The 72,089-nt window shown below is 41.1% G+C and overlaps 1 protein-coding gene and 1 long non-coding RNA gene across 3 annotated transcripts; both read left to right on the top strand.

Annotated features, from left to right (window-relative positions):
• Positions 1-347: 347 nt before the first annotated feature.
• On the top strand, positions 348-25,913 carry LOC139763458 (lachesin-like). Of its 2 annotated transcripts, none has more exons than XM_071689531.1 (7): positions 348-465; positions 15,341-16,142; positions 18,963-19,117; positions 19,413-19,623; positions 20,197-20,315; positions 20,709-20,886; positions 21,207-25,913. In XM_071689531.1, exons 2-7 carry the CDS (start codon positions 16,046-16,048, stop codon positions 21,335-21,337), a joined length of 891 nt encoding a protein of 296 aa, XP_071545632.1. In that variant the 5' UTR covers positions 348-465; positions 15,341-16,045; the 3' UTR covers positions 21,338-25,913. The 2 variants fall into 2 exon arrangements, with proteins under 2 accessions (XP_071545632.1, XP_071545633.1); XM_071689532.1 differs by lacking the exon at positions 348-465 and adding an exon at positions 492-1,211.
• Positions 25,914-35,388: 9,475 nt separating this feature from the next.
• LOC139763718 (uncharacterized) lies at positions 35,389-66,992 on the top strand. Its single transcript, XR_011716220.1, has 3 exons — positions 35,389-35,463; positions 57,336-57,449; positions 66,531-66,992. It is a non-coding gene; the product is annotated as an uncharacterized lncRNA (long non-coding RNA).
• Positions 66,993-72,089: the final 5,097 nt, after the last annotated feature.

The following is a 72,089-nucleotide window of genomic DNA, read 5'->3' as shown; positions in this document are numbered from 1 at the left end:
AATGTCAGGCTTCAAGAGCCAGGTCAAGTACCAGGTCTTCATGCCCAAGGGCTTGCTTAAAAGATGTTGACTTTGCTCTCTCTTTCCTTCAGCTCTTCCCTCCTGACGAAGGCTTTTCGAACCGTATGAATCTCTTAACACTGCCGAGGCTACCCCGTCCATTGCCTCTTGCGGGGGTAAGGTAATAAGGTGAAGGTGGCGACGACGAAGACGTTATCGGGGATGATGAAGGTGACAGCCTGAAGGGTGATGGTCAGGTGGGTGGCCATTGCGCAGGCGCGGGCGGTGCCGGGTGGCGGCGATGACGGTTGGTGGCGGCGGTTGAAGGGACGAGAGAGTCAGTGTGCCGCCGACGGTTGATAGGGGTAGACGCGTGTCTGTCCCGTGTCCCTTAAGACCCCGGTCCGCTGATCGGTGTATAAATAAGTGTCGTCTATGTCTTACCCATCTGGCAGTGATCAGCAAGTAAATTAATACTAACTTGATGTTCTTTTGTCGCGTGAAGTCTTCTGCTCGTGTGTATACATGCAATATACAAAACAAATTGAAGAAATGAGTGTTTTCTCCCTAAAAAAAAAGAAGAGTCAATATCAACAAACATTTGGTAGATATGTGTCGTGGTGTATTTTTCTTTCACTTACTTCTACATACATCAACATTTTGTGATCTATGTGATTGATCTAGAGGAAAGTTATGGCTTATCTATTACAGAAAAGTGAAGACTTATATACGTGTATTTAAAACTCTCCTGTAATACTTTGGGAAGAGCCCTGGCATTTTCTGACGGAGGGACTAAATCATTTTATCCTTCGGCTGTTGGTGTGGTACGCAAGACTCATGTATCATTCACCCTGAGAGTGGGTGTAGCGACGGTTTCCTCAACCGTGCACCTCCACCAAACACAAGAGGAAAGCGGGGGGAGGGAAAAAAAAATATGGCCAAAATCAAGTTCCCTTCCACGAGTCTTATGAAGCAGTGTCGAGACCGTTCTTTTGAAACAGTTCCCAGGCTACTTCCTGTGGAGGCTGAGCTACTTATGTAAAGAATAATCTGAGAGTAAGTCTGGTTTGGTCACCTGAGCTTCGACTCTTGGTAATGGTTCTTGGAGAATGGGTCGGACGTGGCCACCTCGAAGATGCTTTTGGCTCAAGGATTTAGATTTAGAGCCAGCCTCGTTGCCCCGATTCAGTGTTCAGAGTTAGCCAGTGAAGGTAGGTTAGGTGGATTAAGAAAGCAAAAGGTGTAAGACTATTCTATCTGAAACAATCGTATATATATATATATATATATATATATATATATATATATATATATATATATATATATATATATATATATAAAGCCTTATTTTCTGATTTATGCAAGGTCTTTATCGGGTGACACACATCATATTCTCTATTCTGTGATTCAAAATAAGGAACGCCAGGAGACTAGTGCTCGTCAAATGTCATAACGCAATGTCAGCTTAGCAAAGTATAGAACCGATTTATCAACTATCCAATAACTCCTTTAGCCACAACAGTACGACCCTTGTGTACGACAGACGACCCTTGGTCATGGTGGCCTGATCTTCACGTCATCGGACAAATGGATCGTACCGTCGTGCTCAAGGGTCGTACCGTCGTGCTCAAGGGTCGTACCGTCGTGCTCAAGGATTTTACCGTCGTGCCCAAGGGCCGTACCATCGTGCCCAAGGATTGTACCGCCGTGCCCAAGGATCGCACGGTCGTGTTCAAGGGTCGTACCATCGTTGTGCTCAAGGGTCGAACCGTCGTGCTCAAGGGCCGTATCGTTGTGCTCAAGGGTCGTACCGTCGTGCCCAAGGATCGTACCGTCGTGCAAAACAATCGTACCGTCGTGCTTCAGCGCTTAATCACAGGATGGAGAAATATGATGGCTATGAATAATGATGATAATATAAGACACGGGTGTTGATTTTCTCTTTCTTATGGCCAGTTTTTTTTTTATTTTCTTTCATTCTGTAGAGAATGATCAGTAGGAGAATCATACTTTTGAGGCGCTAATGAATAGCGACATTTACAGTATTTACCTTTTAGCCTAATAACTCAATTTCCCTTTCAGTTTTTCAGTTCTCCAAGATGTTGTCTCATGAAATATATATATATATATATATATATATATATATATATATATATATATATATATATATATATATATATATATATATATATATCGATAAATATTTCTGTTGACATTGGTTAGTTCCATTTTTGGGGTGAACGCTTTAGTCCCGTTGAATGCTGGGGGTCTGTAAGGTCGTCGGCGTTCATTTACAACCACGAACCCGTAAATCTTGAACACCTTCTGGCGTTCAGAATAACCAGCGCACCATACACACTCGCCCTGTGTACATGATCCTTGTCTGAAGCAGTTGGTTGGTTGGTTGGTTTGGGCTTTTAGACCTGTGAACTACCAAGGTCGTTATAAGGCCTTCATCGCTACCCTAAGCACAGCGACAAAACGAACGAGTTAGCGCTTGGGGTGTAAGTTTTAGCTTTATGTAAGCTTTAACTTATAAGCCACTACGTTAGATCTTAAGGTCAACACAGGGGATGTGCTGAGTACGTGAAGTGTCAATGTGAAATTAGATGATAAATTCTTATGGTTCCTTTCTATCTTAATGGACGTAGGAGGATAATGGTCAAAATATAACAGCGAAGCCTTTGCTTATTTCCTACATCCTACTGAGGGCTGGATAATGCCATGGCTGTTCAGGGGTGGCCCCATGGGGAGTTAGAGCACTCCCCTCACTCCCCCCACCCCCATTCTCCCCCCCGAAAGAAGCCACCACGCCCCGACTTCGCCAAGGTATTGGTGAGATGAAAGCTAGGTTCTTTCACCATCTGTGGTGGTTTTGGTGAGTATGGTCTGCTGGTGTGTGTCTTCCCAGTGCTCTTGGCGTGGCCAGACTCAAACAGAGAGATTGGTTAAACCATTGGTTTATTCGTCATAAAACCGTGATTCGCCCAAGGTGGCTTAAGTAAGGACTGGAGGTGTTGATAGCATGTATTTTCTATGTTTGATTAAGATGGTTGTAAAGAGCATAGAGGAGTAGAGTATGTTTTATAGACTACAATCCTATGATCTGAGCCTCGATGCGTATATCTATCTCTCTTTTGTTTATTCTGCAGGTGTTGGAGGATTTAATTCTATATTAGAAAGGTTTTCTTTTGTCTGATGTGGTTGGGATAGTGATAATTACATGGCACACAAACATGACAGAAGAATTCGTTTGTCTCACTTTGCAACATATTTATAGACATCATAAGAAGACATTACCATAAAAGAATCATAAAATTCATAATTGAAAACCAGCGTTCTTTTTTTTTCTTAACCTAATTGTATGTTTACTGGCAATTAGAGTAAACGGAAACGTCGATAGGGAAATAATAAGCAAGAGAATAATGAAGGCATTTGTACGATCTTTGACGTATCGTATATCACGACCTAAATACCCGATAATGATCTCTTTCTTTTATTCGCGAACATAAAAACGCCGAAGACGATATTAATTTCGGTCGTGGGAACAGGCAATAAGGCCTTTACAAGGTGTATGTGCGTGACGACTAGTTGGTGGATCGTACGCTATGGTCCAAACTCACGTACCACTGTGTCCTGGTTGGCTGTACGGTGCAGTCCTACACTCACATACTGGTAGTTTCTGGTTGGCTGCGTATCGTACGTGTTGGTCCTGACTCACGCACCGCTTTCTCTTGCTGTCTGTGTATCGTACGTTAAGGTCTTAACTCACGCATCGGTAGATCTTGGTTGACTGTGTATCGTACATTATGGTTCTAACTCACATACATCTGCCTTCTGATTGACAGTGTTTCTTAAGTTATAGTCCTAACTCACACACCACCACCCCCCTCGTTTCGTTCTGTCTACAAGGTTATGGTACTGATTTATGCACTGTTTGCGTTTGATGATGCACGATGTTGTATCAAGCATTTTTGGCATGTGATTCGCTGTGTATAGAACGGGAACTGATTCATATACTCTCGAGTCATGTCTGTGTATCGATGCAGTGACCCACTCCCCTCCTTACCACGACTTTCGTCACTTATATTTTGGCCTCTTCAGCCTGCCTTAGTTGAGTCACCTTACCCAGGCAAGTCCTGCAGTCTGCCTCCTCAAGATGAAGGAGAGACAAAGGGGGAAGGAGGATTTACAGCTTCAGAATCTGTGAACATCTGACTGCCTGAGACTGAGTTTCGAACCTTGGTTTACAGATTCATTGTCAGTGAAGCAAACCACCGCACAGTGGATCAGATAGATAGAGTAAACATCGTTCTTTCTCCTTTGAGGTTGTGTAGAGTATTTGTTTTTGATATAAATGATATCAACAGGACGTAAAGACATCTTGAAAAAAACAAAGATTCATACACCAAGAGGGAGGAAAACTTGGGTGAAAACCCAATCCGGTTGCAAAATGCAGATGTAGTTGGCAATGGCCAGTCACTTGACAAATGCCAGCTGTTCTCTCCGCTCGTCCGTTTGTCTGTCTGTCTGTCTGTCTGTCGTCAAATTGATATCTCAGAAAACTCGCCCGACTAAGACAAACTCCAATTATTGTCGAAGTAGAATAACATCTGTCCAAATCGAAGTCTAGGAATGATTGTTCATTGCACTAACGACAATTGGGATTTGGCTAATTGACTATTTTGTAAAAATAACCTCAAGGAAACTCTCTCTCATATATATATATATATATATATATATATATATATATATATATATATATATATATATATATATATATATATATATATATATGGCATTACAGATCTAGCTAACGCTGCAAAAAGACAGAAAAATAGATGCAACATAATCCTTATGAATAATATGCACTGAATGATGTATGATATTCATTTCATCTCTTCATGTACTTATGGAGGAGGTGTATATGCATTTCATTCTTTACACCTGTGTTCAAGAGGTCTAATCATACATATGTGATGACTATGTATACATATGAATAAACGTACAATGCTGGAGGATGAGCTCGTGTTGTTAGTGTCAGCATGATGGCTTAAAAGAATACTAAGCTTCGTGCTAACTCCAGCTTGAGCTGGGGATAAGCCCTGGATTAAGCTGGGATGCGTTAGACTTACACCGAAAGTTTCAGATGCTCCAAGTATCTTGCAGTAAATGCTTAGCTATGATAAAGGAAACACATTCTAATATGGCTCATAAACTCGGAGCAACTTTCCTGCTATTGTGAGTTTCTTTTTAATAACAGAGGTCGTAATTTCAACACGTTTGCTAGGCGGAGCATATTGATAATGTGTGTGTGTGTGTGTGTGTGTGTGTGTTTGTGTGTGTGTGTGTGTGTGTGTGTGTGTGTGTTACCAGACTCCACCTGCATGTGGTTACACCGCGAGTGAAAAGTTACCTTCGATAAGGATGTATTGTTGTTATCAGACCAAGAGGGAACACACTGATAGAGGATTTTCCTGCTTCAAAGGAGTCCATCTTTCCCTGCTCCTGACTGTAGTGCATCCTCGGAACGACAGGAAAACCCCTACTTTAGTTTCTCTGTTTCCCTTTACTTCATTCCCTTGTGACACATGAATCCTCTCAGTTAGTCTTTCGTCACTCATCCTCTCCATATGTCCAAACCATTTCAGCACACCTAGTCAGCCCTCTCAATCCCTCTATGTCTACTACCACACCTCGCTCTCTTTCTCTCTCTTACACTACCATTCCTCACGTGATCAACCCCGCCTCTCACAATGTAAATCGTCCTTTAGGTATTTCATTTTCCAACACGTCCACTCTCCTCCTCTCCTTTCCGTTCAAGGCCTGAGCCTCACGTCCATACGACAGCGCTGGTGGCTAATCCTGCTGTCAAATCCAACGAGGAATGAAATCACTGATAAACCGTGTAGTAAATGGTTTTCAATGCTAATACTATAACCACTGTGATGAAAATGGATATACACAGAGAGATACACAGTCTTTGAAATACTAATAACTAGTTGAGGTACCAAGCGATCCACGGGGGATAAATGGCTTTCATGATAATCACTTTGAAAGCTGGGCTTTGTTGGCCTTTAAGGTCAGACTCTGGTACCTTTTATCTTGAGGTACCTTTAGTATAAACCGAGTCTGCCAGATCTATTCTGAATGCGTGCAGAGGCACCTAAGTGTAATGCGCGAGGCTTTAGAAAATCGTTCTTTGCCTGACTTCCCAGTGGTCTTCAAGGCCAAAGCAGAGGGGGTTAAACCCTTCTCCAGATTGTGAAGTACGTACATCCAGAATCTGGGTCATGTAGGTACGACAGATTTGAAGATATACGTAGGAAGATAACACATGTAATTCAATTCCCTTAAAGAGCTGATAGATCAATTCAAATATAGGATTAGACAATTAATTTGGTTACAAATGTTCGAATGAATAAGTTGAACGAGAGTCAATTGTTAACAGACTTTTATGAAACATAAATATTTCGTTATAATGCATTTCTTTTAATGGAAGTTCCCATTAACCTCTATAAATGTTGAATATCAGTGAGAATTTGATTGATGAAACGAAACGAGAAGTGAAGCAGAGGGAAACTGGGGGAGAGAAACATACGAAAAGGTAATTGTTTGATTAGAATCTTGTGCAATGTAAAGAAAAATGGACATCCATGCCTATACTAAGGCAGAAAAGAGGAGAAATAACATGAATGGTAATAACATGGAGCGTAAGAATAGCAGGAGAGATGATTAACTAGAATGATATCACAGATAAAAAGCAAAGTGTTATAATTTAGAGGAAAGTGTCATTAGAGCCTGAGAGATACGTACAAAAAAAAGGTGAGTTTGTTTGATATATTGTAAGAATTAACACACACACACACACACACTCACACACTCACACACTCACACACACACACACACACACACACACACACACATGCAAAAGGTTTCCCAATTTCCTTTTTATTGGCTGGGTTGTGTACATTCTAGTGCCAACATTGGTTGGAATGTAACTGTTCTAGTCCTGGTGTTGGCTGGGATGTATGTGTGTTCCACTGTCAACATTGGATAGAAAGCGTATGTTCTAGTGCTAATATTGGCTGCAATGCGTATGTTCCAGGGTCAACATTGGATAAAATGCGTATTTTCTAACGCCAACAGTGGCTGGAAGGCGTATGTTCTAGCGCCAAGAGAGAAGAGAAGGATAGCCATGTGTGTTTCACTGAGATCCTATAAGGATAAACATATGCCAAACTGTATCTACATGAACTACATTTTCTCCAACGTAGATATTAAAACCCGAAACATATAATCTGTGAAAAGCAAGTCTGTATATCTTTATCCTCCAAGATTTGAAATTATAATAATTTTCAAGCAAAGAAGGTTTTTTTTTTCTTGTATATGAATAGAGGGAAATTGAATCTGTGATAGTGTCACATAATCCAATTAGTTTAAGGATAAAGATCTGGAGTTCTGAATGGTCTCCATCATCAAGGATATTCATATATTATTACCAGATGAATAACTAAGACGATTTTGGCTAATGGAAGGTTATGGTGTCAAAAGAGTTCTGAAGGTGCATTAAGGTCGAAGCTCTTGGTTTTATGCATATGGTATAGTTCTAATGGGATGTAGCTATTTGGATGATAAGGAAGGATGAAAGGTTTCAAAGGTGGATTAAAATTAAAGAACTTGGAAATGAATGGGCATTACATGGAACTGTACTTAGATTAGCTAGGACGAAGTTAACATGTGTAATATGGCGTAAAATGATGAGTTCATGTTTTGTAAACTGAGGGAGAGATGATGAGCTATCTCTATATGGTCAGGTGTTCAAGAGAGAGAGAGAGAGAGAGAGAGAGAGAGAGAGAGAGAGAGAGAGAGAGAGAGAGAAGAAGCAAGAATGATTTCTGCCTCCACTGATAATACCCACCTCGTCTTCCTACCATTATCGACACTGAAGGTACAGGAGGATATTCATACATGATACAGTACCCAAAAAAGGATCATAAAAGCCATGTATGAAGGAGTAATGGTCTATCAATCATTATAGATCACAGGGTCTGATGTATTGTGAAGATAAACTTTTGCTTTTGATATTTTGAATAAGGAATTCATGGAAGGTATTGGAGAGAGACCCCGAGCATATGTCAGGATGACGGAGGGCATTACTCTCTCGCTAAGATGTCTATCCCTTTGGTGAATATTGATCTGGAACATAACACACTGAAGTAACAACTCCTCCGCCATATCATGTGAGTTTTGACCACCCTTTCCACACTAGATGTATCTTTATTACTGCCTTCCAAGGCAGGCTCTTGCGGCCCCCCCATATGCAGTTCGTTGCATATGTGCGTGTATGTGTGTGTGTGTATGAACACACTACACTAACACACACTCACTTTGCAGCACACACCCGCAGGGAACGCACCCTTTCATCACCCAACCGGTAGTGGCAGGAGTGCGTGACTACGATACAAGTGCGACCTGGGTGATGGGAGACGACCCAAGCCACATAGACCGACCCCCTACCTATCAGCGCGGTGGTAGTCGTCGTACATCAACAGAATGTATCGTTTACTCTTTTGCCTTCCATCTACCCCCATTACAATATGTTGTAGTCAACATTTATAGGTCGCAATTGCTTAAATTACGATTATAAATGATATGGTTGTCACCTCCACCGTTCGTTTAGGTTTCTCCCCTTTCTAACGTGACATCTGGCAACACTGTTGTCCAGGGGTGGGGGGGTTAGGGGGGGTTGTCAGTCCTTCCCTCCCCCCAACCTGTGCACGAATGACACTGGCCAAAACTGCAGTCGACGCGAAAACCATTACTTTCCGTGGTTCATGACACCAGGTGTCTCTATCCTCTCCCCTTCCCCTCTACAGGCACTAGACAGACAGATAGACAGACAGACAGGCGGACGTGATGACAGACACAGATATGGGTATACAATACTCGGCCCTATAGAGAATTAAATTGAATCTCCGCCATTGAAAACTGAACAGACTTCTCCTCCCTCCTCCTCCACCTCCTCCCTGACAGTTTGATTCTTTTAAAAACGAATTTCGTTGTATTAATATGGTTATAAAACTATTGAATTCATTTACGAAATGTATCTTCTTATAAGGGTGTAAAACTTGAATCATTAAGTATTTATATTGCCAAGGGAAACAGTCATACGGGACAAAACAAATAAGTAGTGTTAGGCTAATGGTCTGTGTGGAGACTTAAGTATGAAAAGTATTGGAACAAACATTTGACGACAGCTTCGGTAATTATAAGGAATTCAAAACGTAAAATGTAAGAGGATCTATGATGATAATGATAATGATAATAATGATAGTATTAATAATGATTATAACAGTAATGGTAATGATAATGATAATAATAATAATGATTGTGATAATAGTAATAATAATAATAATGATAGTAATAACAACGATCATATAATGATAATGATAATAATGATAAAAGTGATAATGATGATAATACAACTCCTACCTTTACTGAAAACACTTGGGTCACAGACGTGCCTCCAGGCGCCTCTACGTACAACACACACACACGGTCCTATCCTACCATGACGGACCTTCGTTCGGACCATTCACGTCCCTCCCCGACAGTACTTACGGACCCCACCTTTCCCATGCACGGGCCTCAGGCCTAAGGCTTTGCTCAAGGGCTAAGGTTGATATACATTATACACCAGACCTGGAGATGATAGAATGAACTGCGTTATAGAAACAGTGCTAATGCTTTGCTGTCGACTGGTTGTGAATGATGCTGAGCTCTGAGAGGAGAGAGAGAGAGAGAGAGAGAGAGAGAGAGAGAGAGAGAGAGAGAGAGAGAGAGAGAGAGAGAGAGGATGTAAAATGGGTTCATTCTTCATTAAGTGGATGGAAGGTTCCTTAATAGATTTCAGAAGTGCATTCTGAAGGGAACGAAAAATCTGAGAGCCTTTCGATGTTTTCTTTCTTTCAAACGTACCGTATGTGTGTGTGTGTGTGTGTGTGTGTGTGTGTGTGTGTGTGTGTGTGTGTTACAGGGAAAGAGGTTTACTTTCGTGTTCTCCCGTTTCTTAACCTTGTTTACATATACCATGTCTTTGCTCCTTGTTCATATGCATGTACACACCCACCCACACACACACCCACACACACACACACACACACACACACACACACACACACACACACACGACACAATAGACAAATTATCGTCACTCATCTGACAGTCATGGTGGCTGAACAGTAGTTAACACAGTGATAACTTAGCTTTAACCAAGTACTCTTCCTCATACTTACCCATTACCATCTACTTGGCTGGTTGTCTGCTCCAGTATCTGTGTACAGTACACACCTCTGGCTACACCAATTAGCATACGAAAGACTACACACGAATGAGTCAACTCTGTTCATTCGTGACCTACACCGAAACACATATAACACACTGCAACAATTGCACCACAAACATATACCACATTCCTTCACATCAAAGAAATCATATCATCAAAGGTATTTCTTATGCAAAAATTCCCTCTGTCTCACTGTGGTTTAATTACATCTTAATTTACGCCGAGTTGGTGGGATGTGTACATTCTTTATGAAGACCTAATGGTCTCTCATTAAGTCACATTTGGGAAAAGAAACAGCTCAACTTACAACTTACAGGGAGGAATGAGTCTTTATCACTTTACTTCTCGCTGCTTAAGATTTTCGGTGTTGGATCCTTAAGTGTTATTTTTAAGAGGTGGATTCGACGATTTAACTCCTTGAATACGAAGACTTGAAGGTTTGAGTACGATGACTTAACCTTTATGCGTTAAATAATCGTACTAAAAGGTGTTAAGTTGTCGTAATTAAAGAGATATGTCGTCGTACTCAAGTGGTTAAGTTGTAGTATTCAACAGGGTAAGTCTTCGTACTCAAGGGGACAAGTTTTCGTACTCCAAGGGATTACGTTACCGTATTTATGACCTTTCTGTACATACGAGTGTAGGTCGATCATGTTTACGATTTCAACACTACAGAGAACACCATTTTGCCTTTATCTTGGCCAGTCGTTGGAACCAGATCATCTATACTCAAGCAGTTAGACTAGACAAAGAGGGCCCACAACAAAAGCATGAAACATAAAGTGTCCCGGATGTAATACACGGTAGCATTGATTTAAATTCAACCCTCTACTCACAGCTACAGCGGAAGGTACAATCCTCGATTATACACAATGAAGACTGGCTCAGATTTATGTCTGCGTCGCCTTCACGCTAATCTCAAGACTAAGTACAAAGAAAAAAAAGGCCTTAAATGCATGTGTTGTTTTACCCGTCGTTTATCATACAAGTTGTCTTACAATGTTTGTACCTCAACACCTTTTGTGAGGAAGAAACCCGATCTCCTTCTGTCTTTATGACACCACAAGACATAAGATCTTCCTCGGTACATTTCCTGAGAAATATGACTCTTGGTATTTCATGTTAAAACCTCTAATCTTTATTTCTTTAACAATCTGGAAGAACTCTTACCAATAAGAGGGTTGGTGAAGTAGCAATTAACTACTTTAATTTCCTAATAAGAGAGAACTCTGAGTAATTACAATAATTCCTTACTGATGATAAAGTACTCGAAGTAATAATGATATCTCTTTACTAATTAGAGGCTGCTTTGGTCAGTAATTATCAACTTCTTCTTATCGAATTGATTCTGTTCTGGTTATCAAATTTTCTACATCCAGGATTTCTACATTAGATCAAAGGTTTAGATACCTTGTCGTGCTCTGAGTTGTTGTTCTTGCTATGTGTCAGCGATTATGCTTTACACTTATGAGAATTTCTATTTCTATGCATTATTCAAATACATAATTGGTATATACATATATGTCTATTTTCAGGGCTGTAGGTCGAACCTAGAGAAATTCTAGTACCTCTTTAAATGTGTCGTGAAGTTGAAGGACATTCAGTATAATGTCTATCGATATTGTCTTGCTCAGACCCATAGAACGTTTTTTTATTCTATTCTTACGAAAAAATGTTCAGTGAAGTCAAGGTTTGATATAAATACAGTGCGAATTAAACATTTAAGCTTTGGATTTGAGAAACGCAAGTACTGACAGGCACACCATTGCATCACTAAAATCGTAGAATTATGAGACGTAATGACAATAAGTGAAAGTTGTTACCTTCCTCCATGTCCAACTTCTCTTTTGAACTAACACTTAAGGTGTCCTTTCTCACCTCACTATTACACCTCACTCCGCTGGTACACCACATGACTTCACCTCATTTGAAGGTGAGAAATCACCTGACTGTTTATTTTGAATATCCTGTTTGCAGTGACTGGTGCCTGCTGTTGGTGTGTGATTAATTAAGTATTGATTAGAGAAATGAAGCAACTGTCATGCGGTGTCATGAGCACCCGTTCAAATATATTAGCATTTAGATAAGAATTTTAGATATAATTCTTTCACGTCATAAATGATATAGTCATGGAATGAACTGGAGGACTTTCATGTAACTACAGGTCAACGATCATTAAGACCATACTTGAACCATGATGAGTGATCGAGTCATGGATAATGACTGAGTAATTCCATGGGTGTTTGGTTGACCTGTGCATATGAGAAGGGTCATATGGTGAGAGGAGTGGGATGACGAGAGGTCATTTTGTTTTTCCATGTTATGATATGTGTGATTCATGGGTAATATCATACCAGATAATCACATAATTTCTTCAACTACCCCATTAATCACCGTGGATAAATCGTCCCATGCAATTATTCTAGGAAATCCTAAGTCATCATCTAAAGTAATTACAGTAGATAATCATGATAGGTTATGATAGTAAGGCATCATTCGAAGTAATCATACCAGGTAATAATCCTAGACATTTGCTCGAGGTGTATCATCCAGGTAATCATACGAATAATCATCCGAATTCATATTTCCAGACAATCATCCTCGATAATTATTCTCGTTAATCATCTAATCTATAGTTCTCACTCTACGTAGTGATTGGGGTGCCAGTGATGCAGTAATTCCATCGTTTCGTTGTGTTGTCTTACATTCCCAGTATGAAGTGACGTTAGAGATCCTTCCATGTACTCGTACTGGGTCATGCGAGGCCATGCATCCCTGACACCAGTGCTTGATGTCATTAAACAACGGGTCATTTCCTGTTACTATACTCGCGAATTGCAATTGGGCAATTTCTGCACGATAGTTGACCTAGACTACTCCTGTGTTCAGCAATGCCGATATTCCTCGATGGTTTGATTTATATCACGTAACTGGTGAATGTTGTCTTCAGTCGCCGTAGATATATGGGTGAGGAAAGTGGTGCTGTGAAACGGTGGATTAAGAAAAGATTAGGGAAAACATGGTGTTCGATTCGCGTCGATTCATTGTGGTCGCTGTTTTAGACAGCTTTGGCTAAGAGTGTGGACGGGAGGCGAGCTGCAACACCATCCCTCTCAAGAGACGGAGAGAGAGAGAGAGAGAGAGAGAGAGAGAGAGAGAGAGAGAGAGAGAGAGAGAGAGAGAGAGAGAGAGAGAGAGAGAGAGAGAGAGAGAGAGAGTGGGGCAGGGAGAGCGGCCCGTCTCCCACACCCACACCCTCCTCCCCTCCCCCACTCTCACGTCTCCTGACAGGCATGTAATAAGAACATCTTCTAGCTCACTGGTGGAGTGCATGTGGCCTAAGAACGAGGCTACTTTTATGTTTACGTCAATCTGTTCCCATCTTTAGTTTGTCGATGACGAGAGTTGAATACTTCCAAGACAATGTGGGTAAAAATCACTTGGTTAAAAAAAAAAAAAATGTTTATATTGTTCACTGTAATAAAGGTAGACTTAAAGTAGGGCTCACACTGGCCTGGCCAAATCTGCTCTAGTGAGTCCCCACGCAGGCCTGGCCAAATCTGTTCTAGTGAGTCCCCACGCTGGCCTGGCCAAGACTACAATAGCAGGCCCACACTGATGAGTCTACGTTGGCCTGGCTAAGCGTGCACAATTCACCTCACCAGGGAGCCCAAACCTCTTCACTGATTGGAAATATCAAGCAATACCATTGCTGCTGATTAATTTAGATCCTACATATGAGTTATTTACTCGTAGATGAACCTGGTTGCATTGAAGCAAGTAGGTTGTGATGACTGTAATATATTTCAACTGTTCTACTGGGTATTTGTATAGGTCGGCAATACTCGGAGACGTTCGATGAGAATATCTTGCATATCTTCGAGTTTTGTTATGAGGAAGATCAGCAGAGGTGGGATTCCCTGGTAGCCAGTGATTATCGATCTGGTTTAACGCTAGTGAGAGCGTGTCAGCCACGCATGTTACGAAACTTTGTATTCGTGTGAAAACAACGAACCTCCATTTGTTCTGAGGAACTCCTTACATTTCTCAAGTTGGACTTCTTACTTCTCTTTTCCTCGTGTGTGGAGTAAGGAAAAGTAACTTTCTCAAGACCTGAGGCTCTCAAGGTATAACATTACTCTTTTTTTTCCGGTAACGAAGTCTATTGTCTCCCGCACAAATTATAAACTTTAGCAACTCCAAAAGTTTTCTGATGTATTTATATATACTTTTTCCCTTAGCAACAAAGTATAGAATATTATTACCGCGTTGAATATAAATTTTCTTTTGCTATGCAGAAGTTCTCTGATATATCATTGTGCTGTAACAGCAACATACATAAAAGAATATTGTTTCCTTGTGGCCAAATTCTTTTCTCGTAGTCTACTATCGCAGTCCTACATAGTTTCATACGTCTTCTATTACGGATGATCTGAAAGGAAAAGCTGGTGAAGTACTGGAGATTGGGTAGGCCAGACGGTCTTACGCTGTCCCTATTTCAAGTCACTGTCAGCAGAAGTAATCACAGCCTTTATGTACAGTCTTGTGGTGATACTGATCTTGATTATCGCACATACGTGCACACGATACGAGAGAGGTAGCTTCTCTTTTTAACGTTGAGGGCTCCTGCTACAAGCCAGGCCTAAGATGAGGTTATAAAATAGAAAGAAAATGAGAAGGGGAGAGTGAGAATGGTAGAGAATATGGAAGAAGGAGAATTTTACCTTTTTAGAAAAGGTCAAATTTGTAGCAGTTAGGTAAGACATGAGGAGGGATAGATTTCCAAAGCTTAGAGATGTCAGGAAAGAAGTAGACTGTAAAACTTGGCTTATCCTTGAGTTGAGAGTGGTCACACAGTAACCAAGTGAAGCAGCGAATTGCTAAGGTTCATTGATACAGCCATGATAACAGTAGTGTATTCCAAAGTCATGTATGAAACATTTTTTCCCTTTACAGTCATAATTTGATTTCCATGTCCCTTTCCTTTGACAGATTGTAGTGAGAAGTACTGAGAAGACGCTTCAGATCTAGTTAAGGTGCATTACTTTAGGAAAGAAAAAGCTATGATTCATATCCATGAAGACTTCAAAAACTTTCGTAAAACAAACACTGTCTTCGAGAGTATGAAATATCATGAACAGTCAACAAATGTACAATAAGTGGTGATCTAGGTATCAACAGAATACTTTGTTATAACTTTGTTATAACTCCAGGATTAAGAACTAGTTACACGAAACGATGAGGTTCCTGAAAAATTTAAAAATTGTTTTGAACTTTTCGAGTCACAACCTTTGTGGTTCGTAAGACATAGTGTCCGTAAACCAGACCAGAGCTCAAGACTGGTCCTCTAGTACACAGGGAAGACCTGCGTCTCATCCAGGTCATCATCTACGTTATATACTCAGGAACATAACTGGAGACATCCACGTTTGTCCTTTGTCACAAGAAGAGTCACCCAAGCTCCTTCCTTGACACAGCAGGAGGTACACACGTCCCTCCCTTGGGACAACAGGAGGCACTCACATTCCTCCTTTGGCACAGCAGGAAGCACCCACGCTTCATCTTCGCCACACGAAGGAAAGGGCGGCCCCGAAGCTCATCCAACGAAGGTTTGGGTAGTGGTGGGTAGCGGTGCTTGACCATGGTGGCAACAACGTGGGCCGGTTGAGGAGGGGGTCCGCCCACAGTGCCACCAGTATGCGGGTGTGGGCCGTGCCACGGACCTTGAGAGTGGCACTCTTACTGCTTCTCTTGACCTCGTCCAACGTTCGGGCGCCTCCACCTACTGAAGCAGGTGAGTCGACACAAGTGTTCTCTCTGTTCGTAGATGTTCTGTGCACTTAGGTGTTCTATGTACGTAGATCTTGTGTTTGTAGGAGTTCTATGTACGTGGAATTTCTGTTTGCAAGCGTTGTGTGTATGAAGGCTTTATGTGTATATGGGTGATTTGTGTATGTAGGTATATGCATGGGTGTGTGTGTGTGTGTGTGTATATATATTTATTGTGTGTGTGTGTGTGTGTATATATATATATTTATTGTGTGTGTGTGTGTATATATATATTTATTGATGATATTCATGTTTTTTATCTTTAATTATACACCTTAAAGCCATTGTCAATCATTTGTATATACTTTAGGCGCCATCTAAAAAGTCTGGAATGACATTTACAGTTCACAGAAAATGTCAGCGTTGCTGGTTGACGAACGTAGCACCATCTGGTTTTCGGTCTACGAGATCCTTTCCTCTTTGTCTGTCTGTCTGTTTATCTGTATGTCTCTTGCTCCTTACCCACATCTGCCTCATAATCCATCGACAGAAACGTCATGGGTGGACTCACAGTGAGCTTCCCCTCTGTACAACGAAAGTGATAAAGTTTCTGAGTTTTATGAACAAAATACTATCATGGAAAGTATAGTTTTGAACGTTTTGCTCGGCCGTTCGCACATTTTTACAGGTAATAAACTATTACTTTTTACAAATCCTGCCACTACTAAACTTTACTTCTGCGTAGAAAAAAAAAAGTATATATGTATATATTTTGAGGATTCTATTAAAAAAGATAAAAGTGCGAGTTCCCTGTATAAACTCCAACCTCTCCCTTCCTAATTGAGACATGATAGTACTGAAACCTGCCACTCACTTCGAAATCAGATACTGGCAATTCTTAGCACTATTTACCTAACTAATTAGGCAATGATATAATAGCTTGATGCCACTTGATCCTGAAAATCTAATGGAAAATCAGACTTTAGCGTCTTTTGATTTGTTTCTATAACTTCAATATTCATGCTCTGGTCGTACAAGAACCTATAACTCTATGAATATTTAGAAGATCAGGTTCTAGACGATCAGTATTTGTACCCTGGAACCCATTCTGATAGTCAGTTCTTTGAACACTCAGGACTAATCATCTCTACATTCAGATTATCCGATAACAAACACTCAGGGACTTATTTCCACACTCAGACTATCAGATGATAGACATTCAGGACTCACTCCTATCATTAAGGAACTGATTCAAACAATCAGATATTGATTGGTTATGAGTCGATCCTCCGACGCAATCTGGAGATCAGAATATAAAAGTGGTGCCCATCTGTGACTCTGTTAAGGAACTAACTTTCTTCTCCGGCTTGGCTTTCGAGAAAAGACAAACAAACAAAAATTGACCTCATTTGCATACATCCATTGTGTTGGAATATGTATCACAAATGATTTACATATCGTCTTGATGAGTGAAGTCTAAATGTCTTTTTAATGATACTTATCATGAAATTTCAGAGTACCTCTGCCTTTATATTTCAAGATTATTTAGCTAACAGCAACATTAAGGGTAGAAAGTTATGGTTCTTTTAAGTCAGATTTTCGCAATTATAAGTAGATAGATCGCAATTCGTAAGTTAAAGATCCGTAAATCGTAAGTTAAATATCCTTAATTTGTAAGTTAAAGATACGAAATTCGTATGTTCAAGATTCGTAATTCGTCTATTCAAGCCTTCCAAATGCGTAGCATTCTAGATGCTGTATGATTTCTATCTCAGATCTGTTCATTCGATGACATTTGAAAACAGTATTTCATATTTACATATCTAATATTTTGACTGACAAAAATACGAAACCTACAATTCGATGCTTTTAAACTTTTCAGTGTGTCCTTTTTTTTTTTCTTGTCTCTCTTCACAACTAACTCGTTGGAGAAATCTACCTGACCTTACCTGACCTTAGATCTCCTGATATTATGCAAATATTCGAATTAACGAATGATAAACTCACGCTGGGGGATACAGGGGCCAGGGGGGGGAATCAGGTGCAACTGGCAGTGAGTTATCTAAAAGTCTAAGCGAACTCCGATATACATACATCGAGTTGAATACTTATAATCGAATACTTTGGCTTTGGCCCTGGTTTCTCTCTCTCTCTCTCTCTCTCTCTCTCTCTCTCTCTCTCTGTTCCCCCCAGTAGTGGTAGCTGTAGAAGTAGAAAGCAAGAAAGCTAACGTAGATTTGAATTCTGCAGCCTTGATGTCACAAAGAGATTCCAGCCTTCGTACTTTTGAGATTATTTATCACCAGCAGTCATGCCATCGCTCAAAGGCTCATTCCCACCATTCCAGTGAATGCTGGAACAGGGGGAAGCTCCGAGCGCTGCTGCGTTCACCACGCTGGAAAATTACTGGAATCTGCTTGCTATGCATCGACCATCTGGGGAAACTCTCTTCCATATTTCATCTGTGCGAACTGTGTCTTTTTAGCGTCTGAGAATTGTGTTTTAAAGATGCGTCTCATAGACTCAAAAAAGAAATTCTCACGTCTATATATCTTTCCCCAGTTCTTTAAAGTATATATTGCTTCTTTAGTCATTCGAATCATGTTTCAAAGACTGAGTTCATAGACTAAATGTCCTTTTCTTCTTCTTTTCCCTAGATTTATATAACTTCGTGTGAATGTTACTGATTCGAATCTTGTTTTAAAGACATTAGGTCATCAATTCTACAAGCCTTTCTTATATACATTTTCCCAGTATTGCAAATCAAATACGTTTATGCTAATTTTGAATCCTGGTTTGGAGATGACGTCCATCACGACTCAGGACCTCTTCTCTCCTTACGCAGGTGAGGAGGACGTCGGATCCTCTGGCCGTGGTCGACATAGACGTCGGGCCTTCCCAGGGCCTCATTTCCATCCTACGTCCCCTACGAACATCACCACCCAGCTGGGGGCTCATGCCTACCTCCCCTGCAGGATAAAGAACCTGGGGAATAAGTCGGTAAGTCCTCACCAAGCTGGTTTCGTATCATGTCTGTGGACGGAATTCTTGTTTCCTTGTATCGAATTTTCCTCTATGTTTTGAGGCGATCGTTATAGTAATACGTGTCATAGACGCCTTACGTTAATCACCTAGAGCCAGTGGCTCATTCTAGGTCAACAGTTGTCAAGGAGCTAACTATAAGAATGGAGATTAAATCTCTTGATTTCTCGCATGCGTCTCCGTTAAGGATGAAAATGACCCTCTCTCTCTCTCTCTCTCTCTTTCTCTCTCTCACACACACACACTCCTGTAGGTGTCATGGATCAGGAACAGAGACTCACACATCCTGACGGTGGACCGCTACACCTTCATCGCCGACGAGAGATTCACAGCTTGGCACGAGGCGCCCACACAGACGTGGACGCTGCAGGTGCGGTACGTTCAAGAGAGAGACGCTGGCAGTTACGAGTGCCAGGTTTCCACCGAACCCAAGATGAGCCACTTCGTTCAGCTCAGCGTCATCAGTAAGTAACACCAAGACGTAGGTACTAATGAAGAAGGTGTGGAAGACATTAATCTGATCAGGTAGAACTATAGCCTTATATTGACGTCGACGTAGCTCTTATTTAGTTATTTTTCGATTGCTTTTCTAAGAATGTTGTAACGCTTCTATGTCCATCTTGAGGAGGAGTTTAATCCCCAAGGCGTGGGAGATGTCCTAAAATCACTTTGAAAACAATTATCAGGAACTGGGTTGGGATACATGAAGTGTTGAGGGATGTGGCATTGGTTCAAGGTACAATGATCAGGAATTTTGTAATCCTTGCTGGTTGCACGAAGTGTCCAACGATTTTATAATTTGTTTAGAAGAATTTCTAATCAATATAGGAAGATTTCTAATTCGTGTGGGGGATTGATAAAAACAATCAGTGTGTGACTGTCTATCATCGACGTATAGCTATCTATAATCAGTTAACAGAGGGATTTATAGTTAGTGGGAGTTATTGATGATTAATCAACGTACTGGAATTTTTAATCATTCTACGGTACAGGAAAGATTTGGGGATTAATATGTTGACGATCTCATCCTCCCTCAGCTCCCAGTGTGACTATCGCAGGTGAATCAGACCTTTACGTCAAGAGTGGCTCCACTGTCAACATTAAGTGCGTTATCTCAAACGCCCTTGAGGAACCCACTTACATCTTCTGGTACCACGTAAGTACCTTATCACTTATTTAAGTAAGACTAGTTTTATACTTTTCGTTTTCAAGATGTCTTTCTCATTACTTCTCTACGTATTGTTGATTGTTATAGATAGTGTTAGAATATAGTTTGTGTGAAGGTGATCTTAGCCTTCATCTAGTTGCATTCTCTACGTCTTCGAGGGTAGATGTATCTATCTATCTATCTATATGTCTATCTCTCTATTTCCCTGTCTATCTCTCTTTGGTTATCATCCAACACTAGGAGATCTTAGACTATGAAAACCTCGTTATGATACGAGAGAAAAATTGCTGTCTACAGACAGTAGGCCTCCCCTGTCCATGGAACAGACAGACACAGCATCTTGCAAGACGTTCCTCTCTGTCTCCCTCTCTTCCTTCACAGGGTGACCGAAGGGTTGTGAGCGCTAATTCGGATAGGATTCTCTCTGTGAACCGGATTCCGCCGGATACCTCGATCGGAAAGCTGACCATCCCTTCAGTGTCTCTGGCAGACTCAGGCAACTACACCTGCGCACCGGCCTCGCTCGAGATGGCCTCCGTCATGCTGCACGTCCTCAGTGGTGAGTCTCCATCGTATGGCTTGTATCCTCAGGTATCTCTCCTAAAATCTCCTCACTCCCTCAGTGGCTAGTCCTCATATCATGCGTGTCCTCAGGTAGAGAGAGAAAGAGAGGGAGAGAATGAGTACCCGTCAAGCCATTGTGGATTGCATCGCCTTGCTCAAGCGGCAACTAACAGCGTACCCTTCTCTCTCTCTCTCTCTCTCTCTCTCTCTCTCTCTCTCTCTCTCTCTCTCTCTCTCTCTCTCTCTCTCTCTCTCTCTCTCTCTCTCTTGCAACACTCTCTCTACCTCTCTCTCTCTCTGTCTTTCTCTCGCCAGGCGAACACCCAGCAGCCATGCAACGCGGCACCACTTCTACCGCAACCACCACAGCGTCCTCAGCTCCGAGGGGCTTCGCTGACGACACCACCGTCGCCGCCTTGATGACCTTCCTCCTCTGGCTTGCTTAGGAGGACCACGTGACCCCAGGGTGAGTAAAGTCTTCCCTCCTCCCACCGGACCCAGCGATCACCACCACAGCCACCACCATTACCAGCAAGCAAGATAATGACCGAAGACCTCACACTGGGTGGAGTGAGGTTTCATTGCCAAAGTCTGAAGATGATCTTGGGAGACTTTGCAAGGACCCTCGCGCCCTGGGGTTGACCCCACACACACCCCCTATGAATTAAAAGTGACCTAGTTTACCTCCAGCAAAAGGTGACGTAGCTGATTCCTCCCCCCCAAAGCTAAGGGTGCTGGACTTGAATTCTCCTCAGCTATGGGGTGCCACAGAAGTGACCCCCCCCTAAGCTAAAACTGACGCAGCTGTTGGATGATTCTGTTGACCCTCCAGGGCCAGCAGCGACACGGCTAATCCAAAGGGTGATAGAACACAGCCTTAGCAGTGATTCATCGTTGTCAAGACACACGCACTTTTCACTGCTCACGCAATCTTCCTGCCTCATGCTCATCAGGTTGATGGTAGGCAACAGTGTGACATACACTATACACCTGTGGTGTATAGGCTAACGGTGATAGTGATTCGAAGCTGAAAGAAATTGTGAAGTGGTTCCGAGTGAGTAAACTTTCCGTGACAGAAAACGAGATGGAAGGAAAAGTTGGATGAGGTTTTGCAAACTGACGTCAGACACGTCATTCTTGTGTGTGTGTGTGTGTGTGTGTGTGTGTGTGTGTGTGTGTGTGTGTGTGTGTGTGTGTGCAGAAAGCGCACTCTAATTGTGTAGCACTGTGGGCGAGCTCACATGACCCTTTGTGACTTGAGGTCACTCAGTGCGCTTTCTGATGACTGCAGCCTGCTATTTGGGCAACCTACATACAATTGTCTTTGGTAACTCACTGATATGAGAACAAGAAAACAAATACAATGATTCTAAATCATTGGCGTATAACCGCTGACGAACCAGTGTGACCTCCGGTGACCCAGTGTGACCTCTGGTGTCCGAGATGACCTCAGGTAACCCAGTATGACCAATGGTGATGCATCGTAGCCTCTTGTGACTTACTGTGACCTCTGATGACCTTATGGTGATCTCTGGTGAGGAAGATGACCTCAAGTGACCCACCAGCCTGACCTGTCATCCACCACAGATATTTGTACTGAACATCCATTACTCAAAAGTAGATACGAGATGTATATAATATGTCACTTACGAGTAGGTACAAGATGTATATAGTATATTTTGTAATTGAAATCATTTTTATTCTGTACAGTGTATAAAGGCTTGTGTGTTTTGACGGAGCTTCCTTGACTATGGTTGACTCAAGACTAAACTTCTTTACTTTCGCCCCCACTTCCTCTTCGTTTCCTCACTCATACTACTCCCTCCCACCTGACTATCATCAAAGACACGTATACTTCCTTCTTCCATACATAACCACTCAGAGGGGTTGATATACGACACTTCATTCAAGGGATGTTTGAACTTGTTTCTACCCAGGGCCGTATGACCTTACCTGACCAGGATCCTATGACCATTGCTTCTTCAAGGTCCTTTGACCTTACAATCCTAGGGGTTTCTGTGACCTTTCCTCCCTAAGATCTTGTGGCCATGGCTACCCACGATTCTGTGACCTCAACACCATTCTTTCCACATGTATAATACAGATGATTGACCTTATTTTAACACACCGAGGGCCTCCCATCTCTCTCCCTTTTATTTTCTCACAAACTACTAAAGTAAACGACTTCACCAGGGGATCTGTGCTGGATGGACTGACCTCTGCATCGTGTGTGTGTGTGTGTGTGTGTGTGTGTGTGTGTGTGTGTGTGTGTGTGTGTGTGTGTGTATGTATGTGTCAGCCTATGTCTGAGACATCACTGAGGGCACTGAAGACCTCTACAAGCATTGGACATCCTCTTCACTACATCTACAACATCACTACAAGCGATAAGGTCTTCTACAACCAGTAAAAAAAAAGTACATGAGTTATAGAGGTTATGATTACATAATAAAGGAGAGGGAATCAAAAAGTTAATCTGATAGTGTGGAAAATATTTTGCTGTCCATTTGCAAAATGAAATGATTGGATTTCTTTCTGGCGACATTTTTCAGGTAATGGAACAGAGTGAATATTGATGCACGTGTTCTGGCTACACTGAGTGATTAATATTCTCATAACCAGTGATGGATCAATAGGATGATTAATTCATAGGATGTAGGGTTAGAGCTAGGATTAATCAGTTCTTTGTTAGTTTAGCGTAGGGAATAGGTTGAATGTTAGTGTCGTACATATGTTAGGTGGCTTAGTGTTAGTTTCGTACAATGATTAGGTGGTTTAGTATAAGTCTAGCTGGTGGATTAGGTGGTTTAATGTCAGTTTATTACAAGAATTAGGTGGTTTACTGCTAGTCTAATTGGTAGGCTTAGGTGGTCTAGTGTTAGTTTAGTACAAGGATTAGGTGGTTTAGTGGCAGTCTGGTTTGTAAGTTAGATGGTTTCATATCAGTTTGGTATGAGGGTCTGTTAGCTTAGTTTTGGTTTAGTGCAGGTATCAGTTACTTAATGTTAGTTTAGTATTGACTTAGGATACATACGTGTTAGTTTAGTGTAGCTCAGGTACTAGATTTAGTTAATACTATGTAGGTTTAGTACACGGGTCAACTAGTCCATTGTAGAGAGAGAGAGAGAGAGAGAGAGAGAGAGAGAGAGAGAGAGAGAGAGAGAGAGAGAGAGAGAGAGAGTAATGATGTAAAGGGAAATAAGACAAAGAGATTGAGACGAGTGTAAGAGAGTACTGAACAAGTAAGAGAAAAGGCAAGGAAATGTTGTGGTGGGTTATGGATGCCTGTGTAGATGGACCTATTAGGTCCTGGGAGGTCAGGTCACTGCCCAGTACCACCATGAAGGATAGGTCAGGAGGACCTGGATCTTCCAAGTGCACAACATATGGGAGTTTAGCCATACGTTCTCAGTTCATCCCTAGACTACTCAACTCAGTACCTCACAGAACACTACGTGTCATAAGGCATATCCACATATAAGCATCCTTGGCTCAGAACACACCCTCAGTGACACATACAAACACGCCTCCTTCCTCTCCCTCCCTGACACGTCTTTGTACTCTTCCATGACACAACCAAAACGCCATCCTATCTGTATTCTGTATTCCCTCCTGGAAAAGTATTTCGGTTTTCGTACTCCAAGACGTGAGCTCCTCATAGATTCCGATATTGTTGACCTTAGACGATGACGATACGACATTTTAGGGAAGCTCTGACTACAATGTGTTGAGGAGGATGACCAGACGAACCAGGGAGGAAGATGTGACCATAAGGTTCACAACAGCTTCATAAGAGCTACAAGTGAATCTTTCGCGTCGAGGTTCAAACTTCTCCTGAAGAAGCTCGAAACAAGTCTCGAAGCCCTGGCTGAACGTCTGACTTTGTTGTTGTTATTAATGTTGTCGTGGATTGTACCTTACTCTATAGGTTCGAATTGTTTCTTCATAGGGCTGTGTCTGGTAGCAACCCACACATACACCTATACACACATATGTATATACCACTGGTCCCTCATTGAGTGAGTGTAGTGGTAATGGTGGGGGTTCCTATAGAGTGCCACAGTGATTCAGAGACCACGAATAGACACAGAGGTTTAGGTTGTGTCTTCAGCTCTTTCAAAACATCCTTTATGTAAAGATTGAAGTTTATTAATTATGGATTTTTTTGTATGGGTAACCTCGGAGTATGAGCAACACCCACCCACTCACACACAGACACAGACACACACACACACACACACACACACACACACACACATACACATATATGTATATATATATATATATATATATATATATATATATATATGTATATATATATATATATAACTGTCCTTGAAAGAGACTTGGAAACATACATCTATGTGCTGTCCGTATCATAGGACCCAAATTGAATTCATTGTTCACTCCGGGGTTTAAAAAAAAAATCACATCATATTTACAGGTATTTCTCAAAACTCTCGAATCCCACCTGAGCCAATTTACGTTTGCAATGTAAGCTGAGAAAACAGAAGCATTGTTTTTAACGAATGGGATACAAAATAGATTACTCTCTAGAGTTTGTCTTATATCTCCCATTTTCCATGAATGTATTACACTGTAATACCTTGAAACTAAGGTATGCAAGTGTCTATTGGTCAACTGGTGTGTGAAGGTAAGTACATATTGGTTATCTATCATGTGAAGGTAATCTTTCATTGATCAGCAAGTGTGTAAATGTGATTACCAATTGCTCAGCTGGTAAGGGAAGGTAACTGTCTATTGGTCAGCTGGTACGTGTAGGTAATCATCTATTTGTCAGCTGCTTTGTGAGTATAATTATCTATCGATCAGCTGGTGTGTGTTGGGAGGGTTTGCTTGCATTGCTGCCAGGCACAGCCACAAATATTTGCGGGAGGCGTTGGTAAAGCTGTTTGCCTATAACAGATCTGCCCACCTCATAATGTGAATATATAAATATATATATCAACTATAAGGGACTATTTATATGTTACTATGAAGTCAATAAACATCACTTTGAATGTTTATATATATTCTTATCCTTCTTTGATTGTTGGATGTTGTTATTGTTTGAGATCTAATAGTTTGTCTTGATAGTAAAGCGTTTGTTTGTTTGATATGATATTTGCCATGTTTGTAAACACCATTTTCTTCAGCGTTTGATCTTATTTTCTTTTCTTCTCTTTGTGAGTATATCTGTACCTATCTCTCTCACTGGTAAAGTGCATACCGTTTGAATGATCATACACGTTTCTGAATCTCTGTCTGTCTGTCTCTGTCTGTCTGTCTGTCTGTCTGTCTCTCTGTCTCTCTGTCTGTCTGTTCGCCTCTGCCCCTCTCCCCACCACAGGAGCCCTTATACAACATCTCCTCCTCCGGTGGCTGGCAGACAAGTGCTATCAAAGGCTTCAGACGGTCGCTAGGGAAGGTATATAAGGCCAGCTTTATGGCTGGCTGGTGAGAGAGAGAGATGGCCAGGAAACACCTCAATAAAGGGCCCGTTAAGCTCGTGAGTGCTGGTGGGGGGGATTCGTCCTTAAGTGAAGAGAATATACGGAAGGGTTGAGGGTTGATGTGGTGGGGGGGATGATGGAGAAGTGGCTCCTCAGTGAGATGAAGCCCCTGGGATCTAGAGAGAGATTCCTGAAGGGAAGTCATGTCCTCCTCCAGTCCAACATGATGGAGGGATCCTTCTGGAGGAAGCTTTAGGGGTGATGTGGAGGACGGAAATATGACCTTCTGAGAAATGGAGTCCCTAGGATTTGCCATAGGTACCTAAAGGAAGTCCTATATATATCCTTTAAAGCCTGTAGGAAGGATGGTAGGGGAGGCCCTTTTGGATCCTCCTCAAGTGTGAAAAGGGATTGGAGTGATGGAGAAGACGGTGAATTGGGGTCTTCGAAGAGATGAAATTCCAGGGATCTGAGAATAACCGATAGGAGTCGAGTTACCTGGAAGCTGGTCTTTCTCGTGTGGTAGAAGTGGGGGAACATCACCTTTGAGTCCTGCTGGAAAGAAAGAGTCTCCTGGATTCTCGTAACATACAATAAGCTTTGAGTGGTATGGGAGACGGGGATATGGCCCTGGAACAGCTGTAGAGAGGTGTAGGGAGGTATCAAAGGGCCAGAAACATACTCTTTCTCGTCTGTCAGGTGTAGGGAAGATATGATATTTGAGACTTACAGAGAGGAGGAATTCTCTTGGGGTCTTACGTTAGTGTAGATGATTTAGGGCTTAAGACATGAAGTGGAATTGGCTAACAGTGGAAACAAGGAAGGGAATTGACTCTGTTTTGAGACAAGGATGGAAATGGATTCTGTGTTTAGACTTGGAGCAGAAAGGACTCTGTCTTAAGTGTTTATAGAAGGAGGGGTATTGACTCTGTGAGTTCGTGGTTGTTCAAAGGAGGATATCGAAGTACCAGCTGCTTCTGAACGCTACGGTTGGTCGTTGGTAAAGAAAGGAGGGAAACCTTGACTCGAACACGTTCGAAACGAAGAACGAAGCAAAACAGCCAAGAAAGATCAAATGATACCCTCCAGCCTGGAGGGGTGTGTCTCCACTACGGAGGGAGTCCCATGTGTCCCTCCACCCACCTCCCTAGCCCTCCTCAAACGGCCTCCCGCTCCGCAACACGTAAATAATAATGGCGAAGGATAACGCTACTACACGCATGTACGTAATCATTATCATCACTTTCCCTTACAATTCGTGAACCATAAATCGCTACTCTATCATTTATTTATTTTTTTTTGTCATGAGCTTGATAATGGCGAATATGAACATAGAGAAATTATCTGGTGTGAAAAATACTATATTTCTTTTTCTTTTTTTGGGGGGGGCCTAACAAAGCGTCAGGCAAGGCTATGTTACGATTTAAACTACCACATTTTTCTTTTTTGGGGGGGTATGTTGTGCACCCTCGCCTCACTTTTCGTTTATATTTTCCCGTTTTTTCCTTTTTTTTTTACTTGAGAATATATGAAAGGGTTATCTTTTATTTCACGGGGTAGATTTTTTTACACGAGTTATATATCTACATATTTCTCCTGAAACTTTTACCACACGTTATGAATAACGAGGTGAATAAAGCAAGCATGGCAGAAGATCTGACTGCACTGAAGTGTTGGTTAATGAAAAAAAAAAAGAAAAGATAAAGTCGATGAATTATTCTGGAGAATTGGTATGGCGAACCCATGTATAGGGTCATTTCTGATTTGATTTGGTCACATCACACACACACACACACACACACACACACACACACACACATATATATATATATATATATATATATATATATATATATATATATATATATATATATATATATATATATTACACAATATGCTTGATGGTGATCCATTTTCCATGACATTCCAACCACACACACACTGATACTCTCAGAACTCACAGATACCTCCACCTCAGCAGTCGCTCCCGCCTCTTTGGTTGACGTTAAACGCACAAATTGGAATTTAACAAGCATTCCTACTCGCCAGAACCGCTTTTGCTACGCTTAATACCTGTTGCATATTCATAACTCTGTTGGAAATGAAGACATTGTAAACTGGAATTAAATTCTGTTATTAACTCGGTCGACTTTGCCTAAAGGCGATTCTCTCTTAGGTTTTTTTTTTTTGTGGGGTAAACAAGGCATATTTCTGTGAATTAATATCCATGTTTTCTGACCACGGATTAACCAAAATGGATTCAAGTAATGAGAATTGTTGTGAGGGTTAATTTATTCTTCTATACCATCGTCAGCCAGGGTAGAGAGAGGCTGTATTTATGCTTGGCATACAATGTTCACACACACACACACACACACACACACACACACACACACAGACGCACATACACTGGTATTTTCAGGAAAAGAATGAACAAAGGACAAAAAAGAATCCAATCCTTTTAAAGAGGATTCCTCTTGATTTATAAAACAGAATCCTCTAAGAAATCGAATGCAATCATTTTCAGGATTCCTCTTGGACTATAGAGGTGAGTCCTGAAAGTGATCGAATCTAATCATTTTCAAATCATTCTTGATCTATATTCGTTCAGATCTAAGACACTGGAAGACTAAGCTATGCATGTCAGCGACATGAATGTTTACCATTCAAATTGGCTGGAAACTACTCGTCGAAAGAGTTAATAATGGGCTAAATATATTCCTTTTAAAGGAGTTCATCTTGAAGAGAGTTGGCACAGTGAATAATGAATAATACTTAAAAGTCTCCGTAACTCGCTCGAATTTGGATATCAGATGTAAGGGGAGAGATTTTTACAAATTTAATTCGCTCCTCAATTCTGGTTCTCGCTTCTTCTATGAAACGTTCTGTACAAAGTTAACATTCATGTTTAAATCACAAGTTTTAAAGGTACATTGATCGATCCCCAAGTTCGAAGTTATTTTGTTTGACGTATAAGTTCAAATAGCATGTTCAACCCAAAATTTTAAAAGACATTTTAACTTATAAGTACAGGGAACAGATTTATAGCATTAGATTAACCTATAACGTTAGCGTAAAAATATACACGTTCAACGAAGAAAGCCATCATACAAGTTTAACGAGCATAGTCAACTCACAGAATATGGTAGTGGTTCATTTCAATGTAGTGATGTTAACCCCAGGTCACTTGTACTGATGCATCTACATCAGGTCCCTCTAATGATGGTGGCCAGATCTCTCTCTCTCTCTCTCTCTCTCTCTCTCTCTCTCTCTCTCTCTCTCTCTCTCTCTCTCTCTCTCTCTCTCTCTCTCTCTCTCTCTCTCTCTCTATTTGGTCGTCCGCTCTCGCACCAGGTCTCGTCTGACCGAGAACCTCAAGTCTCGATCACGCATGATAGAGAGAGAGAGAGAGAGAGAGAGAGAGAGAGAGAGAGAGAGAGAGAGAGAGAGAGAGAGAGAGAGAGAGAGAGAGAGAGAGAGAGAGAGAGAGAGAGAGAGAGAGAGAGAGAGAGAGAGAGAGAGAGAGAGAGAGGGAGAGAGAGAGAGAGAGAGAGAGAAAGAGAGAGAGAGACCGAGGACCATGGGATTGTACCCCAGTTGTCCTCGTAATTCGTCCTGAAGGCGGGAGCTTAACACCACTAATTTGAGTCGTTGACTGATGCCCTTTTGTCCCAGAGTCCTACACGGGACAATAGGATATCGCAGGGAGGCAGGAAGAAGGAGGGAGGTGGGGGCTCTTTGTGTGCCCTGTAGGATAATGCTATCGCTTGGGGTGGCGTGGTGTGGGGTGGGGAGGAGAGATAAGAAAATACTTTGTTATCATTCTCGGTGCAAACTTTGGGACAATACTGCCATCCCAGAATAGGTTGACAGTCTTGCTGTGGCATGGACGACCCGAGGTTGGTGATCTTACTGGTGAATGAGAACGGTTTGTGGTGCACCACACTAGGGAACGATAAGGGCTTGTAATCCTTATCGTTACCCAGCAGAGGACGATGACCTCCTAACTGATAAGCTGATAAGAGATCGTGGGGTGATGACCTTTCTGGTAAGCGACAGGGGTTGACGATAGGCACTGGTGACCTTCGTTATGGACTTAATGACCTTACTTAAGAACGGACAAGGGCTGTTGACCTTACTGGTAAAGGATGGAACTTAATAATGTATGACAACAGAGATTGTTGACCCTGATGGTGCAACATGAGACCTTATGAACTAAATATACATCCTTTGTCGGGTAGCTGGCAACCATTTGTTTACTCCATCAGCTGATGTCTTGACACGCCACTGCAACGATGTGTATATGTGTTTACCTATGTGTATGTGAATGTATATACATGCATTTGTCTGTTTATCTATATTGCCCGACTATCTGTCTATCTATTTCTTGTCTATCCATGTTGGAAAGTATTTGAACATGAGGAAAATAAACTATATCTTTCAACTCTTCTTGACTACAGTTACATTCCATATATCTTTATGTAAGAATTTCCAGCAGATACGCACAAGGATTAGGAAGATACAACAAATGTATCTAATAGGCCTTTGAATATAAACCATTATCTTCCCCAAGTCAGTAATTACCCCAAAATGTACAAGTTCCAGATCAAGACTTCAGAAAAATTCTCCTGAACGAGAATTGCATCAAAAACATATCTTGTTTTTGTTGCTTGTTATAATATTGCATATCGGAAGGGTCTCTGGGTTCCTGTTGTCTCAATCTACCTGTTATCTTATATATTACTGTTCTACAATGTTCCACACCAGTCGAGATTAAAAGGGAGGCAATCACCACGATGCTAATGGTGGGGGCGGCAACTTCGCTTTAATTAATCCCCGCGTCGAGACATCCCTCCTCAAAATCTAGAAATTATGACCACCGCAGTGCCGGAATCGGGGCGGGAAAAAAAAAAGGGGGCATCATCTAATGTCATGTAAGGTCACAAAGTTCCTGACCCGAATTGCACGGTGGGGGACAGGGGGTTGGGAGCATGGGGTGGTTCTTAGTAGGGCAGAAGGCAACGACCTGGACGACGGTGGCTGATTGGAAGGAACCTATCAACGATTTGGGTTAAAGGGGACAGGGCTAGTTGGAAGGATCACTTACACATATGCGGTCTAGTGAGGGTCATTTGCATGGTGAGGGTGTGTATGTGGACCCCCCTCTTCAGTATTACCTTTGAATACCCGGAGAAGGTGTTCAGTTTTTCCTTTTTTTTCCCCTATTGGTGGTAATGAATTTACTTTAATTGCCCTAACGATCCCGTTAGTCAATAGACACAGAGCCTAAATATCAACACTTAGCAACGCGTTCACTATCATTCAGTATTATACTCACTATCATTAACCGCCATGTTCACCGCCACTCACCATCAGATTCTAAGACACCACAGTGTTCAACTCAGCTCACTGTTATTCTCCCTACCACTCGTCACCATCATGGGGAAACCAGTTCAAAGTTTAACTTATCTTTAAATGTATATTAGAGAGAGAATTTTGCGCTTGTGAGTGTGTGTGTGTGTGTGTGTGTGTGTGTGTGTGTGTGTGTGTGTGTGTGTGTGTGTGTGTGTGTGTGTATGTAGTTGAAACCTTATACAATTCTTCTGGCTAAGTGGCAGCAGAAGAGAACAGGTAAATATGACGAGGGTGGGCGGCACTGTATATAGATCAAGTCAATAACACTGATGATGTGTGTGAGAGAGAGAGAGAGAGAGAGAGAGAGAGAGAGAGAGAGAGAGAGAGAGAGAGAGAGAGAGAGAGAGAGAGAGAGAGAGAGAGAGAGAGAGAGAGAGAGAGAGAGAGAGAGAGAGAGAGAGAGAGAGACTACATTGCTTTGCTATTTTTGGCCAAAATCAATGGTCTCAAGCTTGGAAAGGGATGAGATACAGACCGGATCACGGACCTCCTCTCACCGCATCTCCCGCTTCACCAAAGCATCAAGGTCTGAAGGGATAAGATTACCATATATAAAACATACATCAACCATACACTTACAGGTAGATGGGACAGGAGCCCATACACTACCAGAGATTGACGGTTCGACCCCTTGGGTATGACGGCACGACGGTATGACCCTGAGATATGATGGCTGGACACTTTGACCTGGTCATCTTTAAGGTTAAGTCAAGGGTTAATGTCGTGGTGCCCAAGTGTCATTTACCCTGACGTGTTCAGAGTGTCGTTTCATCTTGCTTACAGGGTCAAGGGACAAGCTGCTGCTAAATTAGTTGTTGACGCCAAAACAATATCTTCATTTTGGCTTTTGAAGGCTGCCTCTCTCTCTCTCTCTCTCTCTCTCTCTCTCTCTCTCTCTCTCTCTCTCTCCCTCCCTCTCTCTCTCTCTCTCCCTCTCTCTCTCTCTCTCTCTCTCTCTCTCATAGGTTCAAGGGAGTACCAGTGGAAAGGTGCTGGCACTACTTTAAACCATTACGAGACTTTGGTTCAGTCTAATGAGGCGTTCCGAAGCAGTTCGGTACCGCATATGTAAACTCTCATACATTCATAACGTAAATCTAGATTTATAAAATGGTGATGAGGGCCTTACTATCTGTTAAGGTAACCTACTGTAGAGCTACAGTGTTGAGGATGAAGCTCTTTACGATTTAGGGAAAAAACAATCATTTGTTGATTCGAACTTTTAAGAGAACCATCGAAAAAAGATTCAGACTAGTGTGAGTAGGTTTTCCCATCATTTGATACCCATGATCACTTTCAGGATCCTTTTATCTATAAGGAAACATGAGACCTAATTTTGTTTCATAATGATCGTGAAAGTTGAAAAAAAAATTGCCGAAGTTAAGATTAAAAAGCGAAGATTAAACTTGTAGTAGTGAGATTAAGGAAAGCTACCGCAATACATTTACTACGATACCTCTATTGCACTAAGGGAGTGGCTACGCCAGGAAGCTGGTAATTAGGCCATTTGAGGATTAAGAAAGAACGTAAACATCAACCCTTTCTAAGACTTAATGAAGGACTAAATTGTTCACAGGCAAGGGTGTAGAAACACCAGGGCGTGGGGTGGTGAGGGTTGGGGTTGGTGGAATGAGGGTAGGAAAGGAGATAGGAGGGAGAGGGAGGGATAGAAGACTGAATACGAAAGGCCATTTGTTGTTCGCTAAGGTAATGGCTTAGTTCAGACTTTCAGTGTTTAGGAGTATGCACCTAGGCAATGGCTCAGGTCAGGTCCTCGAGTGCTGGCAGTGAATGGTTAATTCACTGTCTCTCTTGTGAGAGCACGGAGCAGTAATTGATCAACTGTGTCCCGCAGTACCGGTGGTAAATAGTTAACTCAGTGTTCGAGAGTGTGGTCATGGACCCTCTTGGGTATGAAGTACAAGCGAATCAATTGGCGTCCCAGTGACCTTTTCAACCATAATGAGAAAAAGATGGGCGCATCAGTCAACCCCACCAAGGAGGATTTGATCCTCATAGTAATATCACTGTCGACGTGGGATACTGCCTCTCCTTACGACTACACTAACCCATCGTCTTTCGGACGAGGCTAGAGTTATGGATCCAGTGGGAAATCAAGCGGTACTACATACTGTGTTTGGCCGCCCCGCTGACGAAGGTGGTGGTGCATCTCCAAAGGCAACAAGGCTCCTGCGGGAAATTATTGATGTCTAGAGTACCGAACACTACTGCCAGATCACTTTGGGTACACTCTAGTTAACGAGACCATCACAATTTGGGTAAAGGACCATATCGTCGATCATAGGTTACAGTGTAATTGATAGGCGGGAATGCTAGGTTGACAGAGTACAGTGTGAGTGATAAGAGACAGTGACATTGATAACATCTAGCAAGGTACATAGATTAAACTGAGGGGGGAAAAATAGATCTCCTGTGGAAGAGCGAGTTTTAGGAAGACCGGACAGATCTCATACTCACTCCGAGGAACATTGGAACCCCATTAGGCTCCTCTTTGACCTTCCTCCCGCCCACCTCAGGTGATGAAGCTTGAACATCTGGAACATTAACACCGTACCAGCTAAAATGTTAAGCTGAATTTCCAGACTGGGAAAGAAGAGTCTCCAGAATGGAAATAGAGTCACTAAACCAAACTTGTCGACTGAAGAGGAGTTCTGCTGGCTTACAAAGAACCATTGTTTTGCTAGTGGTGGGTCTAATGTTTAACCTCAGTTCATTCAAGAGTGGAAATGTATTACAGACCACTTCATGATAAGTTTGACTCAGTGGGACGATCTTTGTCTCTTTAAAGATAAAATTTGGTCCCAAATTCTTTCCGTAAATAGAGAATTTATCTCTGTCTGTCATGTCGGGCTGTCTCCGTAAACAACAGCTTCACCGAGTTCGAGACTGCTTCATCAGGTTTTGATACCGCTTCACCATGTTCGAGTCCTGGAAACCAATGTTATTTCAGCCTTACCGGTCCATCTGTTACCACTGGGCGAGAGTGTATTGTATACATGTCTGCATGGGGGATGCCTGGATATACCAGTTGTAACGCAAACATGAGAAATGGTCCAGAGAACTGGTCAATTTCCTGTTCATCTGAGTCACTATTGAAAGGGGATGCAACATAAACATATAGGGATATGATTCCTATATATATATATATATATATATATATATATATATATATATATATATATATATATATATATATATATATATATATATATATATATATATATATATATATATATTATCATGTACTCTCCTAAGATCTTGTTTAAGGGCATTGGATTACTAACAATCGAATAGTCATTTCCCTGTTAGGGGCGATCATAGCCTCGCAGTTAGCGTTCCCAGCTACCACGCAAATGGTACGAAGTTCGAATCTTTGCATATATGTATATATGTATTATCATGTACTCTCCTAACATCTTGTTTAAATCTAAAATCTTATATTATTTTGTCCTCCATACTACGCACCACTGCCTCTGCCACGATGGAACTAGATCGTTCTATGTTCATTCAAGTCCTTGTTGCTTCGTCTCACTTTGACTGAGACAAGCCGGGCTTCATACCAACTCGTTATATATCAGTGCCGACGCCTTCCACGGCAGTCTGAACCCAGACGGCATCCTGAGGTGTAGTGGCTCTTCCCCGAGGTGTGGTGGTGTGGTAGGGGAGCAGAACGATTTTTTTATGTAAGTTAAGATGCCTTTGTGGTTAAATGCACTTGTAGTTGTATTAACATAGTGTTATGTTGTGTGCTGGGAAATTGCTTTTTCATTTGATTTGTGGTTAATTAGTTATTATACTTGCTGTTACTTCTATGTTTCATTAATAATACTGATCATTATCAACCTGGGCTCATTCTACACCTGTAATTTTTCACAATCATTTATGACGAGTCTTCTCCTCGTAGTATAACCTAGATAACAGTGCTCTATATCGACCATCACCTTCATTACTGTGAGAGCTAGATTCGTTATATATATATATATATATATATATATATATATATATATATATATATATATATATATATATATATATACCTTCATCCCATAAACATTTACGTGCTTGGACTTTTACTAGTCTCATTCGATTATTTGCGTAGTTACGGAGGCGAATTTGGCGAAGTTTGAGCAAAAGTTATAATTATTTAATCAGGGTGAGTGCAGACTCTCTTGCCTGGCTCCAGTGAGCCTGATGAGGGTGGCTGTGATGCTGGGTGGGAGCTAGGGAGATTGGCCCCTTTCACTCCCTTACAACATGAGAGAAAGAGGGAGCAGTATGTATATATATATATATATATATATATATATATATATATATATATATATATATATATATATATATATTCTATAGCGGGTTGAATGGACAGTGAAATCCTGGTTCTATGGCTTCCAGTCCAATATGTTTGTAACACAGTTTTATTTTACATTAGATTACCAGCAGATAATCTAATTAGTTTGAAGAGAGGGAGGGAATGGAAGCTGTAGAACTTTTGATATAGTCTGCTCAATCATTCATATATTCAAACTCTGCTATATCGAACTTTGGGAAGAACTTCTATACAAACACTTGAGAATGTTCTAAGAACTTGTGTCTCCATAACTCTCTAAATCGATATGGATCCACGTAATTGTTTTTATAATTCAAATCTTCCTTTACTAAAAGTTTATAATCTCCCAGGGGAGGATTGGATTAATCTAAAACCCCGTCAATTAAAGGTTTTCGTCTGTATTCTAGGATTACCTGAACAGCATTGGAATCCATAACTGTGAGGTCCAAATCCTCTCAAATCGACGTTGGAAACAGAGCATTGTTGCACACTACCGAACACCATTAGTACAGATTCATATCATGGCCTACTACCATTTAAAGGTCTTCGTGAATATTTCGCGAACATGGTAGCATCAATTTTACATTTTTTGTATATATATATATATTTAGTTGGACAAGTAAAAGTATTCCGTTCAGCAGCACGTCCCACAAAACACCAACCTCCCTCTTACACTTTCCCCATTTGGGATGGGTCGAGTTTATAGCTCAAAAGAACATATGCTTGAGCAAGACTTCAGATTAATTTGCAATCCCCAGCCGGTCCTTCAGGACCTCAGTGGCGGCTCGGAACTCCCTCCGGTGCCTTCATACCAATGCTCTAGCCATCGAACCATTGCTAATGGAGAAGCTGAGTAGATGTTGAGCCCGGGACGACAGCGCCAGCAAGTTGTCACGGTGGGTTGAGGGGGGGAAAGGTCAATAGGCATGCAGTGGGTGCAGGCAGTGGGTGTAGGCAGTGGGCGTAGGCGGTGTATGTATGTGTATATATATATTTATATTTATTTTATCATACTTTGTCGCTGCCTCCTGCGTTAGCGAGGTAGAGCAAGGAAACAGACGAAAGAATGGGCCAACCCACCCACAGACACATGAATATACATACACGTCCACACACGCACATATACATACCTATACATCTCGACGTATACATATATATATATACACACACATGTTTCTCAATTCTCTATTAACGTTCCAGCTTCCTCAGTGGAAGTATACATTTATATTGTTTCGTCTAGCATATCATTTTCCAGTGTGTTTCCAGGCATTACGTCTGATTCATCTTTGTTGACCTGCTTTCAGCTTTAAAATGGTACTCTTTTTACCATCTGTTCTTCGTGTCTAAGATCTTTTAAAACACTCGTAACAGTTTATAAACTTAGGTCCATCAATTTTACCTGTAGAGTGATTCTTTATTCTCTCTACTTTATTTGCATTTATTTTTAGCAGGCAGCCATACAACCAAGCATTAATCAACTTTGGTTATCATATAAGTACGTTAAGTATCTTTATATGTAGTGTTCTCTCTTATATGGAGAGGTTCTCGCTGTCACTCCACACACTTAATGCCCTCTAGTCCCCTTCCGTCCTTCGTTTACACAAAGTGTTCAGAAGCTAAGAGGGAGAGAGAGAGAGAGAGAGACACGAAGAGTCATTTTCACTTCATCTCCCCTCCACTCTGGGGGCCTTGGCAACGGTTTACCCACCATGAATGGTGGGTAAACCTTTACTTACAGACGCTGTCTCGACCATATCTGCGCGTCCTGTGGTAGCGAGGGAGTGAAAGATTAATGTCCAAACCCCCAGCACCCGTTCCCCCCCCCCCCCCTCTCTCTCTCTCTCTCTCTGTCATTCCCTGAGGAAGGGGCGTATGGCTTCGCGTTGGATGGCCCTAGTGAGAAACATCTTTAATCCGCTCGCTTCTCAGGGTTATGTTAGGCCTCTGTGGGTATGTTGTATCCTATCTCCTTTATTCCTTTAATGTATATAAGTTTCAGTAGCCTATATCTACCCATTCCTTCGACCCCTGCAAACACGAAGGTGACAAAACATACTGGCACTGTACTGATTCATCAAACGCCATAACCACCGACACGTATGCCATTTTCAAACTCTGTTCCAACAAACATAAATCCACCTGAAACTCAACTCCCCAGACATACAAGAGTCATACTTTCTCGTCTGCGTCTCGGACGGCAACCGACTCTCTGACATTAAAACCATCGACACGCTAACCATTAGCTTCGTTGTCAGCGTACTCAGCTCTACCGGAGATGGTACAGGGTTCGAATCCTTGCTGTTGAATGGTATTTTGTGTTCAATGGAAGTACGCGCTCATTGCACCACATTCCTGAGTATATATATATATATATATATATATATATATATATATATATATATATATATATATATATATATTTAAATATATAAACTTACAGCAATGCGAAGGCGTGACAGACCAACTCTCTGTCTTCACACATCCTGAATCCAATTTGAAACTAACGTCGTTTTTCGTTCCTGTGAAATTAAACGGCGAGACAATAACGTTTGTTTGAGCGGGACAAACTCCAGTTGGGCGGAGAGGATGGTATAGGTGGGTGACCGGGGGTTCACTATGCTTCGGAACTTCGGAAAGAGACAATTGAAACCGGTTCGGGACGAGCCTTCGAGTCCTCGAGAGGGAGTTTTGTCATGGATTTCAGCCTGCGTTCACAAAGTGATGATTTTTTTTTATTTCACACAACTTGATTATGACTAACACACACACACACACACACACACACACACACACACAAATTGCTGCATTACATGAGGTACAAATTTTCAATAAATTGCAGGAAAATGGATGAATTATACAGACACCTCGGACGTCCCCTCCCCAGTTTTTCAGCTGTTTCATGATTTCATGTCACTATTCTGCTAGCTGGTGCAGCTGCAGCTGGACGCTGCATCACAGCTGAAACTGCGTCATGATCCCCTAACTCCGAGCGCAACTGAAGCTTGACGCTGCGTCACAGCTGAAATTGCGTCATGATCCACTAACTCCGAGCGCAACTGAAGCTTGACGCTGCGTCACAGCTGAAATTGCGTCATGATCCACTAACTCCGAGCGCAGCTGAAGCTTGACGCTGCGTCACAGAACCGCTAAAGCTGAAGGATAATGCTGGGTGCCATCATCATACTGCCGCTCAAGCTGAAACACCGCTGAAGTAGATTTTCTCTCATATTGCTGAAGCTGACGTACAAATGATCGTTATCTGATACTGAAGGAACGTGGGTAGATAACTCGGCACTGCTGAAGCTCGCTCATTATCAGTAGTGCAAATACCTGAAACTGCTGAAGTGATACTCTCATTCTCGGCCATGAGGAAGGATGAAGGTACCTGTTGCCTGAAGCTGAAACGCCCAAGAGGAGAGGAGAATACTGTTCTCACCTGTGACTGAAAGACATTATAGGAGGGTTGAAAACGGCACTTTACTGAAGCTGAAGCGAGGCAGACAGTTTAGTGAACACTATTGAAGTCCAGTAAACAGGAAAAGATACCTTCTGGATCCGCTCAGGTGAAGCTCGACAACAATATTAATTCCTGAAGCCGCTGAAATGTCGCGTTTCTATCTCGTTCAGCAGAGGTTTGCGGTCATGATCAGTAGGGCGCTGAAGGCAGAAGCTCTCTCTCATGTTGGGTGATTTGACTTAAGTGATATTTTCTGGTGCTGGGGAGGGGTTAATGAAGGTTAATTGCGAGGAAGGGTGACTCTTTAGTGTGTGTGTGTGTGTGTGTATGTGTATGAAAGATTTGAGAGAGAGAGAGAGAGAGAGAGAGAGAGAGAGAGAGAGTGCGTGTAAAAACTCAGGTACTAACCAGTAATCAGAAATCCTTGTATCAAAAAGGGAAAACAAAGATATCACACACGTTTATCCAGATGATCTCAAGATGTAGAATTCACGAATGTTGACAGTGATCAATGTCTCATACCTTCAAATATCACTTCATCTCAAGCATCAGTTATCATATAAATAAATGGTCAACTGATGAGTACTTCTTTATCTACCAATAAGACAGAATAGCCTTTAAGTAACCCTTAATTAACGTCCTCAACCAGTGATCAACTGCCTTAACCCTTAATCAACTTTTTCAACCCTTAATCAACTTAGGTAGCTCTCCCTGCACCGTTTCTATTAACTCTTCAACACATTAATTTCTTCAGCCTCATTCCATCCCTCATATTTTTTCCCTGGCTGACCTCCTTTACCTTTCACTCCTCATTTCCTGTCACCTAAAAGTATCTTGCTCCTTCCTTTTTTTTTTCCATCTTTCTCATTATACTTACTCACATGCGAGAGGCATAATCAGTATCCTCATTACTTAATTATTATTTAGCCACCTCATCAAATCCCATACATCTCTATTCCTCTTCTGGTCAAGTCACTTCCCATTACTCACCTCATTCAATCCCTTCTCACTTACTCATATCCTCATGAAATCATTTTCATACCCTTCACCTCCTTACTTCACATCACATCTTGCCTTATGATTAATTGCTTGACTACATCACTTCATTAATCACACTCCCTTCCTCCACCCTATCTCCCTCAACACAAAAGGGAGCGGGGGAAAAAAGTTCAATGGTTTTCCCTCTATATCAGGTTATTCAGAACTCGGGCCAGTTGGAGTAGCTCCGTTTCTCAAACTTTGAATTATCTTTCGAAACTTCTCTACTTAATCTGGGCTGACGAGACTATTACTAAAGCAGATTTGAACGATAAAAGAATGGCCTTTCTTTTGTCTCCCTGTGTGTGTGTGTGTGTGTGTGTGTGTGTGTGTGTAATAGTGATCATAATGATAATAATGATAGTATTACGAACAATGATAGTGATGATAATGATAATAATATTTATAATAATAATAATGATGTTAATAATAATATCAATAATAATAATAATAATAATGATAATGATAATATTGATTATAATAATAATGATAATAATTACAATGATAATAATAATAATAATCATAATAATGATAATAATAATAATAATCATAATAATGATAATAATAATAATAACAATAATGATAATAGTTATAATGATAATAATAATAAAAATAATTGTAGTTATAATAATGATAAGATAATAATAATGATAATAATAATAATAATGATAATAATAAAAATAATAATAATGATAATAATGATAATAATAATAACAATAATAATGATAACATTAATATTAATATTAATAATAATAGGCGGCGAGGTACTGAAACGTGATGGGTGGTTACCGTAGACTTTTCCCTCAAATACCTTTGACTTGCGCCCTACCTTGCATCATCTTTGAATGTATACATATCATTCAATCAGAAACGCACTCTCGTATTCTAGTTATGCTTATGCATATATATATATATATATATATATATATATATATATATATATATATATATATATATATATATATATATCGAAATGAAAATAATGTAGATTCGGCTTAAAACGGCTTGTCGCAATTTCGTTCCTGTGCGGATTAAACAGAATCTAATTCTTTTTCACAGAGTTTCAAAAGAGAGTTTAGGATCCGATTTCCTACAGACTGTAGTCCTCACGCCTGTGATGCTTCTTTCTCACAAACTGTGAAGGAATTAATTACGTAAATGTGAAACAGGCGTTGGCTGAGATCCGCAGTGGAATAGAAAAAAGGAAGGGACGAGTTTTAAGGGTATTTGTAACCAAACGTAAAGAGAGAAAGGAGAAAAGTCCTTAAGAAACCAGAATGAAAAAGAGGCGTCAGCTGAGAAATCTTTACAGAGGAGGTAAGACTAAAGGATCTGGGGAGGGGAGGTGGTACTCCTCCAGGTCGAGAGACTGAGAAAAACTGCTGATTGGATCGACGAATACATTAGTTTACGACGCTTTTAAGAGCCATGTGGAACTGATAACAGATGGGAAGTTAAACTCTGATGTCTGCTGAGAGGCAGGGAGAGAGAGGACGGAGTCCTGGAAGAGAGGTGCCCTGGAGGGGACGAACCTGTGGTCTATTGTGGTCTACGAGTAAACTGAAGAACGCTTCGTCACTTATACGTCACTGAGGATCAGGGTCGTAAAAATGCTTAGGAAGTAGAGGAAGATATTTAATATTCTGATGAAAGGATTGGCTAGAAAAGGAGAAAGGAAGTGAACGAGGGGAGACACAGACGAGAGAAGTGTTGAAGGCAATTGATGTCGACGTAGAAGAACCGAATTATAAAGTTCATTATAAAAGACACTTGAGGAGAAGGATGAGATGTGACACTCATGAATGAGAAGGTGGGGACGTATGCAAGAGATGGCAGGGAGGGTGGATGTGAGCTGGGTACCGGAGGATTAGGGTATGAGAAACACTGATAATTAGGGGATGGGTCACTTATGGGAATTAGGTGCTACGAGACTGGAGATAATGAGAGAGATTGAGACGGGGTGGGACGTTGTAACATATGTGTCTGGGGAGAGTCAGTCGAGAATCTAGTTCAAAATTCTCCGATAGATCCAGAAATGTATTCTGGTGTAGCATGGGAGAGCTAGGAATTGAAGTCTGAAAATAGAAAGGTAGGAGAAGGCCTGGGAAATGAGAAAATGGAATGAGAGGGAAAGAAGAGAGACAATAAGATATGAAGATTAGATATGGCTAGGGAGACACGGGTTACCAACTAAACGGACAGAAACCTGGTGCCATAATCATCCAGGACCTATAATTGTGGCTTAGGGGCTGGAAAATACGAAGGTTAATTACATTAGTTACCCTTGGAATATAATCACATTAGACGTTTTTCTTTCCCCCCATTATCGTTCCTCTACACAAGTGGTTTAAGTGGCAGGTGTGGAGGGTTATAAGGTGCTTTTTTTGAATACTACTCAAGCGGTATATATGTGGCGTGAGCCTGGGCACTCAAGCTGGCTCATAAGTTGCTCTCAAGTGGTAGATATATTTTTTGGCCTTTCTGTTCACCTCGTTGAGTGCTAAAAGCCACTTGAGAGCTATGTCTTAGACGGGCTTAACTCTCTCTCGGTTTTTTTTTTTTTTCAAAGTCAGTTCGCATTTCTAGAAAGATCATGTCTGTTTCTGATATACGTTGGGATATTTTTTTTACTGAAAATGCGCGTTCCAGAGAGAGAGAGAGAGAGAGAGAGAGAGAGAGAGAGAGAGAGAGAGAGAGAATAAGATACAATGAAGGATATAAGATGCGAAATAACAGGAGACCTACCTACTATGAAATATACAGTGGTGGGAGACATGATGATCACATTTCTAGATGATAAATAGCAACTTGGAAGCGACTGAACTGGGTAAAAAGAGTATTGCTGTCATTTACGGCCGTGGATGAATCAATGAGAGAACTTAATTGATGAATTTTTTATCCTCTTTAATGTTACCTCAACCACCTACAGTTCTTCGCTACTCCGAAGAAATATGCATAATTAATGATAGGTTCAATTGTTTTTGCACCATAAGGGTGAGAATCTGTTTATTTACTACGGCTGTAAGTGTCTTTTTTAAACAGGCTGGGGAAGTATTCCTCCAACAGGGTTTAGAGGGCGATAGTGTTATATGGAGAAGAACCTGTTCCTGGACAAGGGATTTGATCCGGATCTAATCTCCTTGATAGATGGGGCTTAGGAGTTCTCAAACCTAAGTCTTTTGTAGACGTTCATTGACAAAAATACTTATATGGGTGATTGGCTAATTGGCTATATGGGATTTACGTCTATCAATTGCAACCCTAAAAATCTTTTAACACCTTTTAAAGGTGTTGAGGATAATCCTAAGACTATATACATTCCCACAGTATATGTATCCAATTATATGTATACATAATCACATACGTGCATAAGCCGATGTATAGGATTAGATGGTAATGAATACAGGGTTGGTGATGATCTTATACGTTTTAGGTAATCAAATATACGTTTTTTTCTATTCTGATCAGCCCTTCTTTATTGATTTAGATTGGGCATTTGATATTGAAGGCTTTGAAGAAGCGTCTTTACGGTATCTGATTGCCTTAATGGTATCTGATGCCATATGTGCCTTGGATACCCCTGGAAATATAATGATTATAGCACACCAGCCTCAGGGCCTAACAGTAAAGAGCCACTTTTGGGACATTCACCCGTGTGGCGTATCTCATTTAAGTCTATTACTGCCGCTGCTGGCCGTCCATGAATGGCATTTAATCCCTTATCACCAAAGCCATATGAAATTCCTCAGGACGATCGACTGTATTTGTTTTTCTATAAAGTTTCCAACATGTATCCTATAAATTCCACCATACCGAGCACGTTCTTAAGTGTGGAGGATAGTGAGGTATGTGTAGCGCTCGTCTTTAGCACGTTCTATATAAGTGTGGTAGAACATATGTTTGTGGTAGAACATATGTTTGTGGTAGAAGCAACCACCTCAGTGGTACTTACCGAACAGGGGCTTCACCACACTAGGAGTTTTTACTGTTGTCGAAGATAAACACAGAGAGAAAAATCTGTTCAGTCGTTAGCAACAGCTGGTTCTCCCAGCTGCTGCAGCTGCAGGTGGTCCAGCTCTGCTTCAGCTGCACCCTTGGTACACCAGGCGGTACAGCTGTGGCAGCTCTGATGTTGTTAGTAGTGTGGAAGCAAAATGAAGTAGTTTCCTCAGGAGATCTAAATGAAGTGCAATTAATTTCTCTTCTCGACGCCAAGAAATATTTTTCCCTCCGTCTTTCCCGTATTTCTTTGAATTCCTTGATATAATTTCCCGTTTCTGAAGATGGATTCTCCTAGGCCATAAGGTCATGAGAGAAGAGAGATCTCTCGACGAAATTATAAGGGATTCAAAATCTTTTTCTTAATAAGGTGTCTTGCAGACTTCACTCGCTTGGCCTTTTCCACGACATACAATAGTACACAGAGAGTTACCTCCACGAACAGATAAAGAACAGGTTCTTATTCGCACTCATACAGCCTCCAGCCATCCTGCATAATGCACCGAAACTGGATTCTCTTGTCCTCAAACCAACCTCTACAGACCTTTTCTGTGGTGTCCCCTGACTTCTTCAAATGGACTGGATCAGCCCATCGACAACACGTCGCCTCTTGTATACCCCATTGTTCTAATCTGTTCCATCCCATGCACACCTCACACACTCTTACATGTTCTAGCCTCATTAAGGGTCAGGTTAAAAGAGTTTAGCCTCATGATCGTACCTTCGTCCATAAGTGTTACATCATTTATCAAGTAATTTAGTACTGCAATAAAGCTCGTTACGATAACCTGGTACATTAACTCCAGTAACATTATCATAATCATTTGATGACCTAATAACACAATGACATCTTTCCTAACTATACTTACATGTAATAAAGTACTTATTTTTGGCCTTTTTAGCTGTGGCAGAAATAAGCAGAGATTTTTCTTAATTCGATGAAAGTACATGTATATGAATTCTCTACACTTTATATGTGTGCACTTATATTGTTAATGCTTTTTTTCGTGTCTTACACTTTTTCTTTATAATTTCTCATATCTTTCTCTTTCCTTTCTGCTTTTGTCCATGTACACACACATTCCTTTCCTCATTGTTTACCTATTTCATTTATCAGTTTCACGTTTTCTTTACATTTCAAGCCTCATAAAGTATAATTCAGGGGTTACTGCAGTGATCATGATATTCTGTCCATCTCGTCTCCCTACCTCAATGAGTCTTCGCACATTACCTCCAGATTTGTCTCCATCTATGCCTTTCGGCTTTGTTTCACCTCCTACTCTCTCCCCTTACAAACTTCCCCTCTCCTCATACTTCCATATATCTTTCCTCCCCTTCTTTCCCCTCTCAATTTCTCTTTCTCTTACACTCGCCAGACATATAAATTCACCTCAGTTTGAAGTCTGCTCCCCTACATGGTCTCTGAACCATTAGTCTGTCCAGCAGTCTGTGTCTGTGTGACCTCTCCTTTTCCCCCTCTTCCTCACGACCTAGATTCAATTCTCCAGTGGCCTCTCCACCCTCTACCTCTTCTTCTTTCTCCTTCTCCTCCTCCTCCTCAACCACTTTCTTCATCTACTTCTCCTCGTGCATCACATTTCTCGTTTTATATATTGGTTTCCTAGACACATCCCCCATCGCCATAACGGTAATTTTAATCTTTTTCACATTTTTATCTTTCGACCATTCCACATTCAGGTTATTTTTCTTTTTGTCACTTTTATCCGGATAAGTGCTTGATTATTCTGTTACAAGCGTCTTCAGTAATTCTACAGCATTGTTCTTCAGTGGTCTACCACGAGCGTTTCCAATAGTTCTGCCACAAGTTTCTTTCATGGTCTACTTATGATAATGTAGCATGAGTTCCTGCAATAATTCTTTCCGTTACTCAAGTGTCCATTCTTTATATCACACCTTTATCTCAAGTATTTCAATTCCTTCATAACACGTCTCTCTTTTCCTTTCCTATTCCATTCGTTCATCAGAGAGACTATTTGTTTTTCTCCATCTGTCAAATGTATCTCAATTTCCCTTCCTCCATTCCCCATCGCCTCAATATTAGTCTTTCTTTCCAAAGCAATCATCAATTCTTCTCAAGTCCAAACCGTCGTCTTCCCTTCATCATCATTTTTATCTCAAATTCAATGTCGCATCTGGTGTGGGGTTTATCCAGCTTTGAATCGGTTCTATTGTGAGCTGATGCATTGCAACGTGCAGTGCGCAGTGTCCTTTAAGAAGGAGAGGTTGAATGCACTCTCTTGCAAAATATATAAGGCAACTTGAAAGCATTGTAATGTAATCTATCATTATGTATGTGTGTGTGTGTGTGTGTGTGTGTGTGTGTGTGTGGGAGTCATTAATGATGAATGAGTGACCATCTACCCAGTTGATCTTTACCTTCATTTATTCCATCGTCTCTTGCTCTGTTCCTGTATCAACAGGAATACCTGACTGTTCTTTTACCCCCCAGCAGTGCCTCACTGTTCCCCCCACCACCAGTAAAGTCTTATTCTCCCCTCTATCACCAGCAGTGAAACACTGTTCCCCTACCACCATTGCATTAATTCAATGTTTCTTTACCACCCCAGAAATCCCTTATTGTTCTATCTCCCATCACCAATGAGGCACTGCTCATGTCCCACCGGCACTTGACTCACTGCTCTTGCTCTACCAGCAACGATGAACAGGCGACCTGCAGGGAAAATCACTGTCTCTGTACCACCAGCGTCGAAACCGTGCACCTAAAGGGTAAACATAGCAGACTCTCCTTGATCTATGACATTTCCAGGACGAGGAAAGAAATATATACAGAGAAGTCTTTAGTTACAAGCGTAAAACAGGATCTCTGAGCCTGAAAATTCTCGATAAATATTCATCTTTGCTTGGCAGTGTGGTGGGAGAGGGAGTCATGGGTCGCTCTGTGTTACATTTCCTGCCCTCCAGATTTATATGTGCTCCTGAGGGATGGGGAGAGGGAGGGGGTAAGGGAGGGTGTCTCTCCTGCCTTGGGGTACTGCGTGTGTATTTTCCTTCAACTGCGTATTTCATCTCCTGCGTATTGCTGAAGCGTTGTGTGCTGTGCGGCGGGCTCTATATGCGTCTTTCTTCATAACTCGTTGACCTGGCCCTCCAGATACATGTGTGTGTGTGTGTGTGTGTGTGTGTGTGTGTGTGTGTGTATGTGCGTTTTGCTGTGTCCATTGTTGTTAACACGCAGGCTCGCAAGGACCCAATTATCCATTGCTGTTTGAGTTCCTTTGTCTGGGTGTTGTTTGGGTGTTGTCTGGGTCGCTGCTTTTGTGTTGCTTTTAAGTATTGGTGCTGTGGTCCCCTTTAATAAGGGCCTTTAAGGGTGAGGTTGAGTCCCTTAAAGTTCCTAAGGTCGCTGAGGAAACCTCAGGCACTCAAGTCATCCTCATTCCATGACCATTTGACCTTTGGCTATGACGGATTGTCCCTTGACCTTGACCCCATTTCAGGGTCGTATCGTGCCGGTAAAGGTGTCTGGGTAATTCCAATCGCCTCACATCATCGTCTCATACGTACTTTGACTCTTCTTAAAAAAACTTGAGAAAAAAAAAGGAAAAAACACACTTGGGAAGTATGACCCATCATCACGTTTTCTTGCATATCAAATCCCTTTGAAATGGGGAAGAATTTTCATATAAACATACGTATAAATGAGGAAATCTTTAACATCGCTGACTGCAAATGATGTGTATCGAATATACGTTAATAATGTTATATATTCCCCAAACATCTTTCATTGGAATAGCATACCTTACGATTGGCTAAGTTGAACACTTTCTCTCGTCAATAACACCGGACGTACATATATACACACATCTGTGACACGGCAACCCGTCAGCAGCTGTGGAGAGCGTTAGAATCACTGGTTGGTCGAGTGATTTGACGTCATATGAAAGGCCGATTGGGATTGGCTAGACACCAAGTGACGTCACTAGGGAAAATCTGGACTCGAGGGTATTGCATCATCTCGCTTGATCTTAAAGGTGAACAATGAACAATAATCCAAGAAACTTCGGTACTATGTTTCAAGAACGTTCTGGAACATTGTTAGGGATGCCAAGAAAGTGTAATAGTTGGAATAAGAAAATTAGGCATATATATATATATATATATCTAAGGAACTTTATATTCGTAAACTGATTTGAAGTTAGTCATGCTATTAGAAAAAGGTATATTCACCAAACAATACAAAGTTTGTGACTATAAATGTCATATACATGTACTCATGAAATATATATGCTTCCAGGAATTTGATCTATATATACCTGACACACAGGATTTATAAGGGAAAGAATAAAATACCTGCATCACAGACCTTCACGAAGGTTTTATTTGAATCTATGTCAGTATCCACACACAGGCTTCAATTACATATATATATATATCTGCAGCCATATACAGGATTCAATCAAACATGCCCGTAACCACACACACACAGGTTTCAATTACATATGTCCGTCAAAATACACAGAGGCTTCAGTCACACACACACACACACACACACACACACACACACACTCGTACAGGTTTCGATCACATACATCCATCGACACACAAGGAGGATTCATTCGTATATATATATACATGCTGCCACACTCATAGAGAAGCTTTTCACATAGTGAATACTTGATACACGACCCCAACATCAAACTCCATCTCCGCTCCTTTCTTAGCAACAATGGCATCTGTATTGAATTCCTATATTCATTTTTTTCTTCCGAATCAGGTTTCCTTGTGGGTCATTAGTAGCTGGAACCTTCCTGTGTGGGGGGGGGGTCGATGATTGGGAAGGGACTCTACGCTTATGGATCACTGATTGGGAGGTGACTTTCCACCTTTGGATCACTGATTGGGAGGTGACTGTGTACTGTGGATTGGAGGATCTTTTTTTTTTATAGCGGATTGGAGGGATGACTGTAGGAGAGGGGGGTGTCATGGGTGACTGAGTGGTGGATCCTGATTCGTTGAGGATCACTGGTTGAAGGATTGTTTGTGTTTGGTGGATCAGTGATTGGTTCATTCTGCGGAGGAATGATCTATGGCACCTTGAGCTGGGGGAGAAGGGGGTTCGGGTTGAAAGGGGGAAGAGGAAAAGGGGGGGGGGAGGTAATCACACATGGCTCTGTGGATCCTTTGCCTGTGGCGCAACTTTCAGCTTTCGAGAGAGAGAGAGAGAGAGAGAGAGAGAGAGAGAGAGAGAGAGAGAGAGAGAGAGAGAGAGAGAGAGATTTTCCTCAAAAAACCCAAAAAACCTGAGGATGAATTAGAGCCTGGGAAAGTTCCTCCATTTCCAGTATTAGATTCGTCTTCGACAAAAAGGATTTGTCTTCTCATATTTCTTTCCTCCTTGGGCTATTCAGCGTGAGGAGAATTGAGCAGAGAGATGGACTTGGCTCTTGAGAGAGAGAGAGAGAGAGAGAGAGAGAGAGAGAGAGTGTGTAAATGTAAAATACCTTTGTTAAAGGAGAATGAAAATTGCTCTTTGGGGACGAAGAAGTCTTCATTATGCCTTCATAGCAAACGAGGTAAATCGACGGATATGTTACAAAAGTTCTAATCTTTTAGTGTATGATGATTCTGAATCGTTCGATAGTGAAGAGATGCCAAGAATGAGACCTTACACTCCACTCACGTCTTGACGCCTTGGTAAAGATGTCTTAACATCTTGAGTACGACAACTTGACCGCCTTGTGTACGATGGCTCAAGTCGCTGTCCTCAAGGGTTAAGTCATCGTACTGACGAGAACAAGTTATCGTATTTAAGGAGTTAATTTTTACTCATGATGACAGGTCATCGTACCCAGTATGTTAAGTCGTTGTACCCAAGAGGAGAGTTTTAACCATACCATTTACCATATCCTCGTTCACACACTCTGCTAGTCACTCCCTTCTTACACTCTATATTCTACCTATAGAAATCAATCAAAAGACATGAAGAAATATAACTATACATACCGAACATTTTCCACCAGCAGCCGATACACACAAACATCTGATTACAGAGCTAATTGTACACAAGGAAATATTCTAATCTGACAGGGATTGCAGGAACGGTAATTACACACGTATGATAAAATCTCTAAGGTCTGAAACCCACAGGGAAGTCAGTGACAACCACCCCTATCGCCTTTCTCCTAAGAGACCAATATCGCCTTATTACTATCCTATATTAGTTTCACGCATAACACACACAAGGCTTCCGGATATCATCATATTAAACGTAGTACAATACGCAGCCAGTCTCAGCTCACGGGCGTATCCATATAGCTCGAGATATGTGGGTCAGATATGGGTAATATGAGAGAATTTTTCCATAATTGTGTTACGAATTCCGAAATGGAAGGGCTAGTGTGTGGATTATTGATGGCGTACTACGAACACATAGACGCGATATCTTTCATTTTTTCTTGTAATTTGAGGGATAGATGAAAGAATGAGGGATAATAATGAAGAGAGGCTGTCTGTATGTTTACAGTCTCCTTTGAGTCCACGGGGTAATGAAAACATGGTAAGTTCCCAAGTGCACTTTCGTGTAATAATCACATCAGGAAATGTCTTAGAATTAATGCACCTATCTATAACCGAAAGATAATCATAGAATCTATAACCTAATGAGGACGTTCCATCTTTCTCTTTTTTGCCTAATTTCAAGACTAGAGAGAGTAAATACAACGATGCACAAACGGACGAGAACAACATCACACTTTCCACGTCTTCTGAGAAAAGACCCTAAATCCTCACATTAGAATAGTAGATGTGAGACAGAGTCTCTCCAATAAGGACATGTTATATGTACATTATCATTTAGATTGCCTCTTATTTGCATACTAAGACACTTCAAAGATTCCACAAGCCTAAGGCTTCGGTAATTTGCATACAAAAGCGGTTCAACAAATCTAAGATAATGTGTTGGTTTACTAACCATACTTTATTTATAAGAACGTTAATGACAGAATGATATTCCTCTTTAGAAATAAACCCGCGCTTCCTATTTTTGTATTCTCAATAAGTCCATTGGTGGAGCCAGGAGCACAGGGTCGCCATGCAAAACATGGATGGCGTAAATGTTAGGAAAAAAAAGGAACTTTGAAATGACAACGTTTGATTGGTTAACGATGTGAGCCAGAGGGTACCTTGTTCATACTGGAGTTTGATAGAGAGATAAGATGTTGCTTTTGCCCTAGATTAACTCTGGCAGTTAGTGGTGAAAAATGACACACACACACACACACACACACACACACACACACACACACTCACATATACCAATTAATGATCTTTTCTCGCCATCTTTTTTGTGAGTGGTGCTGGTGATTGGTGAGTGGTGCTGGTGAGTGATGAGTGGTGTTGGTGAGTGGCGTGTGGTGTTGGTGAGTGGCGTGTGGTGCTGGTGAGTGGCGTGTGGTGTTGGTGAGTGGCGTGTGGTGCTGGTGAGTGGTGCTTTTACACTGGCTGGAGCACAAGTCTTGGTGATGCTGGTGAAGGCCTCACCAGGCAGTAAACAGCAAGACAGATAAATGTAAGCAATTTCTTGGTTCGTTTTGTCCCAGCTACCATAACTCACGCCCGACTACGAACGGAAGCTCGAAAATATGTTTCTGATTTGTGAGTTCTCGTATATTGCATTTTGCTTTTAAAACATTGAGATTTTTTTTGGTGTGTTAGGAGGTGTGTGTGTGTGTGTGTGTGTGTGTGTGTGTGTGTGTGTGTGTGTGTGTGTGTATGAGCCCTGTTTGTTGTCTCGTTGACGCGAAAGGAAATGAAGACAGACAGAAATCTAATCTTTACAAATACATTTCCACCCTCTGTCTTGGATATGTCGTAACCTGGATATATATATATATATATACATATTTTCTTGCAGATATAGAACGATTTATGAGTCTCATCAAGCTGTTATTTGTCATCAGTTACCTCAACCACGCATCCCTAATGTGGAAATAACAGACTTCCAACCACTCTATCTGTATCTCTGTTATCTTTCATTCGTCTCCCTTGTTAGTACATAACAGGAACACTTACCTTATTCAGAGGAATCCACTTTACTAAAATGAGGACCCCATACTCACAATGCAAAGGGCAAAAAGTGATACTCAGTTCCATGTACATAGACGTGATATACACTCCAACCCTACAACTCTCGTCTTAGATACAGACGTAAACTCACCTCTAAATACTCTACAAAGTCTGTCAGAACAATGATAATGTTATACCAACCATTCGATTATACAGCTTATGAAGATAATGCTATACCAATCCTATGATTCTACAGTTTATGAAAGGTCATGCTATACCAACCCTATGAATCTGTAGTTTTGAGAAGATAATGTTCTACCAAATCCCATGATTCTACAGTTTACTAAGATAATGCTGTACCACCCCCATGATCCTACAATGTACGAAGACGATGCTCTACCAACCCCATAATTCTACAGTTTACATTCCATTTTGTGTCTCTTGCCTCTGTGTTTATTGTTGTTGGGTAACTCGACAGTTGATTTTATTTGATTATCTTTGGTGAAGACTGGTTGCCCACTCACCATTTTCCTTCGTTTTGATATAAGGTTTTAACGTCAGGATTATGCTCATCCTAACTCCCCCACCTCTCTCTCTCTCTCTCTCTCTCTCTCTCTCTCTCTCTCTCTCTCTCTCTCTCTCTCTCTCTCTCTCTCACACACACACTTTCTCACATACTCTTTGAATCACTTTTCTCTCTTACCATTCGACCTTACACATCTCCCTTTTATGATTTAACTGACGACAGACATTATCATAATAACAATCCAGTGATTCAACATGAACTTACCCCTGAATATACATACATGAATAGCGATTGTAAATCCATGAATTTTCCTGTCAAGAATAGCAAGTCTTTGAATACATTAATCAGGTTGCTTGAAGTGTGTTGTTTGATGTGGTATCCTGTGATGGGAGTACAGTATCAGACGAGTTACAATCAAGAGTTATATACATTTGATGTAGATCTATATCACATTGCATTATTCCCCTTGATAATATATATATATATATATATATATATATATATATATATATATAAATTGGCGTTCACACTCTTTACTCTATTCGTTAATGTAAATTAGTGTCAGTGATAGAGGGAGAGAGATTAACACTAGGTGAAGAGATTATCATGTGTGTCTGATTTGAACTTAAGAGAGAGAGAAAGACTGCCACCTAGCAGGAGTGTCACCTGATCTGTTACCAGTGTTACAACCATCTTGAGAAGCTAAGGTCACACATTAGTCAGTTCTGTAGCTTGGCCAGACCAGAGAGTGATTCGACCCTGTCTCTTGGGGACCAGACTTGGGTTCCAAGTCTTTCCAGGATGTTTTTTCTTCCGTTCATCAGTCGGAAGGTCTGGAAATCCCAAGGCTTCCTGTTTGTTCAAGTACAGATATTTTTTTCTCTTCTGTCTCCTACGAAGTCTATGTTACCAATTACTGATGACTGGGTTATGATTAGAAGGTATTCAGAGTTATTTTCAACCAATATGACAAATATAGTTAGAATACATCTAATGTATCTAGAGATTAATGTAGTATTGTAGAGATACAGAAGAATTTTTGAGGGGGTGTTCTTGAAAATGGTCAGAAGACTTAGAACTCGTGAGCAAGAGTTCAAGAATTACATAAATATAATTCTTATATAGAGCTTTCACACGCTCTCTCTACATCACACTCATTCACTGAAAGTTACCTTAAGGTTGACTTTTTGTCACACTGTTCAGAGATACTCGTGAAAACGTTTGTTTACACTTGAAGTATAAACTAGACGTGAAATGTTGTGTGCAGGAAAATCATTCTTTCTGATGTGTTTATATTTTGTTTGTGTTCGTGAATGTTTGGCGCTATGTGGCGACTGCCTGTCCACATACTTGGCTCAAAACGAACATGGAAGGCGTTATCTTCGTCTTTCTCTCTCTCTCTCTCTGTCTCTCTCTCTCTCTCTCTCTCTCTCTCTCTCTCTCTCTCTCTCAGGCGTGGGGTACGCACACGGGGGATATAGAGATGGAAGATGAGATGGATATAACTAAGGTCATCGGCAGCAGTACAAGACGAGACTACGGTGGTTCATGGCGGATATATTTTTTTGGCTGTGTCCTCCTCACGAAGCAGTGGACACGAGCCATGGCCATGAGGGAGGGAAGTAAACAAAGTTGTGCAATCCTTGGGGATGTTCCTTAATCTGTCGACAACCTTGGGGTCGCCTGACGCTATAGGTCAGAGTTTAGCATTTCAAAGGTCAGCGGGGGAAAATATATTACATGATGTCAGGGGTCATAAGCCAGCCTCTTTAGGAAAGTGAGGTTAATGAGTTGTGCAGTCATCAACTTAAAGTTCTTGGCTCATGACCTAAGGCCTCAAGGGACACACTTGGAAGGTCATGAGGCTAATGTGTGTGTGGGGGTCATAAATGACCTGAGCGTTAGAGGTCGTGACCTGAGCTATAGAAGAACTACCTGGGCTGTGAAGCTGAAGGATCATACATGACCTAAGCGTTAGAGGTCGTGACCTGAGCTGTGTGTGAATCAATATCTACTTTGTCAGGTCATGACCTATACCCTTGAAAGTTATAAATCAGAGAGTTATGGAGAGAGTGACTGGTAAATTCATACCATCTGCACGTTTTGGTTCGGATCTGGCCACCTGGTGGTCATGACCTGTGACATACGATCGTACCTCGAGCTAAACTGTCTACTAAAGTCTACAGTACTTCAGCTGGCACTGCCAGTCTAAGCTTAGACTACGACCTAAGCTGCTTAGAGGCTGACGGACGATCTACCAACATTGCACCTGTTTTTCAGACATTTTATATATTTATATATATATATATATATATATATATATATATATATATATATATATATATATATATATATATATAATAAACTCGACAAACTATCCCTGGAATTTTGACAATGGAGAGCGTGGGGCACGAATCTTGAGCTGACATCAATAAAAGTTCCGTGGAATGTTGAGACTTCTTGTTTTTGCCCAGCAGATCAGAAGGTATAAAACGTCCTCGTCCTACGGACATGGAGTTATTACGTTTTGACACGGGGCTAAAGTATTGCATTATAAACTGCCTCGTCATATATGACCCAGTTTGGAATGTGTTAAAACTTTGTGTTTCCAGAGAATGTCAAATAACTTTGTGTGGTGAGGATTGTACATGGCTGTGTACAAGTATTTTTATGATGTGTGATGTATGACCACAACATCAATACTATTTCTATTTCGAAACACGTACACCTTACACGTACGTTCTTCTGTTGGTTTGTAAAGCTGTTTTCCATAGCCTTTTCGTAGAATGGCAGACGTGTGTATGAAGGAAGGTGTTTGTGTTTAGATGTAAGTCTAATAACAAGTTGTTTCTCATGGTTCCAGATACGTGTAAAACAATGAAAAACCGGACTAGTAAATGAAGTATTGTAGGTTTGATGAATAAACAATACAGTTGAGATGAGAATTATAAATGAAGCAGTTCAGGTTTAGTTCATAAATGAAACAGCAAAGGTTTGATTTATAGATGAAACGGAAAGGAAGCACGACCCCACAAACGAGAGAGAGAGAGAGAGAGAGAGAGAGAGAGAGAGAGAGAGAGAGAGAGAGAGAGAGAGAGAGAGAGAGGGTGAGGGCTTCACGAATTTGATGTAAACGAGTTGTCAACCTGAGCGCCTCTCTTCCATCACCACAGAAACCCCCTCTTCCATCACAGGGAAGGTTTCCTTTTCCATCATCACAAATCCACTACCCCCCCCACCCCATCCCCCCCGCCACTCCATCACCACAAGAGACCCTCCTTCATCACAGCAAGTCTTCTTTTTCATCATACGTCATCAAAAGACATCATCTTATGCGCTTTCCATTCCTATATTCTACTGTACATTCAACCTTTCAAGCGTTTCTTTCAAGTTGTCCTTCATTCATCCTTCTTCATTCGCAGTACGCGTTCATTCACAGGGTCCCCCACGAAAGCTCTTTGCATGTGCTTTATATATATATATATATATATATATATATATATATATATATATATATATATATATATATATATATATATATATATATGAAACATTTAGATGATATACTGGCCACACACTGCAACTCATATGACGCGTAGGTTAACTGTTGTCATCTGGCGCTACACTCAGCTACTGCAGGACCGAGCCAGTGGAGCAGATGGTACAGCAGTAGCGGCAGGCAATAAGCTGATGCAACAACAGTAATATTTTGCACCACTCTGTCAGAACGAGCGTCAAGTGCTCCAGTACTAGAGTGGTGTCCAGGGATGACCACATGGACTGCTGTCGATGGCTGAGCTTTGGACACAGAAGTAAACAAGCCATTTACCTGTTGGGGCTCTCCTGTGAGGCTTTGGTACGAGGCAATCAGCTTGCATACGAACCTACCTTCCTCCCTCCCTCCTCCAAACAACCTTTTTCCCCTTGTACTGATCCCCAAATAGCCAAACAGGCTTTTAAAAGTCACTTTTGCTAACCGAGTCAAGCTATACTTCGCTGGTCTTTTGCTGTCTGCATCAAAACAGACAAAGGCAGGCTTGGCCATTGTAAATGATGTATGAAAATACAGACCAGACAGGTGTTGGTTAAGTGGGTCGCCACCTCCATCAGCGAAGTTAGATTTTAACTCACCCTAACCTATCCTGTCCGAATCCTCTTGCAGACATGGAACTTCGAATCTGGAGGTTCGGATCGTTTGTGCCATTATAGACGACATGGGGAACACGAAGTGTCCTGCAACCACTTTCTGAGTCGGGCTTCACTTAGGAAAGCAACGGTAAGGCTGCACACTGATGCTGAGGTAGAAGTCTTTTCTTTTAAATGTTGGCGAAGCTGCTGGTCGTCTACAACGAACGTAGAATATTTTTTAGTGTCTCCCTTTGGATCTGAGTGCAGTACACCTGAATCATTCTCGCCTCACTTTGGATATGAGTACAGTAAATCTGGGGTATTTCGTATCTGCATTATGTATGTCTAGTGAACTCTGTGCATCTCAGGGACTAAGGATATGTCACGTATTAAGTACAATTTCAGGGATTAGATACATTTTATAGATTAGGTACATCTCAGGGATTAGGTACATTTCACGAATGAGGCTCATTTCAGGGATTAGGTATATATCAGGGATTAGATACATTAGCCATGAAGGTTTCTGTACATTTAATTTTTCTCTTCATTGTTGTGAGTTTCTTAGATCAAAGATTAGGAACAGTGGATTATCAGAGACCCAGCTTTTGTGATCATTTCCTGAGAGTGTTCCTTTGTTTGTTGAATCTCTTGACTGTATATCTCACTATTTAGCAATGATATATATATATATATATATATATATATATATATATATATATATATATATATATATATATATATATATATATATATATATATGCAAAATAACTAACCGCAAGTGAATGGTGATCCGTAACATATTTATCAACTAAATTATAATTTATGACATTCAGTAATATCGAATGATATCATTAACGTTAATTTTAATCACCTCCACGAAAGGGCACATTGTATGGAGCAATTAACCTGTTTTCAAAACACTATTAAATTTTAATGAGGGACTTCTGGCCTAACAAGAGACGCCTCTTATCATATAACTTCCCTGCACGTTTTTCTTGCTCATGCAGAATTTTGTGTGAAGTGACGCGATTGCTGGGGGCTGTTGCTGGGGACTTAGGATGGGGGGAGGGTGGGGGGAACCTTCGGTGCTTTTGTTGCTGCTGTAGTTGGGGGCTGGGTGTAGTGCTGCTGTTGCTGTTGGGGGCTGGTTGTAGTGCTGCTGTTGCTGTTGGGGGCTGAGGGTAGTGCTGCTGCTGCTGCTGGGGGCTAGTTGTAGTGCTGCTGTTGTTGTTGGGGGCTGGGTGTAGTGCTGCTGTTGTTGTTAGAGGCTGAGGGTAGTGCTGCTGTTGTTGCTGGGGGGACTTAGGGTTCTCTTGCTGCAGCTCGTTGGGGATTTAGAGAGCTGTTGGTGTTGCCTGTGGTGGTGGTGGTGGTGGTTGTGGTTGTGGTTGTGGTGGGGACTCGGGATGATGGTGTTACTGCTGCAGCTGTTGCTGGGGACTTAGTGTACCGAGGGTGGTGTATGGCACTACCCCTCTCCTCTCATTGGAAGAAGTGTTGTCACTTGGAACGTGCGGGATGGGGAATCCGTGTGTGTGTGTGTGTGTGTTTGTGTGTGTGTGTGTGTGTGTGTGTGTGTGTGTGTGTGTGTGTGTACAGGGGAAAGAACTACTACTGCTATTACTACTATTACCACATAGCTGACACTCCTAGTGGGAAGGTAAGTGAGGAGAAGGTGTTGATATTCTCAGTGGGAAATGGAAACCAACATTTTCAGTGGGGAAGACACAGCTTACATTCTTAGTGGAAAAGGTCAAACATTTATAATCATTTTTTTTTTGGGTCAACTTTTACATCAAGTTCAAAGGCGAATTATTCTGCTAGTTTTTATTTCATTTTCATGTCTCTTTTTTTGCATGATACTGACGTAGCAAAGCCATTTTTCTGGGACCTGTTGATCTTTGGCCTAACGAGCTCAACAGAGAATAAGCAAAAATGTTTAGTGTGAAAACTTAAACACTTTTTTCGTGGTTAATGCTTTGTGATAAATCATTACATGTATATACATACATTATATATATATATATATATATATATATATATATATATATATATATATATATATATATATATATATATATATATGTATTCTTTACATCTGCATGACTGGTAATATTCCTCCTTTTAAAAAACTAAGACAAAACTTCTCATGATTAATCATGGTCGACATAAGTACTCTTTAACAACCAACGTAATTAAGGCGTACTTCTGGGTAATTACCTTTAATTATAACAGCCATCACTTATGCTGCCTTGTCTCTGTATAAACACTACGACATGAGAACAAGGACGAAGAGCTGGGATGGAGGAAGCGGCGGACGAAAGAGTCGTTGACGAAAAGTCAGAAATGAAGAGTTTAGGACGACTTGAGAAGGGCAGAAAATTCCCCCCTCCCCCCCAACACACACACACACACACACACACACACACACACACACACACACACACTCAAAATATTCGTCGGCCAAAACCTAAGGACAAGATGATGTTGACGAAAAATGGAATGTCTTGGACGAATGTTTTGTGACGTATGTTTATTTACATATATGTAAAAGTTTGGGAGTAGAATTGTCGGACGAAAAGTGAGAGAGAGAGAGAGAGAGAGAGAGAGAGAGAGAGAGAGAGAGAGAGAGAGAGAGAGAGAGAGAGAGAGTAGGGGGATCATCTATGTCTGACACACTGGTGAAGGGAGTGTGGATAATCCCCAGACGAGGGATGAGTTCCTATGAGGAGGACGACTCCCACTGGGGATTTAAACCAAGGAGACTACGTCACTCCAGCGCCATCTGCCGGTTGCGGGAGTACCAGGTGGCGTGGTGCCAGCTATTTGTTTTTGGGTGCCATTCGGTGCCATCTGGGTAGTTATTGAGTGCTAGGTGGTGCTGGAAAGTAGCTATCGGGCGTCAGGTGGTGCTATTCAGTACCAGCTTGCGTTCGCTGGGTGCCAGGTGGTGCTGGTAAACACCTGCTAAGTGCCAGGTGGTGCTGGTAAACAGTTGGCTGGCGTGAGGTGGTGCCATCTGGTGGCAGCTGCTATATTGTGTAAGTTTTAGTTCTACGGGAGAGAGTTAAGTGTTGGGGAATGGTTGGATAGGATTGTAACATCGATTTGGTGGGCGGCGGAGGGTTGATGGTGGAGCGTCCACTTGATGGGAGAAGTGGAGCGGTGGAGAGCGTCTATTCCACTCGTCAAGGTGGAGTTAATGACTACTTCTTCTTGTTAGGAGGGTACAGCTCCCTCCTCCCCACCACCACACAACTTATGTGGCTGGCTCGGTCCCTCTGGCTTGAAATTGCAGCCATGAAACGGGGAATTTTCCCCCAAGTTCCTAAGCCGAAGTAAATTCCAGTATATCCAGAATTCCAGAAGCGGTATTTTGGAAGGCATTCTCCAAGAGCAGGGTAGTGTACTAGGCAACAAAGGTTGATTTAAATGGGGTGAATAGAGGAAAATTGGAGGAAGAAAGGAGGTGAATGATAAAGAGGAGGAGGAGGAGGAGGAGGAGGAAGAGGAGAACATGAACGGAATAAGATATGGACGAACATATATGAGATCGAACCAAGACGCAACCGTAAAAAAAAGAAAATTATATATAAATTCTTTTAGAATTTAAGAAGCGAGCTTTATGATTCACCTCATTCTCTGTCTACTTTACAGGTTTTTATAATTTTCTCTGTGTCTTATGTCTTCACCTACCTTCCTTCTATGGAACCTAATGTTTCACACATATCTCGCTACTGGTGTGATTCAGATATTGACAATGTGTGTGTGTGTGTGTGTGTGTGTGTCTGTGTGTGTGTGTGTGTGTGTGTGTGTGTGTGTGTGTGTGTGTGTGTGTGTGTGTGTGTGTGTCACGCCCACCGTAGTACAGTGATCGTATTTCAAAGTCTTTGCATTCCCTAGACGCCATGGGGACCTGCATGTCGGAAACTCTTACTCGGAGACGAATCGTACACCAGGCGAGGTTACAACGCCCACAGCGTTGTTAATAATGGAGATGGATGGCACAGTAACCCCCCTCCCTACGGTTTATGTGGAACACACACACACACACACAAAAAAAAAAAAAATAGCATTCACGTTGTAGGCTGAGCTGTCGTGTTATGATATATGGAGACGGGCTTGCTGAGAGAGAGAGAGAGAGAGAGAGAGAGAGAGAGAGAGAGAGAGAGAGAGAGAGAGAGAGAGAGAGAGAGAGAGATGAAACCTGGAACGCTAAGCTCTCTGATTCCATTCCTTGTTCTCTTGCCTACATTAATACAGCTGTGAGTGATGACCCGTCGCTATTCTAAGGGGGAACTTGTCTACATCTGTAAGAAGAAAAAGATCTCTTGGAGTTACCTTCTTCTGTTCCAGTCTATCTACTATCTTTTTTTTCTGAAGGCTATTCTTTATGCTTCATTTAACGACTGGCCTCGCTGAGGACTCTAGTGCGTGACTGGAGCCCTAGAGAGAGAGAGAGAGAGAGAGAGAGAGAGAGAGAGAGAGAGAGAGAGAGAGAGAGAGAGAGAGAGAGAGAGGCAGCTGCTATCTTTGTGTTATGGTGAAAGAGTTTCAACACTCGTGTTGTCTCGTATCTTAAACTTGTATATATATGTATAAACGTTTTCTCTCTTATGTATAGACACACACACACACACACACACACACACACACACACACACATCCTAGCCTACGTTAGGTATCCATTTATCGACCAGCCCCAGGAGAAGCTGAACACATGGGTTCCGTATGTTTCCTTATTTGTGACCGTCCGGTCTTGTAATGGAGAGAGGGAATTGAACACTCTTATGGCCCATTGCCTTTGTTTTTTATTCGTCTATGTTTTTGACATTACCCATTTGTACAATAGAGTGAGGTAAATTTTACAAATCATTAAGTACGTATGTTCATGTTTGTATTATTATGTGCAAAGTTATATACTTGTGGTTATACCAACAAACATAATAGAAAATACGTTGATGTACTCATCTGATATACTCAAGTAAGGATTCAAACGTAGACTGGACGTTCGTATATACAGTATATACATATCTTGAGTGAAATCAGTTGTCGCCAAAGGAGGAAATGAAATCTTTAATGTGAAACGTCTGTGACACAAAGAAATCAGAAACTGTAAGGCCACGGAACCTCTTCACATTTGCATAAATCACACGCTGTCTCCTGTGGGAAAGGACCTTTATATCAGCATGTCTACATCACAGATGCGTTCTTAAATTATTCAACCGTTCTCTTTTACTCATGGGGTGTGTCAGTCGATGAAGGAAATGTCTTTGATCTATCTGTGTTATACATTTAGCTTTCTAAGAAGGATTTTTCATCTTAAGGATGTATATATAATGATACTTGTTCTGTTGTTGTTCATGTTTCTGTGGCAGATATGTTCAGTCATTAACCCATTTTCCATATCTTTTGTCATGTTGATAGCATTCAGATATTTCAAGCTTTGGCCAAGCATCAGCAAAACGTGATGAAGGAAGCCAGCTTTTCCTCAGAACCCAGTTTCAAAATCATCCAGTTCATTCGCCGTAAACGGAATTGATTTGTCCCTCTCTCTGGAAGAGTCGCTCACTGGTGCGAACACACACCCCCCAGCCACCAACCCCCAATTCCAGCCTCCATCCAGCACTTGGGACGTTCGTAGGTGCATGACACTTCTAAGGATTACCATCCAGGTCTGACAGAACAGGATAACGACAGGGTAATGGTAAGATGACAACTGTGTCGCGTCGTGTTATTATAACCGGGACTAATTGTTCTTCCTGTCGTCTGCGAAAAGTCAGGTGTGTCATTGAACACCTGAGGTTTGTTAGACCATCAGAAAGACGAGGATAGAGAGAAGGAATCGCCTGGAGATTGTGGCATAATGTATATACATTTTTTCCCTGTTATACAACGTTACTCAGGCATAAAAGGAGATTAAACTAAAGATGAACGAAAATTGGAGACTGTCCATTTTTGCGTGCGGTGCGGTGTGGTGGTTTGAGGTGAGGTCAGAACTACGGTGGAAGTCTGTCATTAGTGGCCAAGAAGGGATCAGGTTTATCAATTCCTAATTAGTCTTGTAGGATGAGGGGAAACCTACTACCATAACAATAATAGGGTAATTGGGGAGTAAACAGAGACCTTTGAGTGTCGTAGTAATATGTACCAATGAGTGCGTATCTTTGTGTGTGTGTGTTTTGTGTGTGTGTGTGCATGTGTGCTTGTTGAAGTAATGCTTGTGAAAGCTTATCCAGGCAGGAAATCAAGGAGACGGTCAGAGATATATCTATAAACAATTCCCTCGTGAAATCTTGAAAGTCAACACGTAAGTTCAAAATTCAAATCACTGGACTGCTTTATTGTCAGGGTGGGTACGGCTTAGTGTAAGGCAAGACACGCCTTGTTAAGTAAACTCTTATATCTGCTGACACGGGAGCTGGAAGCCTGTAAAAGAAGGCGATTCCCTGTGTGCGTTGCGCTGGAAAAAGCAACCAAGAGTCGAGGAAGAAATTGCGATAGAACTTGTCAATTTGTGCCTGTCTGTCGAGGTGGAAAATTGAGAAAAGGTACGGTAAAACTGACAGAAGGTAAGGTAGGTGCAGAGCTCAGCCGGATATATATATGTATATATATATATATATATATATATATATATATATATATATATATATATATATATATATATATATATATATATATATATATATATATATATATTCACCATCGACGGAAGAGATTGATAGATAGATAGATAGATAGATAGATAGAGAGAAAGAGAGAGAGAGAGAGAGAGAGAGAGAGAGAGAGAGAGAGAGAGAGAGAGAGAGAGAGAGAGAGAGAGAGAGCCGTTTCATCCCAGGCGGAGTTAGTGAAATGTGGCGCTTGGTCACCCTAGACTTTTTCGCCAAAATACCCAGCGCGCACCACTGTTGACTGAGGTACATTCAAATATCCCAGAAGGATTAACCTCACTTTAACTTTCCCACAAATACCATTAAACAATAAATCATATTTATATGTATATATATATATATATATGTATATATATATATATATATATATATATATATATATATATATATATATATATATATATATATATATATATATATATATATTTTTATTTATTTTCATCTATTTTGCTTTGTCGCTGTCTCTCGCGTTAGCGAGGTAGCGCATATATATATATATATATATATATATATATATATATATATATATATATATATATATATATATATATATATATATATATATATACATACTCTAGAGAGGCGTGCGCGAATACCCCATGTTCGAGCTATTGTATATATGACTTTGTTCCCGTTCTAGCCGTCTGCTGCCTTCAATATGTACTAAAAGAAAGAGAAAAAAGAGAAAAACATACTAATAGTTTTTCCGCTACTTTCCCAGGCTGCTCAGACCGTTTCATATGATAGATCTCGACATTAAGTGGAATATAAATTCTACATACACAGACAAGCCAACTCCTGCTTGAGGACAGATCCCAGGGATTTTTCTTTTACGGAGAGAATTCCCACAGAGATACAAGCGTATACCATAAACTCTATCCTGGGTTTACACTAGTTTACCCACAGGAGCATTAAACCAAACTGGGGCTATCATTTTTCATGATACTGTACATTTTATACTTTTTTTTTCCAATCTCTCGCTGGTCCGAGAACAGAATACAGTTGTTATTTCTCAGAGTTATGGATATAATGGTTGTTTTTGTAGGTTGTGGTTGTTTAGTATTCTCTACAAAGACAATGATAGTCTCCCTGATTCTTTATATCCAGGAATCTATATTATAGTTTTTTTTCCGTCATGGGGGAAAGAATTTCATAGATTAGGATATAGAAGTCATCCAGTAGTGAGTTTTGTCAGTGCCACGCACTTGGCACTTCTTTTGACCTGTTGACACCTTCCTTTGTCTTTTCTATAGGCTGGTTTAAAGTTTAGTTGAATCACAATGGAATAACTAGATTACCAGAGATGCAGTACTCAAAGATCTTTGATCTTAGAGACGTCACTTTCATAATGCTACTCCATTACACTCAAGAATTGAAACAGAGAGGATTTGTATCACGTTTGGCGTCACGTAACAAGGAAATAATTCATAATTATGGTAATATAATCAGTAGCAGCTGTTGGCAAATGCTGAGAGCTGCATTGTATTGCGCAGCATTGTATTGCATTGCATTTACATGTGATCCCAATTTGAATATCAATCATGTATTCGCTTCCATGTGTGTTTCAATATTTCGGTGTTGTGTTTCTATCTAGTCATACATGAATGTCTAAATCTGTTACGCTGAAATGTTGCAAATATATGTGCAGTGCCACATTCGGTGAGATTTTCTATATTTTCTTCTTGGGAATGTTTCGACTATTAACAAAGACTGGGCGAATATAATCCTTGGATATGGTCACATTAACAGCAGCCAGATTTTGTATGAGGGAGGTCGACCTACCAGAGTCTGGTGAGGGAGGTCGACCTACCAGAGTCTGGTAGATTTTATGAATTCAGGTTTCAACGCCAGCTTTTAATTCTAAAGATCGACGAGGCACCATGGTAGCTCATAGCCAGGCTTCTCTACCAGTCTGGTCGAATTAGGTGTAAAGTCAACAACGTCTAAGAACCACATACATAGTTACAACAGATGTCTGAGAGTCTTTATGTTGGAAGAGGACTTAAACAAGACTCACAAGATGAGTTTTGAGAAATTATGGAAAACTAGAGTTACGAAGAAAGATATAGAAATAGTGGCGCTCTGTGCCTTCTCGAGGGAAGAAATCATGTTAAATATAGAGGCTCTTGTGGTGAAGGTAATACAACACACTTTTCCCAGAACGAAACCGGATATAATTAGGGGAGAAGGGACGTTCCCCTGACACTAGGGGGCCCCCCTGCCGTTTACCTTACCCAGTCTCGATATATCAGTGGTCATAGCAAAGGGAAAGGTGTTGTTCTACTATTTGTAGGTGGAGGGAAGGACACACACACACACACACACACACACACACACACACACACACACACACACACACACACCACTAAAAGTGTGAGAGGGATAGCATTTTATTCATAAAACTTCCCACGTGGTGAAAATTTCAGAATCTTTGTACGTAAATCAGTCACACTTTCTGTATATTTCCACCATTAAGGGATTTCAATATTTTTCCCCGTGATTTTCAGGGAACATCAGTTTCCAGCGAGTATTTTGTCCTATTTTTGTCACAGATTTCCGGGAGTCTGTCAGCATGGATGACCTGAGCTTTTCCCTATTAACAGTGATATACGGAGCAGTGCTGACCCTATTATCGTTCTCCTAACGGTGCTGTATACGGAGCAGAGTGGACCAAATCACCGTATGGACACTTATATATACGGAAGCAGTGCCATCCATTATCACTGTCACTCTAGCTAGAGTCGTGATATAAGGGAGCAGGGACAACCAATCACTGTCATTCTACCAACAGTGTGACACACGAGCCTGGCAAGAAATCCTTCCGTAGGGTGAAGAGATGACCATGTCACTGTTGAACGACAATTTCACTGTTTGTAGTCCCTAATCAATATTTTAAACATTTTAGATTTTCTCCCTGTATCAAAACATTTCTCAGTTTACGACAACAGCTACAGTGAATACGAAGGCAAATATCCCAGTAACAGTGAAATATCCCAGAACACTCTTAGAAGCTAACAAATCTAATGCCTTTAAGATGTAACTTATACTTTTACTTTACAATGATAATATCTTTACATTAAAAGACCAGAAACTGAGTATTATATCAAGGTAATCTGGTTTCATATTACAGGCCTTGTGTAAGAGGGGACAACACATTACATTTATACATTTTCATAATGCCTTTAATTCTGCAGAAACATTTAGAATAGAAAGAATGAACTTTAGTGTCCTAATTACTCCAATTTAGAAGGACAGAACCACAGGCATAGTGATAACAAGAGTGAAATGGTGTCCCCAATTATTCCAATTAGTGAGAACACTTCCTCTGGGATATAGATAGTGTACATGGAGTCGAAAATATACCTGATGCCTGAAGCAGTATAAAAGAATTTTCAGATGGTGGGTGTAGGTAATCACTTCCTTGTCTTATAAATTCTCAAAACTTTTACAAAAGTACGAGAAGAAAATGTTCAGAGGTTCGTCTCATTATGGGTAATTAACTATTTGTACGGTAAGGGGGAGGGGGGTTGTGTACTCGTGAGGCCACATCTGTTGAATGTTTCTGTACTATCATATAGCAGATTATTTCAGATATCTTCTATTCCTAGTTTGTCTGTTTGGTTGCTATTTGTGTGTTATGGTGAGAGAGTATTACACTCTTGTTGCCCCAATTCTTAATGTTGTATGTATGTACTATATCTTTGCTCTAATGTGTGTGTGTGTGTGTGTGTGTGTGTGTGTGTGTGTGTGTGTGTGTGTGTGTGTGTGTGTGTTATTACTATTTACAGTGAGACAGTTTTACACTTATCTTGCCCCGTCTCGTCATCTTTTACCAACATACAAACACACAACGTTCATAATAAGCCTTCTCAGTCAAAGAATTATGTTGTTTTTTTTCGTTACTCAAATCATGACAAAATTCACAGAAAATCAATATTGTGTTTTTACGTACCGTAAGAGCATTAAGAATCTAATTAACTTGGGGTTTCAGGGATGCGCTAGTTCCTCTAACTTACAAGGTTTCCATTTGGCTGATTGGATGAATCAGGGGATGTTTCTAGGGCCGTGTACATCATGGTTCCATCCCAGGGAAGAGGAAAAAAAATTAGGTGTCACTGTTTTCCCAGACGGAGATGTCTATAACACTTCCATAAATAACATGAGATTTCAAAATCATACCAGTGTCACAGTATATGTTCGTCAAACTTGTTTAGCAATCTTTTCATCGTGTATGTAAACACTTTGGCACATAGTTTTCAATAGGTATTAGAAGCGAGTCTACTTACAGCATCTAAAGGGACGTTTTCCAACACAGACGAGACCAAAACCTTGTGGATCAATGTATTTTGATAACCTCTACTAGAATATTTCACCTTCATATTGTGAGCTCCATCCCTCTCTCCTTGTAGGCTCCTTCTGTCTTACCTACACCTTTCGTCTTCTCTCCTCATATCACTACACATTACTGACTCTTTCCACAACCCCTCTTCCACCCTATCACACCCAGCTTGCCTCAGTTACACCATCCCTCCACCACTGCATCTCTCCTCCTACCCTTTACCTGCCCCCCACGACGGTACACATGGCACCTTGTGTAGGACAGCAATCAATGACGCCGTCGAAGCCAATCATAACAATACACGAATTCTGCTTGCACCAACACCACGACTGGTGGGTTATTAGGCATGATAGCATTTGAGACGAATCAACATGCAAATGCAGGCTAATGAAGCCTCTCTGTTAGGGAATATGTACATGCGTCGTCACCCTCAGCAATACGGCGAAGGTCGATCAGTTCATGCAAGAGGAGGACGAAGCTGCGACAGGAGGCCAGACGTGTCCAGCCCCGGGTCTTAATGCTAGGTCTATCCTCACCTTCCCTGTTCATCATCGAGTGGGACAACTTAAGAACATTTCTTGGGATGACATCATTTGCGAGATACGCTATGGTAGAGGTCCCCAAAAGGGCATTCTGTACCGTACCCTATGTCTTATCAAGAACCCCAATTAAGGTTATAATGAAACCCTTAGAGAGATAGATTATTTCTCAGTTTGAAAACGGAATCTTTTCCGGAAAGTTTTTTCTTTACTGGTGATTTACATTTTGTTTCAAATAGCATCACTGGTGCAGTTATATCATACCGAACGAAAATATGGTGTGTGTAAACACTGTATTTTCAGCAGATAAGTTTTGTGTGCTTAGCTCTCGGAATAAATTTCACAGGTAATTACCCATGTTAAATACTTACTTAATCAACACCAATAGACTGAGTACCCATCCTTAAAGGAATGGTATCCAGTATACGTCCGAGATCCTTCTAAACATGAGACATCCTGGTGTTCAACATTCTACCATATGGTATATCTTTCTTTAAGCCAGACCTCTCATAATGGATGACCAGTCTTCATATTTCACGAGTGACGTTCACCAAGACACTCCACACTAGGGAAATACTTTTCACCTCCGACGCTTTCCATACACCAAGCATCCTGCTGAACTGGCTGGCCTCCCTCAACAGTTCAGACGGACTTTACATAAAGGTGACACAACCATAAGCTTCCTACATTACTGTTCCTCCCTTTCTCCCTGGTTCCCCCTCAAATGTCAACTCTTCCCTTTCTCTCTCCCTCCCTCCCCCGACACACAACTCTCACAGATGTATACATGCGCGCCAACCCATCCTCACACCTCATGACTAGCATGCTATTCCTAACCCATCCTCACACTGCACAGTCAGCAAGTCATTTCAAACATTTTAGTTCCTCGAAGATGATGACCCAAGAATCTTTCCACACGGCCTGATTCAGCAACTTAGGCGTATTATGACACTGTTAGGAAGACCTATCTATTAGGATCGATAGATCTAGAAATATTCGTATAAGACTTATAGTTACGGAGAGGCGAGAGAACAGGAGACTGCACGGTATATGATGTGGTCTCTCTTATTCTTTGAAGTTCGAGTTGTAATGTTACATTTCCAGTGAGATCTGTTGAATGTGGAATGTCATGTTCTAATCGTACGTGGCCAGTAGCCAAAATGGAGAGAATCTCCATCACTTGTCTCTCTTCGCGACAAAGGTGTTTCATTACCATAGAAAAAAAAGAACTTTCCAAACCTCAGGATTTGAGGAGGTCTGGACAGGGCTGTGTCTGGAGAGGTGAATATCAATATATGATGATAAAGTTGGAGGGGCAGGAAGCAACAGTGGCCTTACATGATAGCCTTGGAGGGGAGTTATGAGAAGGGAAGCAATCAACACAGTGGCCTGTCAGCACAAAGCTTGACAGCCAACACCCTTCCCTCCTTCCAAGAGGTCAGGGGAGAAAAAATAGGTTGCAAAGGTCAGGGAGACGCCACAGTGCACCATGGAGTGGTCACGAGAGTGTGTGACACTTACTAAAAATTCGGGAAAAATTTTGTGAGATTGTGTGACTTATGAATATTACGATCCATTTTGGATCTTTCATTTTGTATCAAGTTAATTTCCAAAATTCTTGAATTTCTTCATTCTTATGTTTGAGAAGCTTTTAGGGTTAACATTTTTTTACTTATTTTGATGGTTAGATGATATTATAGGCGAGGCTGGGGATTAATAGGGACCTGCCTAGGTAGTTGGTAATGGGAGAGGTAAATAATGGAAACAAGGAAGATAATGGCAATGAAAGAGATACATGATGAATACAAGGTAACTGAATAATGGGGATAAGGGGGGTGAATAATAAGATGAGGGAAATGGATAACTTGGAATAAAGAGCATAAATGAGGGGAATGGGTGATATGAATAATGGGGTTATAGGAGACAAATAATGGGAAAAGATGAGATAAACAATGGAAATCAGTAAACTAAATAATGGGTTGAGGGGGACAGATTTATGCAACGTAGAACAAAATAATGGGGTGAGAGGTAAAGGCAGCGATAATGGAGATAGATAATGGAGTGAGGAGGGTTTGTTTCTTATGGGAAATTTAAGGAAATAAAGATACGGAGCTTTAATGATAAGGTGATTAGGCTACGAATGGTTTAATCTTCTTCGTCGTGGGCTAATTATCGAAGCTGATATATAGTAATTGGCAAACGTGTGAAAGAATGCCCCTATGTTGATTACGAGAGAGAGAGAGAGAGAGAGAGAGAGAGAGAGAGAGAGAGAGAGAGAGAGAGAGAGAGAGAGAGAGAGAGAGAGGTACCGATCAGAAATCTGTTGCAAAGTAATTAATTAAATCATTAATGCTTGAATGATGGCAACTCTCATTAGGTGAACTCTTGTGTCAAAACCGTATTCATTAGCGAATATTGCTTTAATGATATCAAATAGATATAGAAATGCTATATATCATCCAATAATAGTCGATTCTTCGTGACCTGGCCAGGTCGAGGCATAGGTGTCATCTCTACGTGCACGCCCAGGTCAGGTTTCTGGTCCCCAGAGGATAACAGCTATGAACACATGAGAACATTAGTTTACACTCGTAAAACACAGAGGTGGCCAGTGTGAGGAAGAAATGATCTGGGTATGAGTACTTTCACATCAAATTCCTTTTCTCTTTCTCTCTCTCTCTGACACACGAACGTGGACAGACAGACATAGTACATATATATATATATATATATTTATATATATATATATATATATATATATATATATATATATATATATATATATATATATACATATATATATATATTGTCATGTACTCTCCTAAGATCTTGTTTAAGGGTATTGGATTACTAACAATCGAATAGTCGTTTCCCTGTTAGGGGCGATCATAGCCTCGCAGTTAGCGTTCCCATCTACCACGCAAATGGTACGAAGTTCGAATCTTTGCATATGTGTATATATATTATCATGTACTCTCCTAACATCTTGTTTAAATCTAAAATCTTATATTATTTTGTCCTCCATACTACGCAACACTGCCTCTCTGCCACGTTAGAACCAGATGGTTCTATGTTCATTCAAGTCCTTGTTGCTTCGTCTCACTTTGACTGAGACAAGCCGGGCTTCATACCAACTCGTTATATATCAGTGCCGACGCCTTCCACGGCAGTCTGAACCCAGACGGCATCCTGAGGTGTAGTGGCTCTTCCCCGAGGTGTGGTGGTGTGGCAGG

This window comes from Panulirus ornatus, chromosome 47 (genome assembly GCF_036320965.1).
Source record: "Panulirus ornatus isolate Po-2019 chromosome 47, ASM3632096v1, whole genome shotgun sequence".
In the NCBI taxonomy this organism is placed as follows: domain Eukaryota; kingdom Metazoa; phylum Arthropoda; class Malacostraca; order Decapoda; family Palinuridae; genus Panulirus; species Panulirus ornatus.
This window is presented reverse-complemented; position numbering and strand designations above follow the sequence as displayed.

What these genes read in the sequence shown, in the direction of transcription:
- LOC139763458 (XM_071689531.1), top strand. Translation starts at nt 16,046, where the DNA reads ATGCGGGTGTGGGCCGTGCCACGGACCTTGAGAGTGGCACTCTTACTG. An exon ending in CGTTCAGCTCAGCGTCATCA is followed by an intron (nt 19,624 to 20,196) that starts GTAAGTAACACC and finishes ATCCTCCCTCAG; the next exon opens with CTCCCAGTGTGACTATCGCA. An exon ending in CTTACATCTTCTGGTACCAC is followed by an intron (nt 20,316 to 20,708) that starts GTAAGTACCTTA and finishes CTTCCTTCACAG; the next exon opens with GGTGACCGAAGGGTTGTGAG.